The sequence below is a fragment of the Lissotriton vulgaris genome, chromosome 9 (genome assembly GCF_964263255.1).
Source record: "Lissotriton vulgaris chromosome 9, aLisVul1.2, whole genome shotgun sequence".
Lineage (NCBI taxonomy): Eukaryota > Metazoa > Chordata > Amphibia > Caudata > Salamandridae > Lissotriton > Lissotriton vulgaris.
This window is the reverse complement of record NC_141697.1, coordinates 564111267-564183355: the sequence shown is the minus strand read 5'-3', so window position 1 is coordinate 564183355 and position 72089 is coordinate 564111267. Positions and strand designations below refer to the sequence as shown.

Here is a 72089-nt window from a genome sequence, read left to right as displayed (position 1 = left end):
TTGTATGCATATCACACCATACCGTGTTACACTCAAGACAGGAGTTGTATTACCACGAATCAGACAATACAAGTTACCACCCGATGCTGTAGTGGCTTTACTGGAAATCATTGAAGAGCTCATTGCCCAAGGAGTGGTCGTAGAGACCGACTCCAATATCTGTAATTCACCCATCATTCCAATTCTTAAACGTACTGACCCCAATGCACCGCCAGTATATCGGCTGGTGATTGATCTCCGAGAGCTGAATAAATGCATTGTACCACAGTACCCTGTGGGCCCTGATATCTCTTCCCTATTAACTGCTATTGATTCTGAAGCAACGTTCTTCACTGTAATTGATCTCAAGAACGCTTTCTTTAGTGTACCTATTGATCCAGAGAGCCAATATCTCTTCGGATTCAGTTTAAATGGACGAAGTTTCAAATTTTCCCGCGCACCTCAAGGATTCACAGAAAGCCCCAGCATCTATAGTCAAGCACTGAAAAGACAACTAGATTGTATTCAAATGCCAGTTAACACCGCTTTACTGCAATACGTCGATGATCTGCTGATCACCGCACGAAGTGAGCCCGAATGTGAACAAGCATCACTGACAGTATTACATTTTCTGGCCGACAAGGGACACAAGGTGTCTCCTTCGAAGCTACAATTCTGTGTTCAGCAAGTTGTGTACTTGGGTCACTTGCTGTCCAAAGTGGGGAGACAGCTCACTCCCGATCGCATTCAGTTAATTGTAAATATGCCACAACCCCAGACACAAAAGGAAGTGCGGGCCTTTCTAGGCCTCACCTCGTACTGCAGACAATGGATTCCTCAATATGCATTTTTAGCCAAACCACTCATCCAGTTAACGACACAGGAGGCAGCGACTTCGACTGTCCTCCCTTGGACTCAGGAACACACACAAGCCTTTGAGGAATTAAAGAAAGCATTATGTTAAGCACCAGTTTTAGCGACACCTTGTTACAGTAAACCGTTTACACTTTTTGTTACAGAACGTGATGGCACAGCATTGTCTGTCCTCACTCAAGACCAAGCAGGTTCACATAAGCCTTGCGCTTATTTTTCAAGTACATTGGATTCAGTAGCCCAGGCACTCCCTGCGTGCTTAAAGTCAGTAGCAGCAACAGCACTAGCAATCAGACAGAGCGATTCAATTGTTTTAGGCCATCAGTTAACAGTACAAGTTCCACATTCTGTAGAAGTTCTTTTAAACAGAACCCAGACTCAGCACTTGACTATAGCACGACTGACAGGTTACGAATTAATGCTGTTCCAGCCACACATAGAAATCAGACGCTGCAGCATTCTGAACCCCGCAACACTGTTACCTACAAGTATGACAGATCCAGCCCCGCATGATTGTATAGAAATCATTAATGCAGTAACAAAGCCTCGACGAGACTTAACAGATGTTCCACTGACAAATCCAGACCTGACACTTTACGTGGATGGTTCATGTATGCGAACAAGTACAGGAGAATTAGTGGCCGCATATGCAGTGACCACTGAAACCGAAGTAAAAGAAACACATCGTATTGACACACTGTCCGCTCAAGCGGCAGAGCTTATTGCTCTGACCCGAGCCTGTATACTAGCCAAGAACAGAAATGTCAACATATACACTGATTCCCGTTATGCGTTCGGAGTTGTACACGACTTCGGAATGTTATGGCAAGAACGAGGTTTTCTGACCTCTCATGGTGCCAAGATCCAACACGGTCCCCTCATTCAAGCACTGTTAGAAGCAATACATCTGCCTTCAGGCATATCCGTCATGAAGTGTAAAGCACATACTAAAGTTACAGATTCTGTTTCCCAGGGTAACGACCTGGCAGACCAGACAGCAAAACATACAGCACTGACGCACACTCAGACAACTGATATGACAAAGACAATAGGACCGACAAATTGTATGACAGTCAGGGATCCCACACTAGATGTTATCGATATTCAGACACATGCTACCCCAGATGAAATAAAGAAATGGATTGAACTAGGAGGGATCCAGACAGATCAAGGTTGGATGACGAAGGGAAAATCTACATGGTTTCTCCCTGATTCTATGGTTCAAGTCATAATCAATACAGCACATAGTCCAGCACATCTAGGAGAGAAAGCGATGTTAGACAGTTTACAAAATCTTTGGAGCAACAAACACTTACGAGCAGCAGCAAAACAGAAAGTGCGTACTTGCATGATCTGTTGTCAGTTCAATCCAGGTAAAAGCGTCCCTGTAGAGCAAGGTGGATTTCATCCTCCCGATCACCCTTTTGAAGTCCTCCAGATGGATTATATCCAGATGGACCGTTGTCGAGGATTCAAATATGTTCTCGTAATTGTTTGTGCACTGTCCCGTTGGACCGAAGCATATCCAGTCCCAGATTACACTGCTCCGACCACTGCCAAGCAGCTGGTTCGTGAATTCTTCCCACGGTACGGCATGCCTCGTGTCGTGTACTCAGATAACGGTCAGCCATTCTCATCCGAATTAATGAAGCAAGTTTCCTTGCTGCTAGGATATCAATGGAAATTCCATTGTGTCCGACATCCCGAAGCCGCAGGCCTTGTAGAGAGGCATAATCAGACATTAAAGACCCGCCTTGGTAAAATATGTCAAGAGAAAGGGGTCGACTGGATAGTCGCCCTGCCAGTGGCACTGTTCTATATGAGAATGGTTGCCCATTCGAGATCAGGACTATCCCTGTACGAAGTGGTCTTTGGTAGACCACCGAATATGTGGGGGACGCCCATTCCTAAGAAAATTACTGATGTTGATTGCAATATGTTGACAGATTACCTTGCCTCCTTGATGTCTGCACTCCAATCATGTCGTTCACAGGTTGCCGCAGCCTTCCCTGACAACACTGATGTAAAGCCGCATGATGTCCGTCCAGGCGACCTGGTGTTAATAAGGAACTTTGACAGGAAAAGTCCGCTGGAGCCCCGCTGGAAAGCGCCGAAGACCGTTCTACTTACTACGAGGACAGCGGTGAAAGTGGAGGGCAGAAAGGGGTGGATCCACACGAGCCATATCAAACTATGCAATGAACTGAAACCAGACCCAGGCTCGTCCACCCCTTCCAAAGACTGTATCAAGCCCAGTGACTTTAAAGTTTCCGAACGTGAGAAAACTCCCCAAGAGGAGTATAAACTCAAGCTTCGATCTAGCAAGTCAGACAGTTTAATTGTTTAAGTCCTCCCCTAGGTGAATCGGTTAAATAGTTTCTGACATGTATCCCCTAGATCGAGATAGAGAGAGAGAGAGACAATTCAAGAAACGTACATACTGCAAATCACTGCGTAGTCACTGTATAGTGACATTGTTAATAATGTTTTTCCTAAGTCTTCTGATTATTGTTGCAGGTATACTCCTTCCTATCTATTGCCCTATTTTCAAGCGTGAACAATCTGCTTACAATGTTTCTGCTGAACATTCTTTTAGCGAGTTACCTCCACATGAACTTTCTTACAGACTTGCGCTGCGCAACAACACATTCATTAGTATGTTACATCATTCCCATCAGACTAATAATGCTACCAACTGCTGGATATGTGGCCGACTCCCTCCCTACCAGAATTACAAGGGAGCTCTGCCCCTCTTTCCGTACCCGTTCACTCACAATGGCTCCTGTGGTGCATGGTTCAAAATAATTAATTCCTTAGATCCTGATATTGCTGTTTTCGAAGGGAGCTGGGTTTGGGGAAACTTGAACTTAGTTCTGCTCGACGTCTGTTACCCTGATAAGGAGGGACTCCCCACTAGAATAGGAACTGATCTAGAAAATGAAGTTTATGGATTAGGTAATTACACAATTAACCTTATGATTCTTACTGTTGAATCCGAAGCTGCACCAGTTCTGCCCGCTATGTCAGTATTGCCAGTCACTGGTGAATTATGTGTCAGAAAGAAAGGTTCAGTACACTTAGGTCATAGTGAATGTACTACTGTGGTCGAATTCAGTGATCATGGTAAATCGTCCTTTAAAGCTATCCGTCATTCCTATTTTGTTTGTGGTCATACCGCATACATATGTTTACCTCTAGATTGGGATGGTACCTGTTATATTGCATTCCTTGTGCCACCTGTTTTTCTAGCTCCTCCTGATTATCACAGAAATACAAATCTAGTAAAGAATAGACTCAGAAGAGATCTCTCGCTTGTCGACTACACAGAAACGGCATGGGAACAATACACCGATTTTAATAAAGGATTCTTTTTCTTTTTAGGTCCTGTCCAAAATAGTAAACTAATACGCAGATTAACTAGAACACTTGAAGCAGTAGTGAATGAAACTGCCTCCGCCCTAGGTAACTTAACCGAAGAACAGTCCGCCATGCGGGTTGTTGTCCTTCAGAATCGTCTTGTTATTGACGTCATCTTGGCAGATAGAGGTGGAGCCTGTAAGGTCATCGGGTCAAGTTGCTGTGTTTTCATTCCAGAAAACGCGCCATCTGTATACAAAGCTATTACACGTCTTCATAAAATTGCTAATCTGATACATCAGAATCCAGGCACCTGGACTTGGTCCGGTTGGTTCTGGACAACGTTAACCGCTTGGGGATGGAAGATCCTATCCTTCCTAGGCATTGGCCTAGTCCTAGTATTCAGTTGCTGCCTGTGCTTACAGTGTGGGCCAGCGATTTGTGGACTGTGTGCCACATCATGCATTGAACATTCCAGTTTTCTTTCAAAACGTGAAAGAAAGAAAGAAGAGCAAATGATGTTACAAGAACAAACTGATCGATTCATGAGGATCGATATATCATGAAGGGTCCGTAGGGAACAAGGAGGGAATGAGGAAATATAAATTTTATGGTCAAGTTGTGTTCCCTAGCGTGTACCCCACCGTCTCCATGTACCAGCTTAAAGTGCATGTAACTTCCCTCCTGTGCCAGCTATGAAGACGCAAATACATTTGCGTCCAACGTTAACATGTCCTCTTTCAGACCCACCCTGAATGGGTTGAATAGTCCGTTCCTAAGTATGCTATGCCAACGTCTTTTTGTAGTGTACCTTACACGTTTTTCAGCTCTGGCAAAGTAGGCCCTGAATTTCTGCCATCGAGCCTTTTTTCTGGCTTCTGACTCTGAAAGCCTCAGCCCAGGCTGCCTCTGTACCCGTGAACTCTGACTTACTTCCAGCGCGGCCCACCGCGCTTAGCTCAGCCTGCTGCCTGCCAAGACTGACTACAACCTTCGAATTATCTGTTCCGCTCCTTGAAAATACATTCCTGCCTACTAGTTTCAGTAAACATTCCCCAGCTGCAGAGCCAAAGGGCCGGCCTGTCTCCGTGCAAGTAATTCATAGCCTCTGTTACCATGCTCCCATGGAAGGCCCATGCCCCCTCGCTTCTCATGCAGACACTCAGGCGCTTATACACGCACTCACAGTCAGTATAGAATAGCTTCTGCCCCAGAGACCTTTTCTGTCCAGATAATATGGTTCCCAAACATCAGATATTAGATATGATAGAAGTACAAGTTGATCTGACATGCCAGACTTCTGTCTCTTTCCGCTAGTGTAAATGTCAAGTTCCCTGCACCCTCCAGTTTCACGTCAATCACACGTCATGCAGCTGCGCGCGCATCCAAGTTTCCGATTTCTGCTGACATTGCAACATTTCTGTTTAGTGCCACCCCCATGTGACACCTACCTGTGACGTTTCTAGCACACACCTCTAGTTCACGCCTAGTCCACGCCTTCTGATTACGTACTAGTAACACGTGGATGCTGTTATCTTGTCTTCTCTCAGCTGTTACGCCTCTTATATTGGTTTCTATGGTGTAAATTAAGTATATAAGCTATGTATTGTCAATAAAATATTGCTCTATCCCTTCCTGGACCCTGTGTGGTGCCAGGAATCCGATATCCAGTTCCGGAACGATTCCTTTTTAAGGAATAAAACCCCTAAGAACTCTAACACCACGGACTCTGTTTCTTTCTTTCCGATTGAGTTATTATTGATTAAGTACTTACCTGCATAGAAATTAAGACGGTAAATTATATATTTACGACATGCCAACAGTTACCTCATGTAGGAAAACATCTCAGTTATGTTACATTAACAGTGATGCCAGTACAATCATTTCAACCCCATCGTCACCCGGCGGTATTCCCGCATACCTCATTATACATTATCCCATCTCAGGAGCCTACAGTAAGTAAGCTGTGAGTGTGCCCCAAATGTCTTTAGGACGTGATGGCACTGGCAGTGCCTTGGCAAAAAGTTCCAATAGTTCCTTGCAATATATCATATCAAGTTGCCATTGTTTAGGCTTAGGTGTGGATCTTTTTCCCCAGTGCATGGTCACCCGCCATTTCGCTAGGAGCAGTTCCGTCACAAATTTTCGAGTCGCTGGTAGTAGCCGTTTGACTAGGCCAAGTAAACGCATGTGGGGGGGTGCAGTTCAATGGTTCCAGTGCCATGTTTGACAGGTCTTTCACCAGCTGTACCCAGAACTGCTGGACAGGGGCGCAGAGCCAGACTAGGGGGAGATTTACAAAAAAGTTGTGCAACGCACCGCAGCCCCCCCCCCCCGTGAGGATGCGCTCGTTGCGCGACAGGGAGGGAGCAGGAGAGTGCCATATTTTTAAAGATATGGCTCTCTCCTCCCCTTTCCATAGCACCGGCGCTGATTTCAGCAGCCGTGCGCCATGCACACACCTAAGTGCTATAGCGCTAGGGTGTGTGCATGAGTGTAGCATAGGGGTTGTACAGGAAGCGTAACCTTCCTGTACAAAATTCTATGCTACACACGAGGGAAAGCTTTTCCTTCTTTGTATGTGTGCTACACAGTGCAGCATGCATGCAAAGTTGGAAAAGGAATGAGAAATTAAAGCATTTCTACTTCCTTGTGTCTAGTTGAAAAGGACGCAGTTTTCTCATGTTAAATTCAATCTACTGTTTTTAGTAAATTGGGTTTCGCGTAAGAAACCTTGGGTGGTTGCATTGGAACGCTCATGCACCGCCCTTGGCACGCCCCATGACGCAGAGTAATGCGAAGCAGCCCAGTGTGCTGCTTCGCATTACTTTTACGTTATTTCCAGCGCTACGTTAGTCACAACACAGCACAAAATCTTAGTAAATCTCCCCCTAAGTGTATAAAGTCAGCTTCTAATGCCCCACAACACGTGCAGTGTGCTTATCTCCTCATAATCCTTTTCTAAACAGCTAGCAGGAATGTAATACATTTGCTGTAGATATTTAAAATGATTAAATCACAGTTTGCAATTTGGCGTGAGCATTCCGTCAGCATACAACAGAAACCGAAGACCTCCAATGTCAGGTGTGTGTCAAGGGTGTTGTTCTATCTAGCTAATGCTGGATTCTGGGCTAACAGTTCATCCCCTTAGGCCGCGGTGTATAACCGTATTCCTAGGTTCCTACAGGTGGGGTTAGTAAACAGAGTTTGGAGCACTCCAAGTGCGGGTGTTTCTACCGGAAGCTAGGGCTATAGCACCCTCATGGCAGCCCTGAGACGGTAGTATGTGAATGTCAATAGCGGTGTCTGGCATTGTGTGTGTGTCCTATCTCCCATAGTTTTTAACCCTGCCTTATCAAGCAGAGGAAGTGTGTCAGCCTCATGGGTGACCGACAAGGCTGGGTGAAATCTCAGGGGGTGTGAAGGGCCATACAGAGGTCGTTTTTGGGCTTGTGCTCCAAGCATCCTACAAGGCAGTTGTGGTGCAGTGGATGTTGTTAATTTCTGTTCTAGTCATATATGTACGTTTGTGTGGCAAGATAGCGTTGAGTGGAATGAGGTGCGTGTCATCAGCCTCAACTGCCAAGTGTGGAGTACATGCGTGAGAGTTATACCAAGAATGTGTGAATTGCACCTGGGCGCATAAGTAGTATAGATGTAAGTCTGGCACCCCAAAGTCCCTTATGCATAAAAGAGTGTCATTACGTCCCAGCTGATTACCTGCCCATGCCACTGTTCTTATGTGCGAGAAGGGTTGTACTGGCACTATGGGGATGGTCTTCTAATTTCGACATCGCTCTTCCATAATTTTCACACACTACCAGATCTGGGTCTCTATGGACTCAGATCTCTAAATATTTGACAGAATCTGTGCTCTATTCTAGAGGATATTCCAGTGAGTGAGACTGCATGGTCGGAGTCAAGGGGAGCACAACTGATTTCACCCACTTTGTACCTAGGCCAGAATGCTGTTCGATTCAAATGTATTCCCAGAGGATCCGTCCTAGGTGTAGTGTGGGGTTGCAAATGTAAAATACCATATTGTCCGCATAGAAGGAGATACCTATAGGCTGCAATCGGAAGTGCAACGCAGAGTCCACATGCCTCTGTTGGAGCAGACATGCCAGAGGCTTAAGTGCAAGGTTAAATAGAATTGAGGATAGGGGACAGCCTTGTTGTGTACCTCTATATTTAGGCAATATCTCAGCCGGGTGACTATTAATATGCACTCTGGCCACTAGATCACTGTATAACAGACGTACCCACCTCAGGAAATCCTTGGATATTCCCATGTGATTCAGCATGGTGAATATAAACATCCACTCAAAGGAATCAAAGGCTTTAGTGGCGTCTAAAAGTATTGTTGCCGCCTACATATTGGGGTCAAGTTGTTGCAGTAGTGCGAATAGTGTACGCAAATTATGTGCTGTGGAGTGAGTCGGTATGAAACTTGATTGATCTGGTAGGACCAGGTTTGTCTGCAGTGACTGAAGCCTAGTAGCCAGGATTATTGCCAGTATATTGGTGTCTGTATTAATTAGCGATAGTAGAAGGTATGATACGCATTACTCGGGTTGCTTTTCATGCTTTAGTAACACGAGAATTCGTGCTTCACAAAGAGAGGGGGTAGAAATTGCTTAGTGTACGCTTCCGTGTATTTCACATGAAGATGTGGCTTGCCATTGGGGAGTGTGAGTATAGCTTCCTTTACCTCATCCTCTGTGACAGGGTGCACTAGACATTTCCGCTGACCCATGGACAGCAATGCTAGGGCCACATCGTCTAGGTATTCAGCAATCCCTGTTTCTGTGACCGAGCCGCAGGTGGCGCAGATACGGGTAAAAATCAGAGTAAGTGGACAGACATGCTGGTATGCCATACTTGACCCTTCTGTCAGGGTCAGTGATTTTGACAATATGGCTATGTGCTCAGGTGGTCTTCAATCTATGTGGTAGGTTGCGGTCGGGATGGCCTCTCTCCCCATAAGCCCGTGCCACATGCCATTGAGAGAGGTAGCGCAGCTCTCTCTCCACCATATCATTGTAGTTTCAAATTTTGGTTTCTAATGTTAGCAAGTCTATCAGGACTGGGCATAGTTTCATGGTCTTGTGCAGTGTTCGCAGCCTGTTCTCTATCTTGCACAGTTACATGCAATTTTCCCTCACAACACCAGCTTGTGTGCTTTTGCAAACCCCTCTGATTGTGACTTTAATTGCTCAGCAAAGTGTATATGCCCCTTCACAAAACCCACACTTTTTTCAAAATACTCTATAATGGCTGATCTCAATCCCTCTCGGTACACCTGGTCTAGTAACGCAGTTGCCTTACATTTTCATGTAAATTGCATAGGAATATGTGTGGGAATCAATACTACCAACTTGATTGTCTTATGATCTGATAGTGTTCTGGGGAGATGTTGTATCTCTGTGGCCCAGGCACACACCTCACGGGTCGTCAGCAAGTAGTCTAGATGTCACCACGAGCTCTGCACAGAGGATGTGAAGATGCCCTCCCGCCAATCAGGGGTTTACACCCTCCATAGTTCTCTATGCCTCTGCTTAGGATCCCGACAGTGTGCCCACCATGCCACTCTTCCCACGCCTACGGATTCTGCATTGGATCAAGATATTTATTAAGGTCCTCGCCCCACAGGATGTCAGAAGTTTGCAAAAATGCAGTTTGTTCCAAAGCAATGCATGAAATTCAGGGTCATCAATATTAGGTCTGTAAGTGTTCACCAGGGTGTCCAAGGTGCAGCATAGACTGCCCTACATTATGGCATATTTACCATGATCATCGTCTTGGTGTTAGTTACAGCGAAGGGTACAACTTTTTAAATTAACATCTACACTCTTCTAGAATATGAGGGGTAAGATGAGGCCAGTTGAACCGCCGCCCAGCGCGCACCTAAGGCACCCTCTGTGTGTTGTGTTAAGAGCGTCTCTTGGAGGATCGCGATTTAAGTGATGTCTATCTAAGTAAGCAAGTACCTGGTCTGTTTTATGGGGGTTGTTAAGCCGCATACATTCCATGTTAGAAGGGATATATGTCTAATTGGATACGCTATTGTAGCTTAGTGTGAATGTATAGGAGTCTGCACGATATGTCAAATGATGAGGCAGTGTGTGTAGCGATAGACTATGATAGTAAAAGAACATAAATGACATTGACCCCTTCCCCCTCCCACTTCAGGATCCCAATTATGCAAAATGCCTCCCTAAAACCTAGAAATAAAGAACATATAACTGTAAACAAAAAGGACAATCACCAACATTCGTTGCTATAGCATACTTAGAAATCATGCGGGGTGTACCCATGCAGGGGCGGCCAGAGTCCCAGATGGACGGGGGTAGCCGAGAGGCACTTTTGTTTCTGGCTAGTTAAGGTCTATTATGGGTGGAGTTTTAAGCAATATAGTAGTAAGGCAGGTTTGAGGGCTCTCAACTGGAAGACGTGCCGGCCACAGGTAAGTCAGGAAGCGCAGCATAGTGGTTTAGTAGCACAGATCAGGGGTATATTTACCTGTCCTCACAAACTCTCACCCACTTGATTCTGCCAGCTTCACATTCAGATTTATGCTTTGATTGCACCATGTGCAACTCACTGTCTTTGACGTAAAGTAAGTCATTGCCAGGGAGTACCATCAGCGGTCACGTCTGTAGCGACCGAGGTGCTCTTATTGTCTATCTCGGTGTCTGGCTGCACATCCACGGGGAAAGGTTTTTAAGGAATTCCAACACTGCTTTTGGTATTGTGAAAATGTTCTCGGTCCCTCGATGGTCAATATGTTGGCGCGCTGGGTAGCGCATCACGTAGGGTATCTACATCTACTGTAGCTTCTTTTTAATAGGTAAGAATTCCATACAGGCCACCTGCACTGATGCTGTGAAATCTAGGAAGAATGCCACACAACTGCCTTTGGCAGTTAATGCCTTTTTTTATTCTCTCGCCAAGTGGAGAATGTATCTCGATCACGGTGATTGGCTGTGGGGTGGCCCCTGGGGAGTCCTTGGGACAAGAGATCTGGTTGCCTTTTCTACCACAAGCAAGTGTGACAGATTGTCGGAGCCAAAAATGTCTGTGAGCTTAGTTTCCACGTGCAGTTCCATTTTTCTAGTGTTTGTTGATTCCGGTACACCACTGATACGCAGATTATTACGTTGGGAGTGTTTCTCTAAGTCTTTTTTTTATGACCACTAGTACCTTCTCCATGTTTAGGCATTTTGTGCTCTTCGAATGCTTATCATCTTCTGTTGTGGAAATGCACTGCTCCGCTGCTATTATTTGTACAGTTTGCTGGTCCAACTTGGTGGTAAGGTGGTCCATATGCTGGTTAAGGGTGTCAATCTTCCCATCTATGAAAAGCCAACTCTGCTGCATGGCGAGTAGTGTGCTCAAGTGCAGCTGTGCCCTGACTTGTTGCATCCATTTCCTGTTCTTTGGCTCCATCTTGTGGAGTCCTGGTGGCTATTCTTGCTTCAAAGGTGAGACACAGCTGTTCTTTGTAGTTTTTCCCATTGGAGACAGTAGGGACTGCCCAGCCACAGTGCAGGGGACTACTGGCTCCCTAGTCATCTCATGGTCTCCTGGGTTACTAGGTACTGCAACGCTGTCCACAGCCATTCTCCCAGCTCACCCATTGCTGACCGCGCAGTGCGTATAAGGCTCTATAGGCGCTGTGAGTCATGTACCACTGTGGTGTCTGGAGCACCCCGTTAAGAATATGGCTTAGCAGGGGGGGAGGGGGAGTGGCTTGGACGGCAGTGGGAATGGCTGTCTGAATCCGTCCCTCGGCACACAGGAGAGAAAATTAACCTATTTCAAGGAGATACATCTACACCTTTCAACCCAGGACCATGGGCTGCAAAACCACATGTCCTCTAGCACACCCGATTTCTGAATTCAGTGCCTCAGTCGACTTAAACAGCTGATTTCAGCACTGAAAAGCGGATCGCTGCGGACCCTACTGCTGAGCCCCAAAATAGCGCCGACTCCCGGCACTGATTAGCCCGCGATCTCCGCACGTTGGACCCCGCTTTCAGGCTGGACGGTCCGTCTGTCTCACCTAAGCAAGCAAACTTCTCACTCCTAAGGTGAGTGCTCTCACATACAGAATTCGGAAACAAAAGCTCACCCGGCTCACTTCGCTCCCTCGCACTCGGATGGCATGACCCTGTAATGGCGGAGGAGCAGTTGTGGCAGCGCTGCGAGCTCCCCTGCATATTGTGCCTGCAGGAGTGAGCCCTCTTCAAGAATCCCTAGCAGCTACCTATGCGGAGTGCTCTGTTTCTTCCCTCTCGCCAGCATCCCAGGGTTATGACATGCCCCAACAAACACAGACTCGGTAACGGCCAGCCTGATTCCACAATGGCGGCGACGTTAGGAATAAACCAGCGCAATGAGCAAGGGGGAAGACATGAGAGGCAGGAGGTATGAGAGGCGCTGAGCGCTGTGTTGCGGGTCGCAAGTGAGTACTAATATCACGATCTACAGTGACCTACATCGATCTACATTGTGAGGACTACTAAGTGAGGACTGCTAACACTGCTAACACGACCTACATTGTGAGGTCTTCTAAATAAGGTCTAATATCTTACAACCTGCTTGCGTTCATGAGAGGCACTAAGCGCTGTGATCCGTGATGAAAGTGGGGACGGCGAGGAACCCCCCACACTGCTTTCACAATCTACCTGTGACCTACTTGCGAATTAACTGGCCCGATCTACTTGCGACCTACCTGCGATCTACCTACAACCACAGAGTCTTAATGTAAGGAGCCCACCCAACGACAGCAACCTACCTGCCTTAGCCAGGAGATTATAACACTGATTGCCAACTGATTAGTAACCGACTGCCAAGTGGATACAACCGGAGAGCTGGGGTGAGTCGAGTTTCTCAAAACCCTCGTTCTGCCTGGTGACAGAGTCTTTTTCCATTGCTACCACCCACTACCAGCCACAAGAACCCACTGATCATAAACTGAGTTGGTCAAACTCACAGGGGTTTTTATAGAGTTGGGATCTGATCCTGCTTCCTATCTACCTTCTGCATAGGCTTAATGGCGGCACGCTGAAACCTCTTTCACCTCTCTCACCACTATATTGCCTGCGAGTAGCAGCCAGCTACACAAGTAAAACAAGTGAAGAGCCAGTATCTCTAGTCTTCCATCAGATCACAATCTACCCAGCAGTACCAACAGCACCCTTGCAGCTCAATCTATACAAGCGACGCACACTTATCTACCACTTACCTACCAGCTGCAGTGTGCTCACCTTCATCTGCACCCTAACTCACAGAACTAACTCTCGCCTCGCGTCCTGGTACACAAAACCTTCTACCAACCAGCTAAGAAGGACCCAATCACTTAAATCACAAGCAGAATAGAGAGAAACAAACATAAAAACGTGTAAACAGGTACTCACTATCAAGTCCTTTCGGAGTAAATTTGCACTACCCAGTCTTTCTCTCGTCCTCTCTGAATCTACCGGACCCGCTGAAGATGGTGGACAGAGACAGCAAGAATAATAATAAGAAAGTAAGACCCGAACCAACAACATCTGAATCTCCAATCAAAGCTAAATCAGACCTGACTAGTGCGATGGACATGATTCTTAAAAAACTGGCGGAAGTCCACGATTGAGCTAAATCAACAAAAAATAATACTGATACCATGCAACTGGAGCTCACAGCGATCAGACCGGACATGAGTGCTATGAACAAGTGCATTAGTGAAGCGGAACAACGTATAAGGGACGTAGAAGACAAAACCTCCCAATCATCCACAATAATACAGCATCTTCAGAGCGCCAGAAATGATCTCAAGCGTCAGAATGCTGAATTAGAGGATCGTAATAGGAGAGGTAATGTACGCATCTTTGGTGTTCCGGAAGTTTCAGAAAAAGATGCAGAATCCTGCGTGGCCTTCCTTGAAGCATGGATCCCAATGGTCACGGGGATTAAATTCCACCACGGTCTAGACCTGGACAGGGCATACAGAATACCAACATTTATTGCCCAGGGAAAGAAAGGCCCTGGTCCCTTGATCTGTAAACCACTCCGCTATCAACACGCTGAGGCCATCTTGCAATTCGCCAGGAAAAACCACAACATCACCTGGGAAGGTCATCGCATAATCTTTACTCAAGACTATTCCAAAGAGACTGTCAAAACGAGGAAAGGATTCCTGTTTTTAAGAGATAAACTGAAGGTGAAAGACATTCCATTCTCCTTTGCTGGCCTGTCAAAGTTTAAGATCATCGAGCATGGCAGATCACATATCTTCTCAAGCCCTCAAATTCTCGCACACCACCTAGAAGACTCGCCTCCACAGAACATGGACTCATCTAGCGGCTCATCAAATTAACGGAAAACAGACACCCACGATGCTACTGCCCACTGAACTGCTGATCCTTTGGGCTCCACTGGTATCTCCGTTTTCTTACTCTTTTTTCGTGTCAGAGGGCTCACCATACTGCTCTTTAGTCACAAGTAGTTGCCAAATAATAACTTAGCTTCAAATAATAACTTAGCTTGAGGCTTAGCTTCCGGCCGTAAAGTTGGTTTCATGACATGCCATGATAGACCCCCTATTGGGGCAGTTTACTGGAACAATAAGAGCTATGTAGTCCTAATTAGTAAACATAGACCATTATATTGGTTCACTCAACAAGAGTAATTACATTCCTAGATCTCGTATGTGATCACTTTGTTTCAAAGCTGTTAAAAGGTGTTCAAATGTGTTAAAATATGCTTAAGTTATGCTTGAGTTTCATCTCCGCACTAAGAATCACATATGCTGCAGTATATATTACCGCACAGTTGAATTGGGGTTATTTATTAAGTACGTTTCTCCTGTTGAGATACTACCCTACTATATATTTCTGTGTTGCCCTTAGACGGTACTGCAGTCGCAGCTCCTGAGTTCGAGTTATCTTAGGGGAGGGTGGAGGGATGGGAGCGGCGGGAGTGATGGGGGAGCAAGGGTACTGTGGGAAGGGAGAGAGGGGGAGAGTGGGCTTTTGGGATAAATGTAACTTTGGTTGTTTCCATATTATTTCTATTTCTTCCTCTGTTAGTCGCTGCCCAGAATTCAAAAGTAAAATCGTACGTGCCATATTCAATAGGCAGACCCAATAACGGTAACTACAGGTTCTCTATCATGAGACAGAGCCTCCATTTAACCGGACTCCTGTCATGTAGCACATACCTCTTCTGCGACTTACATTGGTCCCATCGCTTACACAGCTGCACCTATCACAGAGCTGGCCACTTCCCTATCGACCCCTACCATTTAGATGACACTGACTAAAACCCTGACAGAAAGCCTTAATATAGTTTCCCTAAACATCAAGGGACTTAATCACCCAGTAAAAGTCTTTGATTACTTGGCAAAATCCAAAGAAGATATCATCCTACTCCAAGAGACAAAACTGTCAGAAGAAGACACTGAATTCATTAAGCATCATTGGATCTCGTACACCCTATGCTCCCCAGCCGTCCATAAAAAGAGGGGGGTGATGAAGATGAAATGAAATGAATGAAATGAAATGAAATTTGATTTGTAGAGCGCATGGCTGCCCGAAAGCGTCCCAGCGCTTGCTTAGGGAACCCGTCCTGGTATTCCCCTGCGAGATAACCCATTACTGGGCATCCCCAAGGTGAAAGCCAGGCATCCTGCTGTGAGGGGCCGTTGTGGAGATTAAGCAAGCTATTGCCCAGAGTTACAGAGTGGGACTCCATGATTGGAATAGGCACCGAGGCAAGAATTGTCAGGTCCGTGGAAATTTTGAGCCCAAGACCCGCCAAAGCGGGGAATTGAACCCTGGTCCGGGCCAGACCTCTGCATCAGGGTCTGCCACTCCAACCACTTGAGCCACACTTCTCCACTAGTCTAAAAAAAATCTAACATTTCCATCACCTCACACACTCAAGACAAAGCTGGGAGATTGTTAGTTGCACACCTAATGAGAGATGAGGATCCCATACACGTGGTAAACATCAACTGGCCGAACACTGACGACCCTGAGTTCTGGGAATCTTTCTCATTATCCATTGAGGGCATTCCCCAAGATGAGCTCTTGATAGTAGGCGGGGACTTCAACCTCCCTCTAGACCCCCTCCTGGATCGCCAATCCAAATGCACATATCATTCTTCACGATCCCATGATATACTCAATCGTCTCTGTTCCAAATTTAAGTTAAGCGACTCCTGGCGACTACAACACCCTGATGGGAGAAATTATACATTCTATTCGGCTCCCCACAATTCTTACTCAAGAATTGACTACATCCTTATCTCCAGCCCTTTCATACACCTTATAGAAGAAACGGACATAGCACCCAAACTAGTTTCGGACCATTCCTGTATCAACACTAAACTCGCAGGTTCAAGCTCTATCCTACCCCCGAAATGCTGGCGCTTTAATGATGACATCCTCTCAGACCCAGAGAACAAACAACGAATAGAGAACGCCATCCGTGAATACATTACACTGAATTATCTACCCGTCTCGGACATCTCTGTTGTTTGGGATGCACTTAAAGCCACAATTAGGGGCGTCATTATAGGCATCCAGGCACAGACCAACAAAAAATTGAACTCAGAACTAGAAACACTTGAGAGAGACATCAAGACACTGGAAATCTCCCATTCGGCTGACTTAGACAATATTTCCACCCTAGACCTACTTACTAAGTAAGAAATACGAGTATAACACAATTATGAACAAACGCGTTGGAGTATGGATAAATAAATTCAAGGCACTGAAATGATGCGAGGGTAATAAAGCAGGGGAATTACTTGCGTCTTACCTCAAACATAAAACAAAAACAATTCAGAATAGCATCAATTAAGGATCCCACCATCAACATCCATACAAAACAAAGTACAATTCTAGACACCGTTCAGTCTTTCTACGAAGACCTTTACAAAAACAAGATGAAGTTTAACCGAGAGGCATGCACCAATTATCTAAGCTCGTTAAACCTCCCTAGACTCTCTGAGGATGACAGCTCCAAGTTAGGGTCCCCCTTCACGCACCAGGAACTCTCTTCCTCCATTCAATCCCTCAGGAGCAATAAAGCTCGAGCTCCTAATGGCTTTTCGTCCAGCTTCTATAAGGCATTTGAAAAAACTCTCAGTCCTTCCCTACTAAAACTATTCCAGTCCTTTGCCGTAAAAGGTGGTGTCTCTACATCAATGGATGAGGCCACCATAATTGTCATCCCAAAAGAGGGTAAAGACCCACTTTTAACAAAAAATTACCGCCCAATCTTGCTCATAAATCTAGATTGCAAGATATATGCAAATACCCTAAACACAGACTCAATGCAATCCTCCCTAAACTGATTAGCAACTCTCAAGTGGGGTTTGTTAGACGGGACCTGGATGGTCGGCCGAGGACAAGGGGAGAGGTCTCCGGGGAGAACCGTCTCCAGCGATCGTACAGACAAGTAACTTCCCCCCCACAGATGGACACCACACAAGGATAAGATTTAACGTTCTTTATAAGCAATCTTGAGGTACGGTATAATGGTACAAGGAGGTCTGGACTCAAGGGTCCCCTCGATTCTAGTCTCTTGGATGGGAAAGGGGGTAGCGGGACAGTCTTATTACCAATCTGGTAGTTGCGATGAGATGATGGGTAGCTCACAATCCTCGAGCTCGGCGTTCTTGAAGGACGGGCCGCGGCAGCGCCAGCAGGTCCCGGGGAGGTCGAAGGTGGCAACGGTCCGCGGCAGCGCCAGCAGGTCCCGACGAAGATGGTAGTTACAACGGGCCGCAGCAGCACCAGCAGGTCCCAACGAGGATGAAGGTTGCAGAGGGCCGCGGCAGCGCCAGCGGCAAGACGACAGTTCACAAGGCAGGGCTGCGGCAGCGCCAGCAGTCCGTCAAGGATGAGTTCTTCTCGGTGTCTCTCGACTCCAGGATACAACTGCCTTCCTGCTCTGGAGCTGCCCCAGTTATAGGTCTGGCGGCCTTTGATGTCTGGACCCTCGCACTTGGAGGTCGGGAGGTCCGGGATGAGGGAGTCCAGACACCCAGCAGGGGGGTGGAGCCAGTGCCCGGGGAGGTTGGGGGCGATCGGCACCTGGCGGGGGAGAGCCATCGACACTTCTTTCTCCCATTGACCTGCCAAGTGGTCCGTTCACCTCCTGTGTGGATGGTGGTGCCGGGATGTCGGGGCCTGGCCAGGCCCAGGGTTGGGGTCGAGCTGAGGCCATGCGGCCTCGTGGTGCAGTGTCCAAGATGGCAATGGTGCTGACGGTGGCCCGGGCCCGTGATACAGAGATGTCCGGGGGTAGGAGTCCCGTAGGGGACGGAGTGTGGGTTGCTTCTGTGGGTAGCACCTGGAGAGCCGATGTCCGGGCTCTGTCATGCGGGGAGGGAGCGAGCCCTTCATGTGGCCTGTCCAACATGCGTCCCCCCCAGCTGAAGGCGGGGAGAGTCACCCATCTTCTTGGGGACTCTCCTCGTCGAGGCGGAAAAATCGTGACAGGCCATCCGCGTTGGCGTGATCCTGGCCAGGGCGGTGTTCCACAGTGAAGTCCGTCCCCTGCAGGGAGATGGACCATCGCAAGAGTTTGGGATTCTCCCCCCGAATCTGCATTAGCCATTGCAGGGGGCGATGATCTGTTTGCACCCGAAAGTGGGTACCGAAGAGGTAGGGCCGGAGCTTCTTGAGGGCCCATACCACTGCGAAGGCCTCCTCTCGATGGTGCTCCAGCGCTGTTCTCGGGCCAACAGACGTCTGCTGATGAAGGCCACTGGTTGGTCGACTCCCTCGGTGTTCAGTTGGGAGAGGACGGCCCCAATGCCATGGTCGGAGGCATCAGTCTGGACGATGAACTCCCGGCTGTAGTCGGGAGCCTGGAGTACCGGGGCGGTGCACATGGCGACCTTCAGCTTCTCGAAGGCCGCTTGACAGTCGGGAGTCCAGTCGACTCTTTTTGGCTGGTTCTTAGATGTAAGTGCTGTGAGGGGCCCCACAATGCTGCCATAGTCCTTCACAAACCGCCGGTATTATCCGGTGAGCCCCAAGAAGGCCCGGACCTCGGTTTGCGTTACGGGCGGTTGCCAGGACTGGATGGCAGCGATCTTGAGTTGGAGGGGGGCCACCAGGCCGCTCCCCACTTGGTGTCCGAGGTAGGTCACGGACCCCTGGCCAATCTGGCATTTGCTGGCCTTGATTGTGAGGCCGGCCTGTTGGAGGGCCTGTAGGACCTCTCAGAGGTGGCGGAGGTGGTCTGACCAGTGGCGGCTGTAAACCGCGATATCGTCCAGGTAGGCGGCGCTGAACTCTTCGAGGCCCGCCAATACCTGGTTCACCAGGCGTTGAAAGGTTGCTGGAGCGTTTTTCATGCCGAATGGCATCACTTTGAAATGGTAGTGGCCATCCGGGGTGGAGAAAGCGGACCGTTCTTGCGCCCTGGGGGTGAGGCCGATCTGCCAGTAGCCCGCTGTCAGGTCGAAGATGCTGAGGTAGCGGGCAGCCCCCATGCGGTCGATCAGTTCATCGGCTCGGGGAATGGGGTGAGCGTCGGTCCGGGTGACAGCGTTCAGACCCCGATAGTCAATGCAGAATCGGAGCTCAGGGGTGGTGCCGGGGGCAGCAGCTTTGGGGACCAGTACGACTGGGCTGGCCCAGGGGCTGTCCAAGGGTTCGATGATTCCGAGTGTGAGCATTTTTGACACTTCTTCTTGGATGCAGGCACGTACCCGATCTGGCACGCGGTACGCCCGATGTCGGATGGGGGGACTGTCCCCAGTGTCCACGTCGTGCAAGCACCAGGGGGTGACCCCTGGGGTGAGGGAAAATAGGGCTGCGAACTGCAGCAGGAGAGCCCGACAGTCTTGGCGCTGCTCTGAGGTCAGGGCATCTGACAGTCGGACCCCGTCTACTGAACCATCTTTCTCACGGGTTCTCAGTAGGTCAGGGAGGGGCTCGGAGTTTCTTCCGCTCCACTGTCTGTAGCCATCAGTAGGCTGAGCTCCGAGCGCACAAAGTGGGGTTTGAGTCTGTTGGCGTGGAGGACCCGGAGGGGGTTCCGGGGAGATTCCATGTCGATGAGATAGGTGACGGGGCTCTTGCGCTCGATCACCTTGAAGGGCCCCGTCCACTTATCCTGCAGGGCACAAGGTTCGGTGGGGGACATCACCCATACTTGCTGGCCAGGTACGAACTCTATGGAGGAGGCGTTCTGATCGTACCATTTCTTCATGTCCTCCTGACTGGCTTCAAGATTGGCTTTGGCGATTTCTCGGAACCGCCTGGTCTGATTGCGGAGGGTCAGGAGGTACTTGTAGACGTCTGGAGGGGTTTTCAGGGGGGCCATCTCCCAACCTTCCTTGACTAGGCTGAGGGGCCCTCGAACAGGGTGTCCGTACAAGAGTTCGAAGGGGCTGAAGCCGAGGGACTTCTGAGGGACTTCTCGGTAGGCGAAGAGGAGGCACGGGAGGAGCACATCCCACTGGCGGCGGAGGGGCTCTTCCAACCCCATAATCATTCCCTTGAGTGTACGGTTGAACCGCTCAACCAGTCCGTTTCCTTGCGGGTGATAGGGGGTTGTGAATCGGTAGGTGACCCCGCACTGCTGCCAGAGGGATTTCATGTATTTTGAAATGAAGTTCGTGCCTCTGTCGCTGACGACTTCCCGGGGGAAGCCCACCCGGGAGAAGATCCCCATTAAGGCTCGGCCGACCACCGGTGCTGTTACAGTTCGAAGGGGGATGGCCTCGGGATAGCGGGTGGCATGGTCCACCAGTACCAGGATGAATCGATGCCCTTGTGCTGTTCGGGGGTCCAGGGGCCCCACAATGTCTATTCCCACCTTTTCGAACAGGGTGGTAACCACCGGAAAGGGCTGCAGGGGTGCCTTGAGTTTGCGGCCGCTCTTCCCGCTGGCCTGACAAGTGGGACAGGACCGGCAGTGGTTGAGCACGTCATTTCTCATTTTGGGCCAGTAAAAGTGGGTCACCAGGCGGTTGTAGGTTTTGTCCTGACCCAAGTGTCCGGCCAGGGGGACGTCGTGGGCCAAGTTCAACAGGAAGTCTCTAAAACGGAGGGGCACCACCAACACTCGACTGGCCCCCAACTCGGCGATTCTTTGTTCGCTGTACAATAGATCATTGTCCCAATAGATCCAGTGGGCCCCGGCGGTATCTCCCGCGCTCTGGGCGAGGGCTTGTTGTCGTAGTCCCTCGAGGGAGGGACATGTCTTTTGCTCTTGACGGAATTGTTCCTGGGTGGGTCCCCCTTCTTGACGCCACTGAGCCAGGTCTGGGAGATCCTGGGGCTGAGCGAGTTCTTCTTGGGTTTGTTCCGGGGGGTCGGCGGGGTCGGCGTCCCCCACTGGAGCGATCGGGGGAGGAGGTGCTGGCCATTCGGGTTCTTCTGGTCGGGGAATGGCGCGGGCCGCCATGGACCGGGTGGTTACGCACGCCCAGTCCGGGAGGCCCAACATCCCCAGGTGCTCTCTTCTTTCTACGGCGGTCCACGGGGAACTCTCGAGATCGTTCCCCAGGAGACAGTCCACGGGGGCATCATCGCGGACCGTCACCTTCAGCATGCCGGATACTCCTCCCCACTCAAAGGGGACGCAGGCCATCCGACACATGCTCTCCGAATTGTCGGCTGAACGGACGGGGCAGAGAACGTTCGGTATTATTTGTTCGGGGGTCACCAGGTGACAGCGGACGGCCGTCACACTGGCCCCCGTGTCACGTAGGGCTTCGGCCTTGCGCCCATTTATGTTCACCCACTGACTGTATTTTCTGGTGTTGGCGGGTAGGGGAGCCCGCGGGATCATGTCTCTTCCCCCTAGGCACGCCAGGACCATGGCGGCCGGTTCCCACTCTTGTTGCTCTTGTTCGTAATCTTCCTGCTCTTCGGAGACTTGCTCTTCTCCTAGGGCGGCGGCAGCTACCTGGCGGGGCCTCGGAGTTTGGTTCTGTGGGCAGTTCGGGTCATTGGCGTAGTGACCGACTCGCTGGCACCGATGACACGTGATATTGGCTCTGAACCCCGGGCGCATCGGGGGGTTGCCCCGGCCGGCCGGGGGCGGGGTGCTGGTAGCGGGAGCGGCCGGGATGGTGTCTTTCCCCCGGCCCTGGCCTCCTCCTCCTCCTCGGGGACGGTGATGGCCTTGGTTGTTCCTGTTCTGCTCGTTCGGGCCACCCCGGCCCACTCGGGTGCTTTCCCATCGGTCAGCCTCGGCGGCGAGCTGCCGTGGATCAGTCAATTTACTGTCGAGGAGGTGCTGCCTGAGCTCGACAAAGCAGTTGTTGGAGAGGTGCTCCCACACAACAAGGTTAAAAAGCTGCTCGTAGGTCGTTACGTTGCTCCCCTTGATCCATCCCTCAAGGGCTCGGCTGAAATAGTTCACATATTCCACCCAAGTTGTACCCGGGATTCGGGTGCAGTCGCGGAACCTCTGGCGGTACATTTCGGGTGTCAGCCCATATCGAGTGAGGAGGGCGGCCTTCATGTGATCATAGGATGTCATTTGATGATCCAGGAGCTGTAACAGGGCATCACGGCCTTCATTGACAAACCTCCCCCATAGACCGGCTCCCCAGTCACTTCGATCGATCCGGTGAGAGGACATGGCGATCTCATAGGCCTTTGACCACTGCTGTATGTCGTCGTTTCGGTAGTACTCTCGGACGACATCTTTGGGAATGTGGACCTTTGGTTCTGAAGTTCCTGGGGTGCGCGGTTGCTCGGACACCCCCAGGTCCTTGCCTTGCTTACGTAGTTCTATTTCTGCTAGTTTGCGCTCGTGTTCATATGCCAGTCTTTTTTCTTCAAGCTCCCTTTGTTTTTGTTTTTCCTCCCGCTCTTCTCGGAGCCGTAAGTGTTCTAGGTTCAATTTTTGTTCCGCTAGTTTTAGTTCTCCGTCCTCGGCCGACCATCCAGGTCCCGTCTAACATTGGTGGCAGCGGTGGGACGACAGTTCACAAGGCAGGGCTGCGGCAGCGCCAGCAGTCCGTCAAGGATGAGTTCTTCTCGGTGTCTCTCGACTCCAGGATACAACTGCCTTCCTGCTCTGGAGCTGCCCCAGTTATAGGTCTGGCGGCCTTTGATGTCCGGACCCTCGCACTTGGAGGTCGGGAGGTCCGGGATGAGGGAGTCCAGACACCCAGCAGGGGGGTGGAGCCAGCGCCCGGGGAGGTTGGGGGCGATCGGCACCTGGCGGGGGAGAGCCATCAACACTTCTTTCTCCCATTGACCTGCCAAGTGGTCCGTTCACCTCCTGGGTGGATGGTGGTGCCGGGATGTCGGGGCCTGGCCAGGCCCAGGGTTGGGGTCGAGCTGAGGCCATGCGGCCTCGTGGTGCAGTGTCCAAGATGGCGGCCGGGCTGGGCAATGGTGCTGACGGTGGCCCGGGCCCGTGATACAGAGATGTCCGGGGGTAGGAGTCCCGTAGGGGACGGAGTGTGGGTTGCTTCTGTGGGTAGCACCTGGGAGCCGATGTCCGGGCTCTGTCATGCGGGGAGGGAGCGAGCCCTTCATGTGGCCTGTCCAACAGGGTTTCTTAAATATCGCATGTCCAACAATAACACAAGATTACTCTGTCATGTTTTGGAAAAAGCCAAAATAAAAGCCTCTCCCTCTGTTGCCATCACCCTGGACACGGAAAAATGCGTTCAACAGGGTGTCGTGGTCCTTTTTAAAACAATGCATGCAATCTTTCAATCTGGGGAAGTCCTATATAGACATGGTAATGGTCCTTTAGTCCTCCCCGACCACCCAGATCGCCATAAATGGCTCCCTGTCAGACGTAAACTTGTTCTGCTTGTATGGTTTGTTTTACAAATCGAATAAAAGCTTTTGAACTGAACTGAACTGGCTCCCTGTCAGAACCATTTCGCTTAGAACAAGGAACCAGGCAGGGCTGCCCTCTCTCACCAGCTCTATTTCTCTTGGCCCTCGAACCCCTCATCGCGGATATAAAATGGAATGATGATATCATGGGAGTGGAATTCGGTGAGACGCGAATAAAACTGGCCGCATATGCGGATGACATCTTGATGGTTACAGAACATCCAGACTCCTCCATCGAGGCTCTCATGACCACCATAGAAAAATGTTCTCTCCACTCTGGCTACAAATTGAACCAGGACTAGTCAGAGGTTAAACCCTTGAACATATACGGCACCAGGGACATGCTAGGAAATTCTGGCCTGTCCTGGCAGTCCGGCTTCATTAAATACCTCAGGATTGAATTTGGTAGTCCCCTTCTTGAAACACTACAGCGCAACGAAAGAAACACCTTAGAGAAAATTAAATCGCAACTAGATGGATGGTCCCCTCGCTTCTTAACTTGGTGGGGGAGAGTTGAGACCATCAAGATGATGATCTCTCCTCTAGTAAACGACCTCATCACGATGCTGCCCCTTACTTTATCCCCGGATTTTCACCACAAATTAGATGCCCTACTCACCAAATATCTCTGGAAAGGAAAAAAAGAGCAAGGATTAGCATAAAGAAACTCCGCCAGGACAAGTCTCTTGGAGGGCTTAACTTAGCGGATTTCAAGCTGTACCAAACTGCTTTCCTCGCCAAACAAGGCTCTTACTGGCTGTCACCTCCTGCCGATTACACCCCAGTTTGGATAGAGATAGAAAAAGCCCTTTTTAGAAATCTTGCCCCAGCAGCTGTTTTGACCGCAAGCCTGAACACGACCACTTGCTCGAAATCCATTTTACAGAACACAAAAATCGCTCTGTTAAAAGTCAATAAACTCCTAGATGCCAGTATTCGACGCTCTAGGTGGGAATCGATTTGGCATAACCGTACTGTGCTGTATAAGGGCAAACCATTGCAAAATGACCTTTGGGTTAAGAAAGGTATTTTTTCCCACACCAACTGTATAAAGGATCGTTCCACCTCTCCTTCAGGGAACTCCAATCCCAATATAGCCTGGCTCTACTTGAATTTTATAACTTTCTGAAGGTAAAGTTGGCGATCACTAGAGCAAAATTCTCTGCAAGCCCTCCCTCTCTCCCGACCTATTTCTCCAGGCTAAACAGACTAGGCCACCAGGTGTCCTGGATCTATAAGCTCCTACGCCCGCAACACTCCAATCTTAATAAACAACTCACACAGTTCTGGGAATCACACTCCTCTTTCCCTATATCTGATGTACACTGGACCAAAACCTGGGAATCAACCATGAGACACAAAATCAGCCCTACACTCTCCCAGACAAGATTTTGGCTGCTCCATAATGATTTCTGGACACCAGCACGGCTTTTCGCTCACCACATCAGAGACGATGCAACCTGTTGGAACTGTAAAGTTGTTGACGGTGATCTTGAACATCTCATACTCCAATGTGAGTGCGTGGTTCCCTTTTGGGATAAAGTCTTCGGATTTCTCAATAAGGTCTTCTCATTCTCCCCCCTCCCCCAGAGAAATGTCCTACCAAGTCTTTGGTTTCCTCAAAGCCACGTTCCTTAATGACAATGATAGGGCCTTATTAGACTTACTCCTCATGGCTGCAGTTAAAGTTGTTCTCAATAACTGGAAAGATACCCAAAAATCCTCCTTTGCCTGCTGGTTAAATTGGATAATTAACCTAAGAGGTGCTGACAATATATCACTACAACACTCACCATGGCGACTCCCTCAGAGACGAATGTGGGCCACTCTTGACAACTATTTCAGCGCCCACAAACCACCATGTTCCACATACATGCACCCTCGGCGCCAGTCACCTTAACTTCATTTTTGTTTTGCCCGTGCTTCCCATTTCATCTAGCCGGTTAACTAAACTGTCTCAACAGCGGCTACAATAACCTGTGGATCAAGACACTGATACTACTGTTTCTACTGACACAATATTTTCCTTTATGATTTTTTTAATTACGTTATGTTTAAGTATGAGCGGAAAATCCGTTCCGCTCGCGGATTTTGCGAATTTTCGGTAAATTCGCGATCCGCGAACTCCCGCGAATTTACCGAGAATTCGCAAATCCGCGAGCGGCGGATTATTCCGGGGGCAAAAGTTGAAGCCTGGCCTGTTGTAACTATTTTACGATGGCGCCGGCAAGCTGCCAGCGCCATCCTAAAATAGTTACTAAGTTAGCTTCAACAGGAAGCTCTAATAGATAAAATAAAGCAGGTGCTCGATTTTATCTATTAGAGCTTCCTGTTGAAGCTAATTTAGTAACTATTTTAGGATGGTGCTGGCAGCTTGCCGGCGCCATCGTAAAATAGTTACAACAGGCTAGGCTGGTGTAATTTCCTTTCCCAAATCTACCGTGGAACATCAGCTGTGATGCTGGGTAGAGGCCTTTGCATCCTTGACTTTCACTAGCGCAATACCTGTGCTGTTCTTGTGACCAGGGGCTTCTTTCTCTTCATCTGCTGAACTGATCTTTCTCTGACCTTTTATACACACAAGAGGCATGTGAACTCGCATTGAAGCCCCGCACGTTTGGTCCCACTCACACACTCGCGGTGTGCACCGTCTTCCCGCCATTTACCCACTATGATGGACAGCTCACTCAGGGACCCCTGCGCCCTTCGGGGCGATTGCATAGTAACACACACATGGTCGCTCGAACTAGTTGAAGCTCAAATTCAGTGACTCATTCATTAGCCCAAAAACAATTGTGAGCGTCGTCGAGGCTGGGCAGGTGTGCCTTCATCCCAAATCTACCGTGGAACATCAGCTGTGATGCTGGATAGAGGCCTTTGCATCCTTGACTTTCACGAGCACAATACCCGTGCTGTTCGTGGATCCGCAAAATCCGCCCATGCTTAGTTATGTTATCTTATGTTATGCTCCTGAATGATTGTGCTTATTGTCTCCCATCCAATTGCCAATATTATAGTCACTACTTTAAACCCATGTACCACAACCGTATGCTTCTTGCTTTTATGTACTCAATGTTTGTAATGCTTGTAATTTTTTGTTTATTTGGAAACTACCAATAAAAACGTTTGAAATTTAAAAAAAAATGGCTTAGCAGGTGTCATGAAGTTGAATCCCACCATTATATTTGTTCACTTCAGAGTCTGGGTGCAGTGGCCAAACACGGCAGGGCTGTCTCCATTAGGACAGGCTGCTCTTGTATGCTTGCTTTGGTGTTTTTGTATACCTTCCGACAGTTCATAGGCTCTGCCAGTGTCTACCTTGCAGGAGGGCGACGAAATTTACACTCTTGCAGGGGTCCGCTATTGATGCAGGGCCATAGCAGCAGCCGCCAGCCCCGTAATTTTATTGTAGATGTCATCGTCACCAAGCACCTTTCTGGCGGTTGCGTGCTGCGCTCGCACTCAGCTGCATCAATTATTGACTCCAGATGGTCCGTTGGTCTCCAGGCGATTCGGCCACACGGTGCTGTCACGCACTGTTTAGAGGGCCACCCGACTTGTACTCTTCGGCGATAGTTTTCCCAGCCGCCATCTGTTTTTATGGGCCCACACTCCACCCACACTTGCTCTTGAGATGGATAACATGTCAGGCAGAGCTATTTTGTTGTGCTGACGGTTGCAGTTACTTGCTGCTGTTCATGTAGCCTCACCTTTCTCTGCTCGCCATGTTGTCACAGCGCTTCACCCCTGCCAACTGCCCAGGTCCCAGCCATCACTGTATTCCAGCCCACAGCAGACCTGGAGGCCATTTCAGTACTGTCCGTTGCAGCGGCACTGCTCACAGAGTCTTCACCTATGCTGTTATCTTTAACCCCTTTTGTGCTCATGACAAGCTCAGCTCGTCATGAGGCACAGTGCTCGTGTGCTCATGACGAGCTGGGCTCGTCATGACCACACCCATTTCTATTAGGGCCCAGCACAGGAGAGGAATCTCTCAAGCAGCCAAGGTGTTAAAGGTGTGGGCAGGTAACGCAGCTTGTCATGCGTCCACCATTTTAATATTGGCGGCCTCAAATGCAGCGTTTCACTCACGTGTTAAACCGCACCGCCATTGTACTGTGAAGTCAGATTTGACGTCCCACAGCACTGCATCGGTCTCCATACGTTTAGGGCTCTCTTTTTTGGCTGGATTGTAGCCGGATGGCAGGCTTATTATAGCTCATGGCCAGCAGAGCTGCACTAAAGTGCGGCCATCTTATTGTGGGATCTCTATCACCCACTCCCACCACGCACCTTCTTTGCTCCTCCTGCATGGCCGCCAACCTGCGTCCTCTGGCTCCCACCACCACAGCAAACTACATCCACACATCCTTTGCCGTTTCTCCAGCACCTTCTCCACCCTGCACACTAGTTGGACCTCCGTCTGTGCCTCCCCTGACCCATGTCCACTGCCCCATACCCACATGCACTGTACACTTAACCACACCCCAACAGACAGCACCATGTACAACACACACCCCATCCTCACCTTCTTACTCCTCAACACCCACTCGCTCACCAAACATGCTACAGTAGTGTGGGGCCTCCTGCAAGGCCTCTTTCCGGACCTACTTTTCCTCACCAAGACCTGCCTTAACCCATCTTCTGACACCACAGTGTTCCTCCACCCAAATACAAGATTGCAAGACAGGATAGAACCAGCAAACCTGGTAGAGGACTTTTCTACAAAGAGAAAATCAACTGCTCCATTACTTCAGCAAACACTAGCAAGTGCCTAGAATACATGGTCTTCAGACTCTCCATCTCGAACACTACCACTTTGGGAGGAGCCATACTCTACCTGCCCCCTGGACCAAGATCCAACTTCAACGCCACTCTTGTGAACCTTATCGTTCCACTGGCACTTGCATCCAACTCTTTCAATCTACTAGGGGACCTCAACTTTCACTTAGAGGACCCAAAAGACCCACACACCACTCACCTCCTGGAAGACCTGAGCACACTAGGACTTACCCAACAAGTGAAAACCCCATCCACATAGCCAGATACCTCCTCGACCCCGTACTGATCAACTTATCCAATGTCACAATGAACATTCCCACCCTACTCTCTTGGACAGACCACTCCCTCATCCTCTTAAGCCTGATCCTGCCCAACCAGCACAAAACTGAACATACCAAGACTTCTTGGTGCAACTGGAACAAGGTACCTGAAGAAACCTGGACCACTAAGCTTCAGTCACAAAGCATGCCCCAACATGACGTGATCTTCAACACATGGACCACCTCCTTCACAGACTCCCTGGCTCCACTAAAAACCACCTCCACATACCGCTACAAACCACAAGCAAGCTATTTCAGAGAAGACCTCATCCAGCGCCACTGAAACAACTTGAACGCTGACGGTGCCACACCCTTGGCAACAGCGACAGAGACACCTACAGATCAGCCCTCTAGAACTGCCACCAGTGATTCAGCACTCACTGAAAGGATTCAAAACGGCTCCAACACTTCACCCTACACTTCAAAAGAAATCTTTGCCATGGTGAAGAAATACATGTCTCCTGCCACCAGCTCCACAACCATTACCCCCTCACAGAAACTCTGCACTCAGCTCTCTCACTACTTCACAAACACATGCAATACCATTTACAACAACTTTGCATCTCAACTGGACCTCTCCACCTTCACTACTATCCACTTCAATGACAACAACACCCCCAAAAACCTCCCTGACCTGCTCACAAGCCATCACCCCAATTGAAACTGTCAATATGATGCATTTAATATTCTCTGGAGCCCCATCAGAATGCTGCTCTCATTTCCATTTCACCACAAGACTCAACCCCAACTGCAAAGCCCTCACACCAATCCTCAATGGTTTTATCACCACACCACCTCCCCAGATGTGTGGAAACACGCCACCATCTCACTACTCCCAAAGAAATTCTCATTGGGCCCGAAAACACTGGCTAACTACAGAGCCATCTCCCTCCTCCCCTGCCAGGGAAAGTACTAGAAAAGCTTATCAATTACCAAATGGCTCAACGCCTCAATGCAAAACACCACCTGAACCCATCACAATCTGGATTCATGCCGAACCACAGCACTGAACCCCCCCCTCTACACTGCCACCGATGACATCTGTTTCACCATGGACAAGGGGGATAGAGCAGCACTCATCCTACTCGACTTCTTGGTTGCATAGGACACCGTCTCTCACAGCATAGGACACCGTCTCTCACACCATCCTCATCCAACAGCTCCACGAGATGGGAATCCTCGGACCAGCACCCTGACGGATCAGCTCCTTCCTCTCAGGATGCACCTAAAGTGTCTGCTTAGCCCCGTACTGCCTCCAACCATGATCTGCAGTGTCATTCAAGGCTCCTCTCATAGCCCTACACTTTTCAACAGCTACATGACCTTATTTGCTAAAGTCATCTGTGCTCATGGACTCAGCATTATCTCTCATGCCGACGACACCTAGCTCGTCCTCTTCTTCTTGTAGGACACCTCAAACACTCAAGCTAATTTCATCAGCTGCGTGTGCGATGTTGCATACTAGATGAATAGCAACTGCCTAAAACTCAACACTGACCAGATGGAAGTGGTCATACCCGGAGAGGAACATTTCTCTCTGGTCCTCAGCCTTTTGGCCCATAGAGCAAGGACCAACAACTTCCCAATACAACTCAAACAGGAACTTGGGCATCACGATCAACAATAACATCTCAATGTCTAACGAAGTCAATACAAGTCAACACAAGGCTCTCCACGACGTGGGCCCCAGGTACGTCAAAAACTGCTTCGCATTCTACATGCCAACCCGCCAGCTCTGCTCCGCCATCCTCGCTCTTGCCACCGTCCCACGTATTCGCAAAGCCACCGCTGGAGGAAGGTCCTTCTCCTACCTGGCAGCCAAGACATGGAACTCCCTCCCCACCCACCTCCGGCTGACACAGGACCATCTCGCCTTCAGGAAGCAACTCAAGACCTGGCTGTTCGAGCAGTAGAGACCCCCCCCCCCCCCCAGCGCCTTGAGACCCTAACGGGTGAGTAGCAGACTCTACAAATTCCTTGATTGATTGATTGATTGGTTGCATCCAGAAGCTCTTCAGATGGCTCCCGCTGTACACCTGAAGATCGTCACACAAGCTCTAATCACCACTAGCCTGGATTATGGCAACACCCTCAAAATCAGTATCACTGCTCAACTCACCAAGAGGCCCCAAGATGTACAGAACGCAGCAGTCAGACTCCCTCTCAAACTACCACTCTGCATGCGCATATCCAAACACCTCCCCACTAGCTCTCTATCCACAAACGTACCCTCTTCAAGCTCCTCATACACACCTACAAGAAACTGCACAATCACCATAACTCAATGGCCACATCCAATTCCACACATTGCTCATACACCTCCACTTAGGCTGTCTTCTCCAACTTCCCCTGCATTAGCTGAGCGAGAGCTGGGGTCATGCCTTTTCCTACCTGACCTTCAAAGCCTGGAACAATCTCTCCTACCACATCAGAGCTGCCAACTCCATCTTAGAATTTCACAAGAAACTAAAAACACCCCCTTCCAATAGACACCATACAGGGCTCCACATCCCATTTTGTTGGTGCCAGGATACCATCCTGGGTGATATGTGCCCCATACAAAAAACGAAACCATCACATAACGAACAGTAGTTTGCATTTTGTGAATTGTAAAAGTCAATTTACAACCGTAAATCCTGCAATTTGCCCACCAAGTGCACAAAAGGCTTTGTGAATTGGACCAATTGTGTCTCTAACTTTACCTCTGAGTGTTTGTGTTTCAACAGGGATGTATGTGTGTGTGTCTAAGTTTTAACTTGTGAGACTGTCTCAATCAATCAATCTGGATTTGTAAAGCGCGAGTAATCACCCGTGAGGGTATCCAGGTGCTGAGAGTGCTGCTGTCGAGGCTTAGTTGGACATTCATGTCTTGATTCCTTTTCTGAATTCCAGTAGAGAGGATGAGGTCCGTAGGTGAAGAGGAAGGTAGTTCCAGAACTTCGCCACGAGGTAGGACAAGGCGTGACCTCCACTATCGCTGCTGCAGATGCGGGGGGTTTGGGCGAGGCAGGTGTCATGAGGGATGGTGGAACTTCAGCTGGTGGTTGATGTATGCTGGGTTGAGGATCTTGAACTGGCACCTCTTCTGAATGTAGAGCCAGTAGAGCTTCCTTAGGTGGGGGTGATGTGGGACCACTTGGGGAGGTCTAGGATGAGTCTGGCTGCAGTGTACTGTATCGTCTGCAGTCCTTGAGGAGGTGCGAGGTGATTCCTGCAAAGAGCGCATTCCTGTGTTGCCCTTTTCCAGTCGGCTGGTGACCAGGGTCTGTGTGACGGAGGTTCTGTCTCTGTGAGAGAACGGCTTTCTGTCGGTAGTTCTGTGCTTTCAGCTTGCTAGCATCTCTGCTTGAATGGCCTTTTTTAAGTGAGTAAATAAACATTTGTCCTCATTTGTCTTTGTGCATGTTCTGAGTGTCTACATGTTCTGAGTTTACCAAGTGCTCAAACATTAATGCTTTTGTTTCACCAATCTAGAAAAGGAGTAATTTTAATAACAACCTTATTAATAAAATATCAATCAAATAAACACTAAAGGGACATGTAAGTAAAGAAAATGCACATATCATTCTGTGGTCATCACACCTAAGAGGATGCTGGGGATTGTGGCTGCAGATTATTTTCTAGGGGGCTGCCTGGTTCTTCTTGGGAGGCTCCCCAATGCAAGGAGACACTCCCATTCCGGTGTCGATGTGAAAGTGAGGTGGTGCCAGTCCAGACTTGGTCTGGCCAAAACCCTCTATGACTTCTACCTGGCCCCCTGGGTGAACTACTTCCCAATACTGTGGGCACCCTACTGCATGGTAGAGCCTCTCCTTCACCCGGCGGGCTAGTAGGAGGCGAGAACGAGGAGATGAACGTGGGCTTAGTGCTTTTTCCACCAGGGTGCAGAACAGCTGGCGGTAGTCTTCTAGTGACAGCCCGTGGATCTGCTGCGCCACCTCACAGCATGCCTTCTCTTGTCGTGGGCGCTTCTGCCTCTTCGTGGCAGTTACCGGGCTGGCTTTACATCCCCCCTAAGGACACAAATGGAGAGTGCTTGTTTACAATGACACAAAATCTAATCACTATCCTATGTACTTAATTTAAGCTATTATTACCATGACAATTTGTGGTAGGACAGGAGGTGAGGATTGTGCTTGATTTCCATTACACCACAAAAGTACAGCAACCCATGTGGATTAAACTACTAAAGATCATCAAAAGACAGCCCGCACAGTCCTTGAAAGAGCCTTGAACGTCCAAACTACGTCTCTTTGCTGCTCAGCTGCCAACTAAGTGATCTTTGCTTTCGGCACTTCCTTCTAGTATTCCTTTTATCACTACCAGTATAAACTAACATGTTTTTCCCTGGTGGTCTGTAATTTTGCAATTTCTGTTTAATTATCCCTCTCTGTGTAGATTGTGTTTTTAGGTGCGCACCAAGCAGTGGAGTGGGTGTTCATGTGAGACTGTCACTTTACTAAGCTGAATTTACTTTCCAATGTGTGACTGTGCAAAGCGGACAAGAGGGACACACCTCCTGGGTCTGATGCATTTGAAATATTGATATGAGCATTGTGGCCAGCCCTTGAACAGAGGGGGAAGGGGGGGTTGGAGGGATGAATCCCCTCAAATAAATGCATTCTTGGCTTGGTAGTTGTGTCAGGGGCCCAGAGTTGGGTCTGCTATTTTTGATTTTTCTTGCCCTAGGCCAAGAATAAAAGACAAATCAATGCATTTGATCTAAACGAGAGAGAGAGAGAGAGGCAGAGAGAGACAGAGCTAACCATCTGGTAGCTGAATTTCAAAATGTTAAACCAGATAACCTGAAATCAATACTAGCTTCCCCGCTTGTCCAAATTGTGGGATCCTAGGCACATATTATATTCCACAAAGCCTCCTTTTTCTTTATTAGCACTTATGAGTGAACTTTTAAATACTGGAGATCAGTATGTGCGCTCTAGAAGCAGCTCTTATGCTTGATTTTAAATAAACATGGATGCAGCATTAAAAAACACACCTTAAGAGGGAGGTGGTTTTAGAGGCTGAGAAAAGATAAAAACTTCCAGGTTTACTCAAATTGAGGGAGCCGTGCCTCTCTTCCCCAAAAGCATAAAGAGGAAAGACGGACAACTCAATAAATGGTGGCCGGAGAGCAGTAGTGTACATGCAGGGAATTTACCACGGGACAGACAACAGCTCAAAGCATGCATCAGTGAATGCCCAGGGTTGAAATGTTTTGGGCCCAGGAAAGAGAAGTCCGATCTGACCTACAGAGGAAAACTGGAATTCTTGGGCTTAACTGTGGAATAATTGGAAGCTACTCTGTTGTTGTGTCCTGTTGTGGGGAGGTGACCGCCCTGGGGACTGTGTTCTGGGGCCTACACTCCGGGGCATCTAGGATTGGCTAGGCCTAACACGTGGCCCTATAAATAACAGAGTCGGATAATGGGGGTCCATTGTCCGTTCGGAGCTCCTTCATGGCTCCGTGAGTGGCAATAACTTTCTCCATCTTTGGTATTACACACTCTGCACTTGTGCTTTCCACGATCTCCACTTCCGGGTACTTTGAGTGGTCGTCTATCATCACCAGTGTGTGTCTTCCATCCGGGAGGCTGCCAAAGTCCATGCTGACCCACTCCCACGGCCTCTGGGGTCGGGGCTCCACTATGATAGGAGCCTCCCGGGGAGCGTCCCCCGTGACCTGGCAGGCAGCGCACGACCTTACCATGTTTTCCACCATCTCGTCCATTAGAGGGAACCATACCTTGGTTCGCAGCCGGGCTTTGGTCTTGACCATCCCCTGGGGGCCCACGTGTGCTAGTTGTATGACTTGACCCGTGAGGGCCGAGGGTATTACTAGGCGGTGCCCTCGCAGCAGACATCCTGCATCGTCTTCATTGAGCTCTTCCCTGACATGGTACAGGCTCTCCATGATCCTTTGCGCCTCTGGGGTGAGCGCCTTCCAATTCTCTTTGGCTTTGTGCCAATTTGTGGTTCGAAGGATGTCTTTAGATCTCTGTATGCAGGCATCTTGTGCTGTGGCACTCACAACGTCCTCGAGAGATATGGGGCGCGGGCAGGATCGCACAACTACCCACTTCACATACGCTTCCGTCTCTTCCGCTTCATCCATTTCCTCTGGAGTAGCTGGCCTGGGGTGGCGCGAGAGATAGTCTGCCGGGTTTTTCGCTCCAGGTTGATACTCGATATTGCAATTATATTCCTGCAGTTGTAATAGCCACTTCTCAATTCGCGGGGCGGCTCCGATGAGGTCCCTGAAAACAGGGCCACAAGCGGTTTGTGGTCGGTTACCACTGTGAATGGCTTACCGTAGACATACAGGTGAAAGTGCCGGCACCCCCAGTGTATGGCAATTGCTTCCTTCTCTATCTGTGAGTATCTCTGTTCGGTATCCGTGAGAGATCGACTAGCGAAGGCGACTGGGGTCCAGTCTAATTCATCTCTCGGCCTCTGCATCAGCACCGCGCCTAACCCTGCCGGTCCAGCATCTACTGCTATGAGTGTGGCATTTCGGGGGTCAAAAAATGCCAGCGTGGCGTCGCTGGAGAGGGAGGCCTTGATGTCTTGGAAGGCTTTCTCCTGCTCCGGCCCCCAGGTCCATGGGCTGGAGTCCTTTGTGAGCTCACGCAGGGGAAGCGTCAGGTTGGCCAGGTCTTTGATGAAACGACCGCAGTAGTTCACCATACCAAGGAAGCTTCTGACTTCTGTGACTGTCGTAGGTGGTGGCGCGTCCTTGACGTCCTTTACTTTGTCAGGATCTGGATGTATGCCATCGGCTGAGAAGACGTATCCGAAAAACCCTATCTTGGTTCTCAGGAATTCGCACTTGTCCCGATGAAGTGTGAGCCCAGCACTTCGGAGTTTGCGAAATACTTGCGCCAGCCGGTGGTTGTGCTCTGTTATGGTGCGAGCATGAACCATTATGTCATCGCTGACATTTATCACGCCAGGTATGTCAGCAATCAGTTCCTGTATGACATTTTGAAATACTTCGGCCGCACTGGAGACCCCAAAGCTGAGTCTGGTGTACCTGCGTAGTCCAATGTGTGTAGAGAAGGTGGTGATGTTTCTAGATTCTTTGTCTAACACCAGCTGATGGTATCCTGCTCGGAGATCTAGTTTTGAGAACCAGCAGGCCCCGGCCATCTCCCCAATCAGGTCATCGATCGTGAGGGTGATTTCGCGCTCCCGCTTGATGGCGGCATTGGGGAGGCGCATGTCCACGCAGATCCGAACCGCTCCAGGCTGTTTCGGTTTCCGTGTGACTACAATGGGCGAGACCCAGGGGGTGGGGCCTGAGACCTTCTCGATGATTCCGGCCGCTTCCAGTTTGTGTAGTTCTTCTTCCACAAGCGGCCGAAGATGGAAGGCAATGCGACGATGTCGCAAAGCTACGGGCTGCACAGTGGGATCTATGTGTAAATGTATCTCACCCCCTTTGAAACATCCAATTCCCTCGAACAGATCCGGAAAATCCCTGAGTAGTTGTTGCACCGATTCTTCATGAACTCCGAAGGCAAAAGTAACCACTCCCAGGTCCTCGGCTGTTCTGCAGCTCAATAGCATGCCCTGTCCTTCTTCGGACACAAAGATGTTTGCTCTTGTGACTTTGTCTCCATGGCGGACTGCCGCTCGAAACTTGCCCCTGATTCGGAGTGGAATGTCTTGTCCATAGGCGAAAACGGTGATAGGCGTGGGGCTGAGGACAGGAGGCGTGACCATGTTTCTATAGAGGGAAGCGCTCATGAGATTTATGGACGCTCCCGTGTCCACTACTGCCATGATGTCCTGGTCCGCTACTTGTATAGAGCACTGAGGCAGAGTTCTAGTGCGCCGAGTGGCGGTACCGATCATGTGCACTTTGTGCACGAATCGCTCCTCCTCTTCGTCGTCATCCATGTCGCTATTGCTTGGTTCGCCTTCCACGACTGTTTGTACAGCTTGGCGAGGTTTGCGGAATCTCTTCGATCAGCACACCTTCTCAAAGTGGTTCATTTTGCCACAGCCAGAACATCTTTTGCCCCGTGCTGGGCATTCTGGTGCCGGGTGGCGCGGACCTCCGCAGTATCCACATGATTGTCCAGATGCCCCACCTTGGGCGGGTGCTGTTCTTTTGTGCCATTTGGAGGGCGTTTGGACCTGTATCTTGTTGACCAGTTCCATCTTCACCGTAGCTTGCAGTGCGGCTTCCATGTGTGCCGCTCTGGCTTTGGAGAGTTCCTTCGTGCGGCCAAGTGTGAGGATATCAGCCAGCGGCTTCCCTGACTCTTCTAGTATTCTCTCTCTTAGTTTGGCGGAGGCACAACCCTGTATAATCTGTCCCCTGATTTCCTCTGTTATGTCTTGGAACCCACACGTTAGTGCCAGTTTCTTGAGTCTGGTGTGATATGCATCCAGGGACTCTTCCGGGATTTGCTGTGCTTGTCGGAAGACGAAACGTTCATAATCCTGGTTTGCCATGGGCTCAAAATGTGCATTGAGAGCATTAATCAGGGTATGGTGAGTCTTGGGGGTGGCCTCTGTGAGGGTCCGAGCAATGGAGTTAATGTCTTTGCCGCCAAGGTGAAGCACCATGGCGCGTTTTTGTTCCTTGTGAACCTTCATGGCTTCAAAGAAGACTAGGAGCCTGTCCACCCATTCCTTCCATTTCGGGGCAAGAGTTGAGGGCGCACCCTCCACCACAAGCGGTTCAATGGGCGGAATGGTAGCCATCGCCCAGGACGCGCTTGATCAGGCCTGTGACCAGCCGGGGCGGCACCGGATCCGGTGCGTGGAGGATTAGGGTGACTACTTTCTCCACGTGCAGGGCTGTTGGTGCCCGCAATCAGGTCAGTTTTTGGTTGTGGTGGGCACCTTAGCGATGGTAGAAGAGCGCGTGCGACCGTCGCTACTGCCACAAGCGGGACCGGTCTGTAGCGGGATGGGCAGGAGCCACGTCCCCCCGAGCTGCTCGCCGACCCTGGGCGCCTCCCTGATCGCCGTGCCAGGCGGGTCGAAGCGCGCTTCACGCACGTGCCACTGGGCGCGGTGCGGCGCCAGACGGGGATGCCGTGTGGGAGACGTTCGATACACGGCCACTCGTGCCACGATGCGCAGCAGGTCGACACTGGGCGGAACGGCTCACCTGCAGATTCCCAAGGGCGGAGGTTGTCTTCTCTCCAGGCGCTGAGTGCGGGGGTGTGTGGGACAGCAAGGCACGAGCACCGCAAGCCACAGGCAGGGCCCGCGGCCGCCTCACAAGGGAGTGGGTACACACACACCCCGAGCGAGGAGTCGACTACCACCCTCGTCGCCAATTGTTGTGTCCTGTTGTGGGGAGGTGACCGCCCTGGGGACTGTGTTCTGGAGCCTACACTCCGGGGCATCTAGGATTGGCTAGGCCTAACACGTGGCCCTATAAATAACAGAGTCGGACACTGGGAATAACTTGGCTGCTCGGTCTGCGCGCTTCTGAATGCGTGCGTGCGTGCGAGACCTCTTTTTATTATAGGGAGTCACATGACTTCAACACAGGACGCTCCAGGCGTCAGGGGCGTGCCCCCAAGAACATAACATCTGTAGGTGTCAGGGAAGACGTCGACCATCAAGAAGGAATTGATACAAATTTCAAATGCCCAATGTATCACACTCCACATTCTGGCCTCATTGTAAGCCTACTATTTCTATTCAGACAATTTTTCTGGGTGCGCTGCATTTACTGCCCCTTAAATGCTTCAAGACCTTCCATCTGAGGAAGGGTCTCGCATGTTCAGAGGAGGGTTTACTGTTGAAGGAGGCTAGGACAGGGAATCACTGCTGAATCGGATCTACGTCAGTACAACGCGATCATTTTGATCGCGGTACTTTACAACGCGGTTTTCACAACGCTAGTCGTTACAATGACTTGCGTTGGAGGGAGCTGGATTGAGGATTAATTTAATTTTCTATTCCAACTCCGGGCCACATAACAGTAGGGAAGGCGTTGGAATAGAAAATCAAATTATTCCTTAAGCAAGAGCGCCATCCAGCGCAAGTTGTAGTAATGACTTGCGTTGCAATGGCTGCGTTGTAAAGGTCGCGTGGTGTAAACACTGTGTTGTCAAGGATGTTTCCCTGCTGAATCGCATGGAGGCCTGGAACAGCCGGGCCACATTCAGTTCCTCCGGCCTGTTGCTATCAATCTGACACCAGCAGGTTTGGTCGGGAGGGCTCAGAGTAGGGATGTATCCATAGGAGGAAATTGGTTGGAGAAAGAGCTACTGCTGTCTACCAACTCTCTGGAGCTCCTGGCTGGTTTCTTTGCAGGGCAATGTCTGGTGGCTGATCGGGTTCATTGTTATGTCCTGCTGAGGATAGACAACATCTCAATGGTACAATACATCTACCACCTGGGAGTCATTAGGTCCAGGATGCTAGGAATATTGAGCAAGGATTTCTGTCACAGAGAAAGACAATCGTGATCGTAGACCAGAGCTCTTGCCTGGCCATAGCGGGCACCGGGCGTTTCCCCTGTGGGCCGCTAGGGTAGGGGCCGGTAACAAAATCGGCCGAAACCGGCCATCGTAAACTGCTCAGCTGCACTCCCCCTTAACCCAGGGGGGGCAGCTGAGCAGTTTGCCAGGGCCGGTTTCTGTTCTCAGTCCGGCCCTGCTCTCGCTCCCTCAGGAGCTTCTAGAATCTGGAAGCTGGATATATTTGAGTTTGCAGTGATCATGGACAGATGGGATACATATTCCCAAAACCTCAGGTACCTGCAGGCATTGACTGTGGATGTATTTCTCCAAGATTAGGAAATGGGCCTGAACTACATATTTTCTAATGATTCACCTCTTGGTTGCTCTAGTCAGGAGGCAGAGGGAGGCTTGTGTGTTGAACACCCTGGTTTTGAGGTTTCAAGTGAGTCTTTCAGTTTTGTGCACATTTCTTAGAATTTCAAATGCCTGTACCCCATCTTTAGACTTGTTTGTTCGGTCCAATAGTGGATATTCAGCTGATAATCAGGGACAATCTTCTGTGATTGATGGCTTGCAGGCTCTCTAGAGTCACTGGCAATTCCTGGGACTTTTGGAGCAGGCTGGCTTTTTGTGGTGCAGTCCTTTTCGGAACAGGCTCCCTTCTTTTTGGAACTTAGCCTTGGCTACATGGCATAGTTGGTGTCCTGAGAGAATTATCAATCCTTTGGGGTAGAGAATTACATATATAAACAGAAATCGCTATCAATGGGAAAGTATATAATTTGATGGCACTTCTAGCTTTCAGTCACATGGGTCGGTCATTCTTTAGACAGTGAGAACCTCTTTGTGTGCTACTTTTGATGGGCGTAGGCTTGTTAAGCCTCCTCAATGTAGTGTCAACTATTGGATGTTAACAAGGTATTGTCCCTGTTTCAGGATAGGATTGGTTGCAGTTTGTGTCAAAAGGAACTCTTCACTATGCTTACTAAGCTATTTTGTATACTTTCATGTAGAAGAGTGTCTGATGTAAGAGCACTGGATTTGATTGAAATGGTGTTTATCCCAGATGGAGCAACATTCACGGTTTCTAGGAGATCAAAGTCCCACACTGAATACTCTGCTTTCCCAGAACATCCCAAATTATGTGTGATTAGGTGTCTGAAACAGTATAAATTGTTTACTAAGGACTCGAGGCCGTGCTCAGATTCCCAGACACCCATTTATTTTCCAAAGTCTGCAAGTGCAATCTCTTACACAGCTTTGGGCCATTTGGGGTTGGTGGGCCCTGTCTGAGGCAGGTTTTGATACTTTTCATTTTTGAGTGTGCTTTGCATGATGCACCATGGTCTCTAAAAGATTTTCTGCAGGGTCGTTGATTGGGAAGTCAAGATTTAAACAGTTCTACAGTGAGCCGCACCTGGATTTTGATCTTGGAAGAAGAGAAGCTTTAAAATAGCATAATCACAGCCTCTGGTCCTGCCATAGGATGTAAAATTTCCTAGGTAATGTAAAGGAAAATTACACTTCCATTAAGGACATGGAGGCGAGGATTGTCCTACCCTCAGCTTCCTTTACCTTATAATGCCAACTCACCCTTCCGTTTAACTTGATATTTTATTAACCTCTTAGGTGCTGCGCCTATTCCAACGGCCGACGGCACCACTACCTCAGGAGTGCTGCCGTCGGCCGTTGGACGTTCGAACCTCACCTGCGCAATGGAACGTTCAGCACTGGAGCTGGACGTTCCATAGCTGCTAAGAGGGTAAGCTGTTTGTTTATGTTAGTTCTGCCTATTGACTTTAATCGATTAAGACGTTAACGAATAGTGATTTTGCCGGTACGCATTGAGTTTTGAGCTCCCCAAGCCATTCTTGCTTCCTAATAGGAATTGCCAGAAACAAAAGTGAGAATTCTGTGAGCAAATCTAAAGTTGGGAGTCCCTTTGGTGTATATGAAATAGCATTGCAAAAAAAGTGGTGGTGTTTGGACAGCTCGTGGGTGTCTCACTGGTGATGTCATATTTTTTTGATTTACATTCAAAAGGGGTTTCTGGTTGATGTGTTCTATCTTGATAACAAATGCTGGGGTGCTGGCCCCTATTTTGAGCAGATAAGACAATCAAACATAATCCTCACTCTGTGACCTTGATATAACTGTAACTTCATGTTAGCGAATAAATTTCAAATTCAAGTGACAAAGCACTTACAAGAATTAATACACAACAGTGATCCTGAAACAGTCAACACTGCAGTTGAGCATGTACATTTCAGTATAAATCTAACAACAGTGGGCATGGATATACATAAGCGAGGACTGGGTATCAAAATGCATGCAAGTTCCTCGATGAACATTTACTATCATGGATATCAGGAAAAAAGTTATGCCAGATATACCAAATATTCAAGGATACATACAAAAAAAGGACATACTGCATAATTATACTTGAGTGTGTGTGTGTGTGTGAGGGGGGGGGTCACTGCAGCAAGCTTTGGTCATGCCTGCTCTCTATACTGCAATCTCTCTTTCCGCATGATCCCTAATCAAGCTGTCTATGGAGCATATCCTGACCATTTCACAATGGACTATTTACTAATTTAACTTGTAATTCGAACAACTTGGAGAGCTTTGCTATCAGGAATGCTCTTACACGATTAACCTCAATAATGTACATCACATAGTTTGAACAATTATGGCAGTCTAATCTGAGGTGGTATTTTTGGCAAAAGGATGATGGGTTGGAATGCTACTCCAAGCGTTTGCCAGTGGTTAGAAAAATTGCATGTATTCCTCCCATCACCTTTTGCGTGTGTGACGTTATGTCCTAGGTGGCCAAGGGTATGCCCAGACTTGAGTGCCCTGGTCACTGTGCCACTGGAACCAGCTGCCTGAAGAGCTGGAATTCAGGCTGAAAAATGGTATTGGGATGCTTGGTTCTGGTTCAGAGTGGAGGTGGCTTGGTTGTTCAGGCTCGACTATTCGTATTATAGCAGGACCAAGGATGATTTGCATATGGCCGAGTTAAATCTAAGGTGGCATAGTGGGCAAAAGATGGTGGTTTGAAGTGCTACCCTACACAATTGGCAGTGGTTAGACAAATTGCAAGTTTTTCTCCCATCACTTTTTGTGTGCATGAGCTTTTGCATCTCAAACTTAATGTACCTTCCATGGAGGTTTTATTTAGGCGAATGTTTTTTTTTTAAAGAAATGTTGCTTTGTCTTTTCTTAATTCACAGTTTTTTCCATTGATTTATTTAATGATATACTACTGGACACAGCTCAAATCAGCTCTGCATGACTTTTGGCTAATCAGGCTCAAAGGCTATCGGTGCAGGGTGTGGCCCCAAGCCATGACCTCCACCCTGCCCCTACCGCCGCTATGTATGGCCTTTTGCCATGAGCTATGGGTTTTGAATGAATCGTACGGCTACTGCGAATACCCAGCACTCGGCCCCCAAACCACGGAATCCATGTTCATTGCCTTTGGCCATTTGCAGTAGGCTCTCATGTGCAGTTGGCTCTTGGCACAAGTGTCACCACTAGTCAAACTAGTGTTTTGTCCATACAACTCTCTGTACACACCTTCCAGACTTGGACACGGTGTGGCCTCCGATAACACCTCGCACTCAGGCCCATGTTGCCTGAAACTGCAGCATATGATATTCACAAGAAGGGCATACACAACAAATTCTGCAGCATGGTGTCTGGGTGCAGATTCATATTTTATAAAGATATAAAAAATGAAAAAAAAGGAAAGACAGAAAAAAGTTTTTTATTCAGCCAGAACTCGCATTTGTAAAATTAACTTGATTTTATAAGACATGGACTATTAACTTACTAAAGAAGTCATGGGTGTTCATGCAAAGCACCTCAGCGCTGCACATGACCCTATTAATGGTTAGTAAACTGATACCTTCTTTTGTGTTGCATTGCAAAGCTTTAGCAAATGAGGTCCATGATTTTTTTTTTCAGAACCTGAATAACAACAAGCATTTGCAAATGCATTTTTTTCTCACCTTTGGGGCTAAGAGGCTTTGCTAATGGTTTTAGCCATGTTTTACAGCATCCGATATGGTGTGTAACATGGCTAAAAGAGATAAAATATGACATAGCCAGTCACATCTTATGTAGGTATGCACAACAAGCATATGCGTGCCTACAAAATGACATTGGCAATTTTTTTGTTTACCAATTCGAGTTGGAGATCAGTAAACAAAAATAAAAGCACAGTTACTCAAGCGGATAAGGGAAGTTACACAGAAGGCGAGGTGGCAAGCAATGTGGGGAGCTGGCGGAAGCAACACATGGGAGTGGGCAACAAGGAGGGTGTCGGTGGGAGGAAGCAAAACAGAGGGCTGGGGTGGGGGAAGTAGCAAAGGATTGTGGATTGGGGGAAGTAACACAGGGATGCAGGTGAGAAAGAGAAAGGAGGGAGTACAACGTGAAGCGGGGGAAAGCAAAAAGATGAGAGCAGGTTGAATGGGGAGAGGAAAAGCAAACAGACAAAAGAGCAACAGGTAGCTTGGCGGGAGATGTACACAAGTAAGAAAGCGCAGAGTTGGGGAGAAGCACAAAGGGGGAACGCATCATGGAAGAGGTGGTGAGAAGCACACAGGCAGAGAAAGAGCAGCACGAGCATGGCAGAAGGGGAGAGGTACACGAGGGGAACAACCGGAAAACCCATAAAAACTTGTGGAGCGCTTAAACAAAAAAAAATAGTACCTGAAAAATGTGCGGTGGAAGGAAACAAGTAATGCGCCCATGATCCAGGGTAGGGACAAACACAAAAAGAGGAAGTAAAGTCCCCATAAGCTAACAAATAAGAACCCAACCTAAGGTGGGAGTGCTCTATGCCTACTGTAAGCAGCCAATACATCTTGCAACAGACAGGCCATGCACTCTTTAGTAAGCAAGACCTAAAAAATGGAAAGCCAAACTTTAAAAAAGATATTTCTTAGCTGAGAGGGTTGGCCCATGGCCCGCTCTATGCACCGTATGGGGGCTGGAATGACCAGATTTCCCAGGGCTACTTTGGGTTCCCAGGCCGGCCCTGGCTGAAGCATGTCCAAATCCACAAGACAAAGGTGATTCAGAAGATCACAATGTTGTGGATCCTACTTTCAGACGACTTGAATGTGAATGTATTTCCAGCTGCCAGAAGCAGTGACCCAACTTAACAGCCAAACAGATAGCTCACAGCCCCCCTTCTTAATCGAAATAGATACATTCTTAGACTCTTTCAACTCCCTCGCCCGCCCTATTGGATAGTTCTATGTTCCCAATGAGCAAATTTGATGTGACTAGAATCACTATTGTACAATAACTCAACTGGACTCAATACTATCTGACCCTAACCTTGTGAGAGGCCATAACCAGGTTTCACACATCATGGGGAATCCTTGTAACCTCATATACATCTCAGAAGCCCTTCTCTATCTGGGCCCCTCTAAAGACTCCCCTGCTCCCCAGTATCACTTTTTATCTCAGTTCTGTCCTATTCATCCCCAGATTTTCCTACATTATTTATAAACTGCAAATTCACCTGGAAAAACCATCCACAATGCACGAGTGGCATTTTACAGTCCTCGCTTTCCATCAGACAACCCTCCCTATAACAGGAGTTATTTATGGAATGTTTCAATGCTCTCCTAGTTGATGTTTCTCCGTTATCATCTGGGCACGCAACATCTAAAAGCCTAAACTCTACTGTATATGGAAATTGTCCCCGATCTCTCTCCCTACTCAGGTGCCTCAAAACCTTAGTCTATCACCTCACTCTAATTCTTAAATAAGCAGGCATCAACTACCACCTATACGCCGATGACACCCAAATCTATTACAAGATTAAAACTCATGCTGACATCTTACACCTGAACAACTCCCTTCACAAGATCCAATCCTGGTTCCAGTCAAATCATCTCAAACTAAACCCAAATAAAACTAAAATCATTCTCTTCTCCCCTAAAGAGAACCGCCTCCCAGTTCAATCATGGATTTCAGACCTTAACGTACTAAACTGTTCACTCTCACAGTCCAACTCCGTCAAATCTCTTGGCATTACTATCGACAACACCCTCTCCCGTAACCTTCACATAAAAAACTCGGCCAAAGGAGCCATCTTCACTCTCAGTCACCTGAAGAATATCAAACCATTCTTATCCATCGATGATTTTAAACTTGCAGTTCAATTTCTTGTTCTTTCACGTATTGACTATGGCAATGCCATCCTTAACGGAATCCCCAAAGTACATCTTGCTCCAATTAAAGCTGTGCTCAACCTTGCAGCCAGGCTCAACACAGACTGCAAACACTTCCATCATATCTCCCCAGCTCTCAAATCTCTTAAATGGCTCCCTATCGAAGGGAGATCAGCTTACAAAACTGCCTGCATTACACATAAAGCCCTCCACCAAAACACTCTGCAATACCTCTCCAAGAAACTCCTCATCGCTGATACCACTCGTCCTCTAAGAAGCACCAGCGCCCTCCTCCTAATCCCACCCCTGCATAAAAAGAAATCCACACAATCGCGCTCCTTCTCTGGAAATGTCCCCGTCCAAACCGTTACTTCACAAACTTCACTGGTTGCCAATACGCCAACGAGTGAAGTTCAAGACCTGCTGCATCATTCATAAGGGCCTCAATCAATTGGGACCAGAATATTTGGCCAGCAAATTTGTTCCCTATGCTCCCACCCGTGCCCTTAGATCCAGTGACCAGTTGTTACTGAGCGTTCCTAAAATAACTAAATCTAGGCTAGGTGGCAGGGCTCTTTCTGTAGTAGGTCCCAACCTCTGGAACTCTCTCCCGCTCTCATTGAGGCAATGCCATAACCATCTTCAATTCAGGAAATACCTGAAAACTTTTTTGTTTAGTGCATTCTAACTATCACCTTTTGGTTATAGGAGCTTCATAGCATTTTTAACTTCATTGCTTTCTTCATCAGTTTCCTTACCGGTTGTCATCAGCGCGGAGATACTCCTACGGGAGTTTATTCACAGCGCTATACAAGCACGCAAATAAATAAAATAAATAAATGCCCCTACTATCAGGAATACCCTCACAAAAAACTGCGCTGTAACCCCTCCTATGCCAGTTTCAAAAAAGACCTCAAAACCCACCTCCTTAACTACTATTGGGGATCCTAACCTGGACCTGACCCCTGATCTTTTCTCACCAGACCATACCTGCTGCAGTAATTTATGTCCATCTTCCTGTACCCCACCTTACCTATATCAACTGTATGGTATTGCTCCAGCTTCTGCTTTAGTCCGTCCTGATTTGATTTTTTTCTTTTACTCTGATATTATGCTTGTATACCATGTTTGCCTTATATTACTCTGATCATGTAAAGTGCTCTGATACTTCTGGGTCTAGCCAGCGCTATATAAAACTTTTAAAATAAATAAATTAAATTAAATCCCTCCTTGCCATGTCCTTGCTTAACTGCAGCACACTCCTCCATAAGTGCAGTTCTCTTTTTGTATAAAATGTTCAAAACATGTGGCTCACTAGCCACTTTCCTATCTCCCTCCTCCTTCCTGGTGTTTGCTGCTCTCAAAAACTCCACATTCTTTTCGATTATGCACTACAGACTGACCTCCAGACCATAGGTCTCTGCCCCAGTTATACTCAGCGATATCTACCATGTGTACAAGCACTAATTCCTGAAAGGAGCCCAACCATCCTGCTACAGACCTAAAGCAGGCACACACCATTTTTCCAAAACCCAGACAACTCAATCATTCACAGACCTGGTTATTTCCTTTTATAAAATACTTGAACGGTAATGACTATGGCCCCACGCACAACTTCAGTGGCTACAAATGGGCGTCTTAGCAATCACTCCATTGAGACCCAGCTTTCCTCCATTCAAGTGCAGCTTCACCTTTCTGTAATGGTTGAGGTAGTACAGCAGCACATTCTCCTGGACACTGTCGATTCTAACGGCCACATGCATCATTGTTGCCGTTTGCGATTTCTTAATTGCGAAAATTAAGGAATCGCAATTAAGAAATCGCAAACGGTTATGCACCAAGAAATCGCAATTTTTTTTGCGATTTCTTAAAATTCCTTAATTGCGATTCACAATTTGCGAATCGCAATTAAGGAATCCCTTCCCATTGATTCCTATGGGCCTAGAGGCCCATAGGAATGAATGGGAAGTCATTCTCAATTTGCGATTCGCAATTTGCGAATCGCAAATTGAGAATGCAAGTTCAAGGGTGCAGGGGGGGGTCCAAATTTGTGCTTCGCACCGTTTGTGAATGCAAATGACAATGATGCATGTGCTAGTTTGTCTCACTAGCCCTGCTATCTCCTGGCTACCTACACGTCCACGACTCCGTCACAGCGTAAAGTGAACTGATCAGATTTCCTCCTGACCCTTTAGCTGTTTGCGGTGCTCAGGGTTCTGAACAGGACCCTCTAGTATTTACTGTATGGGCTACACCTAACCGGGTCACATTACTTCCTTATTTAGCCTTTCCATCTAGTTGTAGATGGCATGCACCTCTTCTTCTTCCCCCCTGCTGTAAGGATGCACGCCTGGAGTTGCACGCCACAGCTGCCGAACCCCTCATTTTTTTGTGTTTACTCATCAAATGTTCCCGCCTGATGTATTTTAAACCTAAAATCTACTGGGTTCTGCCATCTGGCTGCCTTGGGAGGCAATAGGGACAAAGGGCAACACATAGTCGCCAGTGTATAATGTTTTAGGGCCCTACCTTACCCCTTGCCTGAAAGTGGAGAACATATCCTGTTGCCAGTACTCTAGTCAGCTACAGCCGGGAGAGGAGTTCTAAAACCCATGCAGTACAATAATACTGTCCTTTATTTTCAACTTACCTAGTGGGTGATGAGTTTGTGCTTAGGTATGATTGGCATTCTGTGGCTCTGACTCCCTTTCCTAGTGCTGCTGCTAGAAGCTTTTATAATGACAGGAGTTTCCTCGAGATGTCTGCCTTGGAGTTGGAATACACATCTTGCCAGCTCAAACCAGGCCCTCCAGTTTGCCTAGGAATAGAGCCTTGAAAACGCCCCTTCGCTCGGATCAGAGGTTGGCTACCTAAAACTTTAAATTAAATATTGGGAGTTGGACCCTTGTACATCTGTCCGACTTGCCTAGACTGAATAGGAGTTCAATCACCACATCAAGCAGTGTGCTACACCCTGAAAATCTGTGTTAACCCGAGGAGTGCTTCAAAGATGCTGAGTCCTGTTTCCTCACAACTGAGGCCAAACTATCAAAGTTCTGCTTTGGCACTGTCTTAAATACTTCTCTGCCCGAAGTGATTCTTAGCAGACAAGGAGATTGTTTTCCCTTTTCCACTCATGTACAAAGGGGTATCACCACCTGCCGCCAACGTGGAGCATCCTAACACCCCCTAGAAACTACAGAACTGATACAAGTAAATGGGGCTACCTATGGTTGAGATCTGATCAAGCTAATCTGGAAACTATGCCCAAAGGGGGACCCTGCCTGGGAGGCACACTCATCCTGCTCTACTGGAACCGGTATTTGAAGTAAATTCAGCTCATTTGGAGCATCTGATGGGTCCAACAGCACTGCTACAGGTTTACCTGAACAGCTACTTACTACTAGCCGGGGGATGCAGTGAGACACTCGTGAACATTGTGGAACTTTAACTGCAAAGCCAACTAACAAAAAAAACAGAGAAGGCAGTTTTATTCTGACAACATCAATAGATCTCATTCTCCTACTCAAGGAATCAATTCCAAAAAATCTGCTCAGGCCAGTGTTAGTTTGGACAAGCCTGATGCTTGGTACCGAAGTCATTCAGAAACTTCACAAAGTCTTGACTGTTGTTTAGCATACAGTGCTTAATTTGGAACAAAATAAGGGCCAGTGCCTTCCTCAGGAGGCCACTGCAGCTTGTACCACCCGTGGCCCCTGACAGCGCTGCCAGTGACCGTACCAACTGAGCCACTACCCACCACGCTCTTACAAGTGTGACAGTTCATACTATTTCAGGGCCCATACGCTATTAGAAAGGCTGGGACCGCATTAGTCAATCTTAACGTATATTGAATTAATATACCACTACTGTTGCGTTCATCTTTAAATTAGGCAAACAGCGCCACCATGTGGCATACTGTCATAAGTGCCGGTGTTAATAATTAAGTGTCGGTGCAGAGGGGGGCGGGAAAGGAAGGACAGATATTATTTTTTTTTTTTATATTTGGCTTGACGGGACATTCTCTGAGGTAGTAGTTTGCGTGGGATGGCAGAGTACCAGCTTTTTAAAATTTGACCAGGGGACCGTTAATGTAAATAGTGCTGGGTGGGTGGTTGGACCCCAGGTACGTTTTTTAAATATTTGAGATTGCAATACTTATTTATTTATGCAATTTTATATAGCGCGGACTTTACCCGAAGGCGTCAGAGCGCTTTACAATAGGAAACAGAAATGATACAAACTGAGAACATTACACGAATAGCAGATTGCAAAAGCATACGTTACGTTACATACGGTAAAGTGATAATTGTGAGCAAACAAAAATACATGAGGTAGTAAAATTGTGAGCAACCAAAAATACATGAGGTAGACAAGGTAATAGTGACACTTGTGAGCAAACAAAATACATGAGGTAGTAAAAATGTGAGCTACCAAAAATACATGAGGTAGTAAAAAGTGCACAGAGGAAAAAGTGACAAGTGTGCAGGCTACAAGAGAAAATAAAGTATAATTTGAGGTATAATACTGCAATATATGCTAGACACTCAAGCACAAGAACAAACAATACTGAAGATGGTGTGGGAGTTTGACAGTTGTCAGATATGGTTTTCATAATATTTCAAGAGAGTGGTGAGGGCTGGTGGCAAGATACCAGGTGTAAAAAGGGGCAAGGGGCTAAAGCAGAGGAGACTGTGCTATGTAAGGCTTTTTTACTCCTACAGAGCTGAGGAGAGCAGCAGGAGATGGAATGGAGTGCCATATACGTAAATGCCCTTTGTGAATACAGAAAGTTGTAAACTTAGACTTTTGTCTCAGTTTACCTATGTGAATCGGACCCTCAGATGGGAAATTCTGTGACAGGAATGTCCCCTACATGGTAAATGGGTGTGTGCCCCTTGCCCTAAGTCAGTGGCGTAGCTAGAGCTTCTGGCGCCCAAGGCTATCCCTCAGATTGCCGCCCATGGACGGTAGCGGGGGAAGGGGGGTTCTGGGGGGAAAAGGACGGCTAGTAGCGCGGGTGGATTTGCCGGGTTTGTGACGCTACTCTGTACTCCAATGCAGGAGAAAGCAAATGTCGGAGCGGAGGTGCTGCGTGCCCAACACTAACCTCTCCCAGCTCCCAGAGAACACGCGCTCCCAAGGCGTTTACTGAGTAACGACCCTTTTGATCGAGTGGTCTGGAACCTCACATTTAAAAGTAAATGCAACAGAGGGAGACAAAAGCACACAGCTTGTTATCTCTTCACCGATAGTTAAAGAGGCATGCTTTTGACTTTGTAAGGTCCCTTTATGTAAGTGCATGAACTGTAAGTAAGTCAGATGTGTTGGTCGGTCCCAGTATTTACACACAATTTAAATTGCACTATTTTATTTCTTTTATAGCGCTCGCATTCCAATGCAGGGTTGTCAGAGCGATTTAAATAACATACAGATTGACAATAAATCATGCAAGTGTGTAAATCAGTGCACAAGATGTGTTGCATGAGTCAGTGAGGGTTAAAAGGTGTAGCAGCCACATATCCTACAAAGGGCCGGCTTTAGCACTGGTGGCGCCCTGTGCGACAATGTTTGTTGGCGCCCCCCCACAGGCACCTACCACAGACTCCCACACTACTCCCCTTCAACAGTACCCCCTCAAGTCTCCATAACCAGTCTCTCTCAGACGTATTTAATAGCGCCACCTTTACCATTGTAGGTGTCAGAGCACTTTACATCACAAACACAACACAGAGACAGTCAATCATGGGTATGCAAATCAGTGTATAGGAAATGTTACTTAAGACAGACGCCTACAAGGTGTAGGAGTTGCATATCATCCATACGGGTAGACAGTATAGTTAAAGAGTGCTTGGTCTGGAGAAGCACAGACTCATAATTTAAAACATAACCCTATGGTTGGGGGTTACATTTAATAATAAGGATTTTTTTTACGGAAATGAATCCTTTTTGCAACATTAGAATAATGAAAGACGGAGGAAAACATCATAATGCTCTCATCTATACCTTGCAGTTTGCATGCAGCCCTTTGATGACAGTTATTTCTCACTGCTCCATTTTAGGATTTTAACATCTACGCTGCTAGTAAAAAAAGGATCTCCCTGACAAGAGCACTGACCTATTTAAACTATGCGCACTTTGTGATCTGCATGGCATACATTCTTTGCAGCAGGCACATCAACCCTCCGTGCTTCCATAAAATGAGCTAAAACTTCCATTTGACAAAACTTCTTCTTTCTCCAGAAAGAACAATCACCAAGTTATCTTGACATTTTTATTTTTTTATGAAAATTGCGGAGGCCAGCAATACAGCAGCAGGTGCTTTTAAAACCATCAAAATACTTCCAAACAGGCACCCCCTCGAAGAGTCAGCACCTGGTGCGGTGGCACCACCCTAGAGCCCGCCCTGATTCGACATAGCTCACTGTGCTCTATTAAAAGGCTTACTAATTACGAACTGCAAGTAACGAAAGGATCTGTGTTCAAAGCAGTAACCCACCTACCTAGCTACATTAAAAAAAAATCTGTCATCTGCATATTACATAATATGCTTTGCAGGCACATTAACCTTCTATACTACTTTGAGTTAGATCTGGGACTACACAAAACAGAAATCTCTCCAAGAAATACTTTAACCTCCTGGGTTATCTCACCAATTATTATTCCCTGATATTTACTAGGCACCTCTGCAGCAGATGTCTTAACCCCATAAAAATATTTAACAAACGCAGACTTTGTAACCAGTTAAACATAAAAGATCTACCAACATGCTTCTCCATGTTGCCAATTTTTTTGTGGCAGGATTTTAAAAAAATTGTAAAACTAGTTAAGGCCTAGATTTTGCATCTGAATTGCGCCACTTTTTTAGCACAAAACCAAAACCAAATCTAATTTTTTAAATCTCATAATGCGCTTAAATGCACTCATGATATGTGATTTCACTTACTGTGATGCCACGTGTGATGTTATGCATTGTGACATCAAAGGCTGTGATGGCACATACCATGATTTCACTTGCATACTGACTTACTAGGTTAGTTCCTTGCCGCCCCCCCCCCCCCCCCCCCCCCCCACGTGGTAGAGCGGCAAGAATTAAACGCACACCAAACAAACTTTTAAGAGAAATGCAACTAGAAGTTTATTTGATGTGTGTTGACTTTATTAAAATCTGTATCCTGCAAACGAATTTCACATCCTGAACATTTAGTTCTGTGCCTGTGGTATGTTAAATTGACTTTCCTTGGAAATGGATAGGGTATTGCCATTATACCTACATGTTCCCATGTACAAATATACTGCACAGGACAATCATATCTCTGAAATACAGGAGTGAAAAAGTCGAAGGGGAACTGTAATGGTAGGGTTGCATGAATAGCCGTTTAAAATAATGACGTTTCTCTCTGCTTTGAAAGGGGGAGGAAGAAAAAGAGAAGCAATGACAGTTCTGTGTCTGGGTATTTTTTCCTTTTATTTAGTGCATATCTGAGAGTTACTTTTATGACGTCTAAGTATTAGTATTCACAACCACCGTCATCATCAATGGTGAACAGACATTTTCGTTGTACAAGGCCTGTTTGGCTGGACACGACTGGTGCTTTTGGCAGTTCGGGCTGGACTGTTCCCATGGGGCACAGGATCAAGACTGATTTGCATATGGCTGGGTTCAAACTGGAATGGCATGGTGAGCAAAAAAACGATGGATTTAGGCCCAGATCTCTGTACTGGGGTGAATGTATGACATTGTTCTGCATTCTGTCCATCACCTGTTGTTTTTTGCATTTGTCACCCCGAGTGAGACGGGTATGCTCAGACGTGAGTCCCGTGCTCTCCATGCCACTGGAATCAAGCTATCCAAGCTGATGAGGGCTGAAAGCCCGAAATCGGTCCTTGGATGCTTGTTTCCAGTCCAGGGAGGACCTGGCTTGGCAGTTCGGGCTGGACTGTTCCCATGGGGCACAGGGTCAAGACTGATTTGCATATGACTGGGTTCAAACTGGAATGGCATGGTGAGCAAAAAAACGATGGATTTAGGCCCAGATCTCTGTACTGGGGTGAATGTAAGACATTGTTCTGCATTCTGTCCATCACCTGTTGTTTTTTGCATTTGTCACCCCGAGTGAGACGGGTATGCTCAGACGTGAGTCCCGTGCTCTCCATGCCCCTGGAATCAAGCTATCCAGGCTGATGAGGGCGGAAAGCCCGAAACCGGTCCTTGGATGCTTGTGTCCAGTCCAGGGAGGACCTGGCTTGGCAGTTTGGGCTGGACTGTTCCCATGGGGCACAGGGTCAAGACTGATTTGCATATGGCTGGGTTCAAACTGGAATGGCATGGTGAGCAAAAAAACGATGGATTTAGTCCCAGATCTCTGTACTGGGGTGAATGTATGACATTGTTCTGCATTCTGTCCATCACCTGTTGTTTTTTGCTTTTGGGAAAATTGCCAGTTACTGAAGAAGCGCTTACTTTGGATTCTAGAGCGGAATCAGCGTTTACCACTCAGTAGATTCAAGAACTATAGAAGTTCTATTCACAGCGCTATGAAATGTGCACAGAGTCTTTCACATAACCCCTTCCTGAGTCAGGTTTAAAGATTGCGCGCCACAACTCTTAACGCAATAAATATAGACTTGACAAGCTTTCTATGCTCATTATTTCGCCATTCTTTTTCTAAAACATTCCTAAGGAGCTAAAAAAATACAAATTTAATTCATTTTCACTTACCTTAATTAGGCGGGGAGAGGCGTGCTTCTAACTCGCATCGGGGGGGGGGGGCGCTCACCTGTCACAAGTGACTGAGTCTGTCAGTGTCTCTCTCTCTCGGCGGAGGCATCGGCCGGGGCCACAGCAGCACAGGCCAGGCCCAGTGCACGCATGCACCACCACTAGCAGGCCGGTTTCCTCTGGTAGAGACACTGAGACAGTCCAGACAGTGTGTGACTGACTTGGCTCGGGGTAAGTCAGAAGTCTGGTTCTGGTCAGACTGTCTGCAGCAAATCTGAAATGTCAAGGCCAGCACAAGACTCCTCCACTCACGCGTGTGTTGGTACTGTGCCTGATAGTGCGCATCACTGTTGCAGCACGGGCTGGGCAAAAATGATGCCCAGGGTCGTCATTGGTAGCCCTTTCACACGCTACAAGATTGACGGCCCTGGGACCCAGATACACAGTATGCCACGCGGCACGCCACACCACCACTATGCTAGGTGGTGCAGCATGCATTTGCAAGCAAGTGCACTTGCACTTACATACACATGTGGTGCTGCTCAGCAACAGCCGCTGGCCACTGCACGTGTGGGTTTGGGGTAGCTGGGTGTACTGTCATCACTGTCCTGTCCCCCACAATACATCCTGGACTGGCCATGGGTCATCAGCACAGCTGCCGCCGGCTGCGACTGCCCCCAAAATAGAGCCGCCTGGGGCAGACCGCCCCGTCACCCACCTAGCTACGCCACTGCCCTGAGTGTTCCAATTGCATGTGATATATGGTATTCTGAAGTTTTTGCCCAGTTCACATGGTAATCCAGTGTGCGGTGCTCAGGCCTATGCCTGCTCTTTGACCTGGTTCTGATACCTAAAGGGGTGCTCCAAGTGTGCCCTCTGGCTCACACCGGCCTGCTGTCCATGTCCTGGGTTGTCATAAATTAAGTGGTGGAGGTAGCATTTTGTTTTTCTGCCACTGCACAGACCTGTTTCTTTGATTCATAAGAAGTGTTGTGCCTATTGCCCTCACACATATAAAGTTCTGCTTGTATGAGACACCCAGACCCCTGCCTGAATGTTGTATAAAGTATGTATGGTAGGAGGACTCTGTATGGATACGCTTGAAATATTTTTGAGGCCTGTAGGGCAGTGCAGCAAAATTCCTTGCAGCGCTGCCCTGCGTCAAAACCTCAAAAATGAGGCCCAGGGTTGGTATATGACAGAAATCCATATTCCCAAAGTTGAGGGGACTTCACCTTAAATCTGTGCATCATGCTGGATGAGCTGTGGGTGTACCTGTGATCTACAAACCTGTCTGAAATGGTTAGAAGGGGAGAAGTGTGTCTGACCATGCAGGAGCAGACTGGTGAAAAAAGAGAAGCCCAGCTGCCAAGTACAGAACTGGGGGGCCCAAGAGTGGACAGGTTGTGGTAGAGTAATTGGAGTTGGCCTGAGTCTGTCCAAAAGTCTCTTAGCCTCACTGAGTGCTTCTACTTTCAAACAACTTGAGCCAAGCCGGCTCAGCACTCCCCTCTTCTTAGAATGCCTATTCGAGTGACTGCCAACAGAGGGTGGTAATGGACTTGCACTGACTCTACCTTCTGCACACTGGTACCGGAGGTGGGGCGGACTTATGCCATGTTTTTTACCACAAGGAAAGCACCGGGCTGCACAATGAATTGTTATGTCTGTTGTTTGACTACCTCACGTCTGAGTCTCTATCCCCCACATTACCTCTCTCAGAAGCCTTTGACTGCTCACACTTGCTACACTAAGAGTCAAGTGCAGAAAGGGTGTACCTGGCCTATTTTATAGAGCTTCTAGGACAGTTCCCAGGGAACCAGAGGCAAATGGCCCCAACTACCACAGAGTTGGTCCAGTAGCCCCTGCTTGCCATGTGGGCCCTCGGTAAAGGGTATGACAGGTACCTGTGAATAACAGGGATGTTTTTCACCTCAGGGTTCTGAGTTACATCAAAGCGAACTCGAGCTTTGCTTTCATTGTCTACTACATGCCACTAAGAACCCCCCAGTGAAAAGCATCCCTGTTATTCACAGTAATGCATCTATATTTCTATTTAGAACATTGGAATGCTGAGCGCTCTATTGAAGACAACGGAGTGCGCCATGCTTCTAATGGCTGGTAGAAGCCCAGAGAGCAACATTCCAATGTTTTTTCATTTCAGCGCTGTTGCTGTGAACAAAGGCCTCTCGAAGACCGAAGAGAATTAAACCCCCTTGGGTTCCGAGAGGCCTATCCTTTTACAAATTAGAACATTCTGCCCTCTAGGGGCAGAATGTTCTAATAGCTTTAGAGCCCTCTGTAGCGGGCTCTACCGGCCATTAAAGGCGGGCTTTCTTGTTACAGGCCCTCGCCTTCTGCTTGGGCCTTTAACGCTGGAGTGGACCATTAATGGCTGGTAGAGCTGCTACGTTGGGCTCTAAGGCTATACAAGATTCTAGACCCTGCTGTCTGTGATCAGTCACAAACATTGTTTAGTTGATTCCAGTACCCACTGAGTTGGAACCTACATATTTTTGTCTAAATGCAGCGAGACTGCAGATGCTTCGTCCTCTGTCGGAAGTGCCCTAGTCCAAGCACAGTGCAGCTCTCTTGAGCACAGATTCTGCTGCCATCGTTGGATCTGCCCCTACCACCCAGTAGCAGGGAGGTCACAATGTGCTTGGGATGAGGCTGTGCAGATGAACTGCTGGCGTATTATTCAACAGTCTCTCTACAAAGATAGCTCCCTGAGCTGTGGCAGTGACCCTCAGGAGAGGGAGCTGCATGCGGACTTACCAGCAGCACACAGGCCTACAGGATTCAGATTGCGCAGCTGGTGGCAGTAGGCACGAGCGCATTCTTTGGCAAAATACAGGAAAATGGCTTATGGTCATTCTGATGGTGTCTCACCCACTACTCTGTGGGCAAGTACCCAGCTTTAGAGTCAAAGGAAGAAGAAAAGAGCTGGGAGTGGTAAACCGACTGGTTTTGGAAGATGAGTTCATTAAAATCATTGGAGATGACACATTTTTGGAGGGCGGGGAAGTGTTTTCTGGGTTGGTGATCCCTTCGAAAATTATTGGAGGCGTTCTACTTTGTTGGAGATTGGCACCCTCTAAAGGCCAACTTCCCCAGACCGACTCCACGTTCTCCCAGCAAGTGATTGCCTCCTTCTCCATCAAGAAGGGGATGGAGATGCCTCTAGCCACCCTGGAATGGTGAGGTGGGGTAGTGGAGGGTGAGGGTTGGTGGCTAGAGAGGATTCAGCCCTGGACGGTTATAGGCCTCCAGTGCTTTGAAGAGGTGTGGCCCAGCGGCCAGAGCAGCTGACTTCAGAGCATGGGGCTCTCGGTTCGATCCCTGCTGGCAGCTCAGCATCATGTGACTCTGGGCAATAGCTCTCTTAATCTCCTCGACGGCCCCCCAGTGCCTGGATACCCTCAGGGATGTTAAGTTTGCGCTTTGCAAAATGTGGCATTATAATTATAGGATGGAAACAAGACAGGAGAGCCTCGACCCTCTGGATAATCCACATAGCAAGCCTGCTAAGAATGGAGGTACATCCAAATGCTTCACAAAATAGGCCTAATACAAGCCACCTCCACGACCGAATTACAAAGCAGGCATGCAATGCTGCACTACACTAGCAAAGGTGGCAACCCAGCTCTGTTGTACCCAGTGCCCTCTGAGGAACACCAAGGAGAGAACAATTTTGTACATCGCTCTCAGCTGCTATAACTCTTTTCTCCAGTATCCATGGTGCTCTGAGTAGACAGAATTTATACGTGTTGCCATAGCCCTTGCCCTGCCACAGTCCTCGCCCTCCCATCAGCCAATCCTAGAGTGGCTTACAGCAGTTGCATACAACAGAGTAACTGTGCCATGCTTGTATTAGTACCAATTGTGACATGGATGGTCTTTTATTTTTATAGCAAATGCAGACAACGAAAAACACAGGATTATTGCCCATGCTATGCCCCATTTCTGTAAATCCAGTGCCATAGCTTAGCCCTGTGTCCTGCACCAAAACAAAAAATGGAAAGCACACATGCATGAAGGCACAATTACTTTTATCCACACACACTGACAGGCAGCTGCAACATATGACATATCAGAATTTTCAAATATGGCAGTTCAGGGTGTTTGATTGGATTCTGAAATTTCCATTTTTGGGGTTTGAACACTTCTCTTGTGACAGACATCGTTTCTAGTGATCCATAAGGCATGTGAAATAGAAGACAGACGTGTGGAATGCATATTACGGAGCATACTGAGCTGTGTCTATAAATGCATGTGCCTAAAGGTTTAGCTGAGCCGTCAAATGGAGTGTCCGCCATGCCTGGGTGCTTGGGAGAGCCCATCCCCAATCTTGCAAACCACCAGCAGCCTACACACCTTCTTGGCCTTTGGTATCTGCTTGCTCTGGAGTCTCATCTCCTGCGATCCACCCTCCCGGCTCACTGTAGCTCCATCCAGTCTGAGGAAGCAGTGCTTTCGTGCCCGGCCTTTGGATCTCCTTTTGCGGAAGCACAGGGCCGCTAGAAGAGGTTTCACTGACCCTTGTTGGCTGCAGTAGTTATGCTCCTTGGAAACAGCGCTCTGATTGGGGCAGAGAGCCATGTCCCCACCAACCACAGATGGCGCCAGCGCTTGTTTTGGTAAGTCTCCGGCAGCAGGGAGGCCTTGGGTCTGGAAGCGTGCTTCTCCATGGAGAGCCCCATTGGAGTCTTCGGGGGCGGCAGGCGTTCGGCAGGGGGAATCAAGCTTCACTTTGTTGCCTCTACGCTGAATGGAAGGAGTTCCAAGATCAGCCTACGGACAAGACAACAGAGGGAGACACTTAGGCTGAAGGGGAGATAGCAGTTTGGAAAGAGACAATGTCTGAGAAGAAAGACATCAGAGAAGAAAAGTGTTTGTTATTACATGCACTTTCATTGTACTTTCATAGTTTTGCCTCTTAGATGAACAGGTCAGCTGAAAATGTTTCAGGGACCTACATAATGTTGCCAAACTAAGGGCAAAAAAGCTGTGAGATTGGTTTCTAAGCTAAAGTTCATCAAATATATGAAGTTCTATCAAATTTATGTCACCGTTGTTATACACAAGGTTTCTCTTTAACACTTTTTCCTGGTTAACCTTGCTTGGGAAATAGGGAAAAAAGATTCTGCCTGCTGCATTACCATTGACCCAATCTCCACTGAAGGTACATAAAATGTATTTTTCATTATCCCACGATACTATCATCTTTGTAAGTTTAATCTATGTCGGTCATGGGCGTGTGTGTTCACTTTTCCCCACCAAATAGGGAGAGGTACCCTTTCAATCGAATGGGATCTGGTCAAAGACTGAAAATAACAAAGGGATCCCTTTCGTATCATTCACTCTTGGTCATTCATATCAATCCACTCTGTTTCTATAGGGAAAAAAGACAACTATTCACCCTTTAATTATTATCTATTCCACTATTTTGACACTGAACTCTGTATGTACAAAATGTCCGATTTATTCCAGACTTTTTTCTTAAAACATCGTTACATTTTTCAAACAATATATTCTGTATAAAATTTCATTACAACAAAAACATTATTTATATCTAATAACAATTGTTATAAAATAGTTTTTAAACAAATACTTTTTTTATAGTAATGACATTTTATACAGGTTATATTGCATGACATATGTAACGAGTTTTTAAGAAAAGATTTTCTGAAATAAATTGGACATTTTTTACATACAATCAGAGTTCAGTGTCAAAATAGTGGAATAGATAATAACTAAAGGTTGAATGGTTGTCTTTTTTCCCTATAGAAAAAAAGAGGGGATTGGTATGAATGATCAAGAGTGAATGATACAAAAGGGATTCTTATAGAGACATTAGACCTAATTACATTATTTTGTTAAATTAACCTTGCACCAAATGTAGTTGAAAAGTGCAACTGCACTTTACACTGAGTTGCCTTATCTTGTATTTTTTTATTTTCTTTGCTCATTTTCTATATACATTTTGGTGGCTCCTGGTAAATGTTTTCCTGTTCGTTATATTAAAATCAATTGCCATCACCAACTGGCAAACATGGTTCTTTTGGTGCACACAAGAGTGGTGGACTCCTGGCACCAGAATATGGGGCCAGGATTAGAATTTAGTTGGGTGTTTTCTTGCTCATCAAAGAACTTCTGCAGCAAAAGAATGGGTGTTGGGGTCGTAGGGGCTGAGCACAGAAGCCCATTTTGGGCGACTTAGATATATTTTTGTCTTCTGGTTTTGGCTCAAAGAAAGACAGAAAGGGGAGATATGCGGATGTACGTGAAAGGTAGAAACACAGTGATAAAGGGAGAAAGCAGGAATAACAATCATTTGCAATGCAATAGGTCTCGCATTAGGAAAGTTTGAGCTATTGGTATTGTAAATTACATTTTTTTTATTTATGTGTTGGTTTTGAAAATAGCTTTGTCCTTTACAATGCCAATAGTTGTAACTTTGGCAAATGTGACACCTATAGCTTTTGTAATGCAATCTGTGTTGTATTTTCGTGCCTTAGATGTATTGATATTACAAATAAAATGGCTTTTCATTTTTTAATAATTAACACTTAAATAAAAGTTATTGTAATTTATAATGGCAATAGCTTAAACTTTTGTAAAAAACTTTTGTAAAGATTATGTTCAGTGTATTTTATTGTGACGAAAATCCTAGAACAGAAGTTAAATATTAACACCTTTTTGTGACATTTGTAATAAAGCTTGCAACATTGAGAGAGCATATTTGAACCAGTTGTTGTTGAATCGTTGCACAGATTGATGCTGTGGTGGCGCTGAGTGATATTGTGGTTGCGACGAGTGATGATGTGGCGTTCAGTGATGCTGTGGTAGCGCATAGTGATGTTGTGGTGCCCCTGAGTGATACTGATGTTAAACAAATTCATGGACCGTGACCTTTCTATGGGTAACAGCAACAGCACAACCAGAATATAGGTATAACATGACATGATTTGCTTAAAGTGGTGATTACTAGTGACCAAACATTTGTATTCTGGAGACAGCTTGAAAATATTTCTACCAAGGAGCAAAAAGTGTCCGTCAGAACTCTTGGCAGGTTCTGTGTTGAATGTATGAGACATCTCACATCTTGGCAAGCAGGCTAGAAAATATTGGCCTTTCAAAAAAGCGTGGTATTCAAAGAGGTGTAAAGTATGTGTCGTTAGGGCACATTGATGGAACTGAATAGGGTGCGGTGCAGAAAAATGCACAGAACAAAGCTTTTTCCGAATAATGGGTGAAAATGCAGGGTAACCAAATGACGGCGCACTTTTGCCCTGCAATCGCTTATCTGGTGTGGTAATTATGAAATATTAGCGCACCACATCACAAAAAACAATTAAAACTGTCCCGTTACCATCAGCTGGTAACTGAAAATTTACAAACGTGCGGTATTAAGAGGCTACAGAGTTATTCCTTATTTTTCCAAATGAAGAGCTAACACCCACTGTATATTATTCCCTAGGCGTCTGCCTAATTGGCCCTGGTAGCTAGCACTTTCGAGAAAGGCCAAGAGTAAAATGCCTGTTAGAAACCCAGAAAACCACGTAAGGCTTTTAATCAGGTCACCATATTTCATTTTGCGATCGGAAAAAAGCAGCCTGTCACAGTCAACTACAGGATTCTTAGATAGAAGAAACTAGGGTGACATTAATGTGCTTCATCACATGAGACAAAACGCTGCTATTTCCCGTGAGTAAACTATGCAAGGCGAAACACGCAGGCAGCAGAGCATGGACATTATCTGGTTAGCGTTCGACCAGGATTATCTAGGTTTCGATGTTCTCGTTTCTGGAACCGAAACCATCCTCTTATCAATTCCAGTGTGCTGGGTCATATCTACGTCCTCGATCAAAACAAAAGGATCACTTCAGCGCTGCCATTGGCTGTTACAAACATATTGTGCTAGCTGATGTCAATTACCGAAAAGCAAATGGATCCTCTTTGTGACTCACATGGTTAGATTTTTCACGTGAATAAGGCACAGAGTGGAGTGTGAACTACCAAAAGATGTAAGTCATGTGTATGCTACGAGCGAGGCCTGGAACGCAGGCGAGAGAGGCGGGCTCTGCTTTGATAGGCAGGAACGTTTTTTGGAGCCTGTGAGGTTCCGGGAGATGTCCCGCCTTTGTGCCAGGCTCGCGGTGACGTAGCTCGTCCGGAGCGCGGCACCTTGGAGGCAGAGGGGTGTGGTTAGTGGAGAGCCCAGAAGAAAGCAGGCATTCCCGGGAGAGAGCAGGAGGAGAGAAATCCTATGATGCGACGCAGTGATGGAGCCAGCGACAAAAGAGCCCAGTAAGTGGTGGGGAGTTGGGGGTGTGTGCGCGCGTGTGTGTGTGCCTGCGCGCGTGTGTGTGTGTGTGTGTGCATGCATGCGTGAGTGTGGCTGTTGTGTGTGTGTCTGTGTGTGTATGCGTGAGTGTGCCTGTGTGTGTGTATGTGTTAGTCACTTGCTGAGAATGTGGGATAGGAGATGCGCATGGCGCCGGGCTTGGTGTGCGCGCCCACAAGGTGAAATCACCGAGGGCTTGCGCGTGCACATTCCCTGTCTCAGATTCCCAGGAAGTGGGCAACAATAGATACTTCGCTGGACGCAATGCTTCGTATTGCTACACCAGCTCGACCTAAAAAAGAATCTTCAAGAGTGAGATAAAGAGACAGGAAGTGTAGTGTGGTGGAAGAAAGAGGCATGATGTGGAATGAAAACTAGGCCACTTTGGTATTCAGCATCCTCGAGTTGGCTCCTAGGAAAAATTTGGGATATTTGCACTTATCTAATTAATGGTTTACACTTCAAACACTGGCCGTACCTTACAAACTACTGAAACTGTGTGGGAGGGGGGCTTATGTCATAGCGTGTGCTGCTAGCTTGAAATGCAACGTATGCTGCCACCAATATTATTTTACGAGGAACAGGTGGCACAACAGTGGGATCACAGGAAAAGAAGTTTTAGAATTATGCACTTGTGCATGGTCAGAGATTAACAGAGATCACAAGAAAGGGCTCTACATATATCATTTGGCTTCTGGGGAATGAGATAGTTAAACAATAACCAAAAAGGTTTTGGCTGGCATGAGCATTAGGAAGAAGAGCTAGTGAATATGTGGAGCACAACAGAATAAGCATATCAGGGATAAATATTCAGGTACAAGACTGGTAAAGTGAAGGAACAAATAAGATCGATCAGTGATTTTACAGGGAAATAATGAATATATTAATTAATAACAGTGACCCCTAAGGAGCATTCTTTGGAATACATAAAAGAAATGGATAGACATGAAAGTGAAATAAAAATACTGATTGTGATAGGTCCTCTACTATAAACTTGGCTGAAGTTAGGGTAGGAATCGCAAGGATGCCAGAGGAGCATGGATGTGAAGTTGTGCATGGCTTTTCGTGTCCTTGTAAATATGACCCCTTTACATAAAACACTTTGGGTGAAAGGAGCGTGTTCCATGGGTGTTACTGTGGGTGTTTCCAGGCAACACCCATGGCTTCAAACACATTTCCAGAATTGTGAGAAATCACATACCTTGAAATGCGTCAGACTGCTACACCTCACTATGGGAAAGCTTAGGGAGGTGCAACGAGGAGAATTTTTTTCATTTCTGCTCATTTTTTACTGCTTTATATGCGTGCTGCATTCTGCAGCACCCATTGAACAAGGAAATGACCTCATGTGATTATTTATGTGCAAGAAGGTGTCCCTTCCTGCACACAAACAATAATGCAGTTTTTCAACTTCTATGTGTGCTATGGTGCAAAGGTGCCTGCGTCAGCGCATGGAAGCAAATTGTCCGCTAGCACAGGAAGAGCATAGGGATCCATCATATTGTTGTAGCTATGACGCATCCCTGTACTTCGAAATTAACCTAGCACAGCCAAAAGGCTTGCGGCACCACACTGTGGTAAATTCTTGTAAATGAGGCCCATTTTGTTTAGGGGCTTTAAAAAACATTGAAAGGAAAACAATAGAATGAGTGTCTTCAATTCTCCTTGCCCTTCAATTATATAGCATCCCCTTTGTGTTGGAGTTTTTCTTGCATGCTGCTTTTCTTTCTTCATAGTAACAAACAACAATGTCTCAACAGGAAATATTTGAAAGACAATTAATTAAATGTAAACAAATCCAGGAAGGAGACAAAAAGGGAGAGGCACCATGATTGAATATTTTTTATTTTTATTTATATATCAGCGTACAGCTACCCAGAAGGGTTTCCCGGCGCCGTACAGGAACACCAGAGAATAGAGCAGCCTGTTGGCTGAAAAGCCATGTTTTCAGGGATCTACGGAATAAGAAAAGGTTGGATTGCATGCGGAGGGGCAGTGACAGGGTATTCCATAAGGTAGGGCCCAAGTAGGAAAAAGAGCGCCCCCCCATGCGAGAAAGCTTGACTTTTGGAACTCAAACTTTTTTTGGGATGGAGGATCTGAGAGTACGGGAAGGAACATACGGACAAGCTAGGAGTTGTAGGTAGCGGGGCGACTGAGCATGCTTGATGTGAAACATGTAGGTTAGGGCTTTGAACTTGACCCGTTTCTCCACTGGAAGCCAGTGGAGATCAGCCAGCAGCCCGGATGTAGATGCAAATTTGGGAGCGCGGCAGAGTAATCTAGCCACAGAGTTTTGAATTCGGTGTCATTTTCGAGTTACCTCTTTGTTGACACCCAAGTAGAGTATATTCCCATAGTCAAGCCTAGAGGTAACGAGGGCTTGGTCTATGGTGCGCTGAGCATGAGATGGGAGCATCCACACAATCTTTCTCAACCATTTCAAAATGGTGAAACAGGTAGCAGCAACCTTAGTTGCCTGATGTCACATGGAGAGGGAGTCTACCACGATGAAGCCAAGGTTACGCATGTGGGTGGAAGGTTGTGGGAGCGAACCCATCTCAGGCGGCCAATGTTGGGGGCCCCAAAGGTCTCGATCTTTACCCAGAATCAGGACCTCTGTCTTATTGCCATTGAGTTTTAAAAAATTGGCATTCATCCAGGTCACCACTTTACTGAGGCCGGATCTAAGAACAGAGGCCTGGGAGGTTTTCCTGCTGAGAGAGAGAAGAGGATCTGGGTATCGTCGGCGTAGGAGAAAAGCGACAGTCGGTGTTGGACAGGCCACGTGAAGGGCCGCTCCCCCTCTGCCCGACCAGGCCCGAGCCCGGTCCCTCAAGTGTCACACACCACCACTTCACGTTTTCCGTCCCTTGCCTCTGAACATATCGACCTCGTGGGCCCGATCCATTACTGGCCCGCGCGCCCAGCCCGGGCGCCATCTTGGACACTCCGCCACGAGGCCGCGTGGCCCCCGATCGACCCCAACCCTGGGCCTGGCCAGGCCTCAGACATCCCGGCACCACCATCCACCCAGGAGGTGAGCGGACTACTTGGCAGGTCAATGGGAGAAAGAGGTGTCGATGGGTCTCCCTCGCCAGGTGCCGCTCGCCACAACCTCCCCGGGCGCTGGCTCCACCCCCCTGCTGGGTGTCTGGACCCCTTCATCCCGGACCCCCCAACCTCCAAGTGCGAGGGTCCGGACATCAAAGGGCACCAGCCCTATAACTGGGGCAGCTCCAGAGCAGGAAGGCAGTTGTATCCTGGAGTCGAGAGACGCAGTGAAGAACTCATCCTTGACGGACTACTGGCGCTGCCGTAGCCCTGCCTTGCGAACCATCGTCCTGCCTGCTGGCGCTGCCGCAACCTTCGTAACCTTCATCGTCGTCGGGACCTGCTGGCGTGGCCGCGGACCGTTTGTAACCACCATCTTCATCGGGACCTGCTGGCTCCGCCGCGGACCGTCGCTTCCTTCATCCATCTCGGGACCTGCCTGGCTCCGCCGCGGCCCGATCATCTAGAACGCCGAGCTCGAGGATTGAGAGCTATTTTCACCTATTGGTAACAAGACTGTCCCGCTACCCTTTTCCCAATCCAGAGACCAGAATCGAGGGGACCCCTGAGTCCAGACCTCCTTGTATAATTTTACCGTACCTAAAGAATTGCTGATAAAGTATCGTTGAACCTTATCCTGGTGTGGTGTCCGTCTGTGGGGGGGAAGTTACTTGTCTGTACGATCGCTGGAGACGGCTCTCCCCGGAGACCTCTCCCCTTGTCCTCGGCCGACCCTCCCGGTCCGTCTAACATTGGTGGCCAGCGGCGCGATCCGAATCACCGCATAATCGTACAGAGAGTAGCTCACCCCACGACGAAATCACAATGACAACCAAAGAAAGCGGATCCACCGAGAAATTTCAAATGGAGAAATTGGACGAGTACAGCCATCGTGAACTAAAACAATTCTGCATCGAACTAGGTATCGCTACCACCGGTCTAAGTACCAAAGACGATTTCAAGCATGCCCTAGAGTCCTGGGCAGAAACCGGGGCCGTGGGAACCACCAACCAAAACATCGCAGCAGTAGGAAAAAACACCACGGCCCCCGAGGAGCAAAGAACAGGTCTCTCGCAAGACGAGATCCAGGAACGAGAAAAAACACGACTACATGAACTAGAAATGGCCCGGCTCAAAATGGATGTTGAACTTAAACTGGCCGAACAAAAAATAAGCTTAGAGCACCTGCGTCTCCGTGAAGAAAGAGAGGAAAAACAGAGACAAAGGGAGCTCGAGGAAAAGAGGCTGGCGTATGAACACGAGCGCAAACTAGCTGAGATAGACTTACGCAAGCAGAACAGAGAATTAGGGGTGCCCGAGCAACCCCGCGACCCAGGGGCAACAGAAAAAAAGGTACACATCCCCAAGGATGTCGTTCGAGAATACTTCCGAGAGGACGACATCCAGCAATGGTTCAAGGCCTACGAAATCGCTATGACCGCCCACCGGATCGATCGAAGCGATTGGGGAGCCGGTCTATGGGGGAGATTCCTCAATGAGGGCCGCGATGCCCTGCTACAGCTCCCGGACCATCAGATGACCTCCTATGACCACATGAAAGCTGCCCTCCTCACCCGCTATGGGCTCACACCCGAGATGTACCGTCAGAGGTTCCGAGACTGCACCCGCATCCCGGGTACAACTTGGGTGGACTACGTGAACTACTTTAGCCGAGCCTTCGAGGGCTGGATCAAAGGAAGCAATGTCACAACGTACGAACAACTCTTCAACCTCATGGTGTGGGAGCATCTATCAAACAATTGCTTCATTGAGCTCCGGCAGCACCTCCTCGACAGCAAATTGACTGATCCACGGCAGCTCGCAGCCGAGGCTGACCGGTGGGAAATCACCAGAGTGGGCCGAAATGGGTCCTATGAACAGAACCGGAACAACAACGGTCAGCACCGTCCCCGAGGAGGAGGGGGGGGCCAAGGGCGAGGAAGAGACAACGCTCCGGTCGCCCCCGCTACCAGCACCACCCCCCCGGCCAACCGGGGCAGCACCCCGGCGCGACCGGGATACAGAGCCAATGTCACGTGTCACCGATGCCAACGAGTCGGCCACTATGCAAACGACCCAAATTGCCCGCAGTACCAGAGCCCAAGACCCCGCCAAGTGGCCGCTGCTGCCCTAGGGGAAGAACAGATCTCCGAGGAGCAGGAAGAATACGAACAAGAGCATCAAGAATGGGAGCCAGCCGCCATGACTTTAGCATGCTTAGGGGGGAAAGACATGGTCCCGCGGGTCCCCCTACCCGCTAACACCCGGAAGTACAGCCAATGGGTGAGCATCAATGGACGCCAGGCCGAGGCCCTCCGTGACACCGGGGCCAGTGTAACAGCCGTCCGCTGTCACCTGGTGACCCCAGAACAGTTCATACCAAACATTCTCTGCCCTGTCCGTTCAGCCGATAACTCGGAAAGTCTGTGTCGGATGGCCTGCGTCCCTTTCGAATGGGGAGGGGTCTCCGGCATGTTGAAAGTAACGGTCCGAGATGATGCTCCCGTAGACTGTCTCCTGGGGAATGACCTTGAAAGCTCGCCCTGGGCAGCCGTAGAACGAAGAGAACACCTGGGGATGTTGGGCGTCCCGGACTGGGCGTGCGTCACCACCCGGTCCATGGCCGCCCGTGCCAATCCCCGACAAGAGGAACCCGAATGGCTGGCGCCTCCTCCCCCGGTCGCCCCAGTCGAAGACACCGACCGTGCCGTCCCCCCAGAACCAGCTCAACCTCCGGACCTCGCTGGCCTCGACCAGTGGCATCAAGAGGGGGGACCCACACAGGAACAGTTTCGCCAAGAGCAAAAGACCTGTCCCTCCCTCGAGGGACTCCGCCAACAAGCCCTCGCCCAGAGCGCAGGAGATACCTCCGGAACACATTGGATCTACTGGGACAATGATCTGCTATACAGTGAACAAAGGATCGCGGAGTTGGGGGCCAGCCGAGTGCTAGTGGTGCCCCTCCGTTTTAGGGACTTCTTGCTAAACCTGGCCCACGATGTCCCCCTGGCTGGACACCTGGGTCAGGATAAAACCTACAGCCGCCTAGTAACCCACTTCTTCTGGCCCAAAATGAGGAATGATGTACTCCAGCATTGCCGATCTTGCCCCACGTGCCAAGCCAGTGGAAAGAGCGGCCGCAAACTAAAGGCCCCCCTGCAACCATTTCCCGTGGTCACCACCCCGTTCGAGAGGGTCGGGATAGACATTGTGGGGCCCCTGGACCCCCGTACAAAACAAGGACATCGGTTCATCCTGGTACTAGTGGACCACGCCACCCGCTACCCCGAGGCTGTTCCCCTGCGAACTGTGACAGCCCCGGTGGTCGGCCGGGCCCTGATGGGGATCTTCTCCCGTGTGGGCTTCCCCAGAGAAGTCGTCAGCGACAGGGGCACAAACTTTATTTCCAAATATATGAAGTCCCTCTGGCAACAGTGTGGGGTCACCTACCGATTCACGACCCCCTATCACCCTCAAGGAAACGGACTCGTTGAGCGGTTCAACCGCACGCTCAAAGGGATGATTGGGGGGTTGGAAGAGCCCCTCCGTCGCCAGTGGGATGTGCTGCTGCCGTGCCTCCTCTTCGCATATCGAGAGGTCCCCCAGAAGTCCCTCGGCTTCAGCCCGTTTGAGTTATTGTATGGACACCCCGTACGGGGGCCTCTCAGTCTAGTCAAGGAAGGCTGGGAAATGCCCCCTCTAAAGAACCCCCCAGATGTCTTCAAATACCTCCTAACCCTCCGCAACCAGACCCGACGGTTCAGAGAGCTGGCAAAAGCAAACTTGGAGGCCAGTCAAGAGGACATGAAAAAGTGGTATGACCAAAATGCCTCCTCCATCGAATTTGAACCCGGACAACAGGTATGGGTGATGTCCCCCACCGAGCCCTGCGCCCTGCAAGACAAGTGGACGGGGCCCTTCAAAGTAGTCGAGCGTAAGGGTCCTGTCACCTATCTCATCGACATGGAATCTTCACGGAACCCCCTCCGAGTCCTCCACGCTAATAGGCTGAAACCCCACTTTGTGCGTTCAGAACTCAGCCTCCTGATGGCCACAGACAATGGAGCCGAAGAAGACTCCGAACCCCTTCCTGACCTCCTACGGACTCGGGAGAAAGATGGCTCCGTGGATGGGGTCCGGCTCTCGGGAGCCCTCACCCTGGACCAACGCCAGGAATGTCGAGACCTTCTGTTGCAGTTCGCCGACCTGTTTTCCCTCACCCCAGGTGTCACTTCCTGGTGTGTGCACGACGTGGACACGGGGGACAGCCCCCCTATCCGCCACCGGGCCTACCGCGTACCAGATCGGGTACGGGCTTGCATCCAGGAAGAAGTAACCAAAATGCTCACCCTCGGGGTCATTGAGCCCTCAGACAGCCCCTGGGCCAGCCCAGTAGTACTGGTCCCCAAAGCAGCCGCTCCCGGCACCACACCGGAACTCCGGTTCTGCGTCGACTACCGGGGCTTGAATGCGGTCACCAGAACAGACGCACATCCCATCCCCCGGGCGGATGAACTAATCGACCGCATGGGAGCTGCCCGCTACCTCAGCATTTTCGACTTGACGGCGGGCTACTGGCAGATCGGCCTCACACCCCGGGCCCAAGAACGATCTGCATTTTCCACTCCTGATGGCCATTTCCATTTCAAGGTCATGCCCTTCGGCATGAAGAATGCCCCCGCAACATTTCAGCGGCTAGTCAACCAGGTCTTGGCCGGGCTCGAAGGATTCAGCGCCGCCTACCTAGACGACATCGCTGTGTACAGCCACCACTGGTCCGACCACCTCCACCACCTCCGAGCGGTGCTACAGGCCCTTCAGCAAGCTGGCCTCACGATCAAGGCCAGCAAATGCCAAATTGGTCAGGGGTCCGTAACCTACCTCGGACACCAGGTGGGAAGCGGCCTGGTGGCCCCTCTGCAGCTCAAGATTGCCGCCATCCAGTCCTGGCAGCCCCCCATCACCCAGACCGAGGTCCGCGCCTTTTTGGGACTCACGGGCTATTACAGACGGTTCGTGAAAGACTATGGTACCATAGTGGGGCCCCTCACAGAGCTCACGTCCAAAAATCAACCCAAGAAGGTCAACTGGACCCCAGATTGTCAAACAGCCTTCGAACAACTGAAGGCCGCCATGTGCTCCGCCCCTGTGCTCCAGGCCCCCGACTACAGCCGGGAATTCGTCGTCCAGACGGATGCCTCCGACCACGGCATTGGGGCGGTCCTGTCTCAATTGAACACCGAAGGCCTTGATCAGCCAGTGGCCTTCATCAGCAGGCGACTCCTACCTCGAGAACAACGCTGGAGCACCATCGAGAGGGAGGCCTTCGCCGTGGTATGGGCCCTCAAAAAGCTCCGGCCCTACCTCTTTGGCACACACTTCCGGGTGCAGACCGACCATCGACCCCTGCAGTGGCTGATGCAGATGCGGGGGGAAAACCCAAAACTACAACGTTGGTCCATCTCCCTACAAGGGATGGACTTCACTGTTGAACACCGGCCTGGGCCAGATCACGCCAACGCAGATGGCCTGTCCCGGTTTTTCCGCCTCGACGAGGAGAGTCCCCAAGAGGATGGGTGACTCTCCCCGTCTTCAGCTGGGGGGTACGCATGTTGGACAGGCCACGTGAAGGGCCGCTCCCCCTCTGCCCGACCAGGCCCGAGCCCGGTCCCTCAAGTGTCACACACCACCACTTCACGTTTTCCGTCCCTTGCCTCTGAACATATCGACCTCGTGGGCCCGATCCATTACTGGCCCGCGCGCCCAGCCCGGGCGCCATCTTGGACACTCCGCCACGAGGCCGCGTGGCCCCCGATCGACCCCAACCCTGGGCCTGGCCAGGCCTCAGACATCCCGGCACCACCATCCACCCAGGAGGTGAGCGGACTACTTGGCAGGTCAATGGGAGAAAGAGGTGTCGATGGGTCTCCCTCGCCAGGTGCCGCTCGCCACAACCTCCCCGGGCGCTGGCTCCACCCCCCTGCTGGGTGTCTGGACCCCTTCATCCCGGACCCCCCAACCTCCAAGTGCGAGGGTCCGGACATCAAAGGGCACCAGCCCTATAACTGGGGCAGCTCCAGAGCAGGAAGGCAGTTGTATCCTGGAGTCGAGAGACGCAGTGAAGAACTCATCCTTGACGGACTACTGGCGCTGCCGTAGCCCTGCCTTGCGAACCATCGTCCTGCCTGCTGGCGCT

General features: G+C 48.7%; 1 protein-coding gene across 1 annotated transcript; it reads right to left on the bottom strand.

The window, feature by feature from the left end:
- Nucleotides 1-32684: 32684 nt before the first annotated feature.
- Nucleotides 32685-59242, bottom strand: LOC147691805 (uncharacterized). The gene is made up of 2 exons (XM_086938098.1): nt 58867-59242; nt 32685-33150 (listed from the first exon to the last, which is right to left on the bottom strand). Exons 1-2 carry the CDS (start codon nt 59089-59091, stop codon nt 32758-32760), a joined length of 618 nt encoding a protein of 205 aa, XP_086794224.1. The 5' UTR covers nt 59092-59242; the 3' UTR covers nt 32685-32757.
- Nucleotides 59243-72089: the final 12847 nt, after the last annotated feature.

Coding starts and splice junctions, on each gene's coding strand:
- LOC147691805 (XM_086938098.1), bottom strand. CDS start 59,091: ATGGCTCTCTGCCCCAATCAGAGCGCTGTTTCCAAGGAGCATAACTAC. Junction 33,151..58,866: donor AGATACCAAAGGCCAAGAAG/GTGTGTAGGCTG, acceptor TTGTGTCCTTAG/GGGGGATGTAAAGCCAGCCC.